The following is a 72,089-nucleotide window of genomic DNA, read 5'->3' on the forward strand; positions in this document are numbered from 1 at the left end:
ACCACTATGAACCTGTGCAGCTATTACATGTCCTTTGTGCATGGTTACTGGTATAGCCCTTCCAGTTAGATTGGCTGTCATGCTATTACAATGTCCCATGACTATGGGCCATATGTCTACTGTTATTGTACACGCCAATCATGTTCATGTTTGTCTGTCACATCTCTTCCACTATTCTAGTATGAGAGTAATGTTTGCATCCTTTGCAAATGCACAGAGTGGAGTACATAGTTATTTCATCATAACTGTTTATACATATCTTAATTACATAGTACTCACATCACTATATGATACCTTTGTTATGCATCATATGCCTGTTCTCCTGTGTAACATATCTGATGTATCAATCTACTGTACTATACATTACACATTTTACATGGTATCCCATAATTCAACCATTACTTGCACAGAGGGTCCACCTTAGACATGTCATTGATGCTATATGCCCATACACATGCGTACTGTTACAGTATATCTACATATACTATCCCCTGCTATGGCACGCACTTATTGGACATACCCTGCCACTGACAGCGGTCGGTATGACATTGTTCTATTTAACGCCATCATGTTGCATCCCTTGTGGTGTCTGTGCTGTTTACTGTGTGGCCCACTGCTGGATGCACATCTTCTACAAGCATTGGTACGATCAGCGAGACATCACTACATAAATACCATTCCCACTTTATGCATGGCAGACACTGTTAATTACTACAAACCAGGCTATGCATACACTGACATTACGTAATTCAGAACATACTATACATACAGTTAGTGTTATACATACCTTGATATCGCTCTGGTGTTTCATCTCTATCTTGCTCCTCTGTATCACTCTTTCAACTGTTATACGGTATGAGCATACAGTTTGCATATCTGGCAAGTCATCCTTATATACATCTATACCTGCAACATGTGGTTTACTGCTGCCAATTGGTGGTGTGACTAATTATGTGCACTTCAGCTGTGCAGCTACTCCATTCGCCAATTACGGCAGCAGTGGGTATAATTGAATTCTCCACCTGGGCGTTGGCCATTTGCCCTGCCTTTGGGGAGATGGCCTGTATTGTGTTTTTTGTGTGTAATTGCAACTGCTTTGTGTAGAGCCAAGTCTATTTTGGGCTCATGTCCCCGTGGATTGTGTGTGATTCTACCTGTGACTGTACCTGTCATCCCACCCGCCTGATAAAGGACTATTGCAAACACCTGTAACATCGCCGCTTGTTCCGTTATACGACGGATACAATTTTGCATGGCACCTTTAAATGTCTCTCACAAGGTATGTCAATGGTTCAGCAGATGTAATTGACTAACTAGATGTTTGGGCTGTGGTTACGGTCTGTATTGCTATTGTTTACAGTGTGGGGGATGTAGGCGGGTGTACGTAGCATATACGGTTTTGTGGGGCTTGCATTTCTACGTAGTCCATATATATGTGTGTGGGCCCCTTCCCTAATTACTGTGCTATCACTTAATAGACTTCTATTACAGGAATTTACTGTGGGCCATTGTTAATTGGTTTCAATATGGTATGCAGGTGCGGTTGATACTTCCATACCTCCAGATGTACAGCGATATGTGCAGAGATATTTGTAAATGAACGCTATCCCGTGTATGTCTGCCCCAGATATTTGCTGTCATTGCAGTGGTGTTGGTGTCAGACCCTCTGTCACATGGCTTGCCACCTTTCATATGGCCATAGTTGGACACTTGCGTGGTCACACAGTGGTGTTTACAGGCTGACATATGGCCACCATCAGTACACGGATAGCACATACTTTTATCCTCATTACAAACCTATTGTTCTTGGTCCTTCACTACATATCAGTTTGCATGTAACATTTCTGTTTCTTACATACAGGCGTGAGTATTTCCTGCAACTATTGCATATTATGTGGGATATACTAATGTCCTACACTCACGGACAGTTGCCCTTTCTAATGTTTCATGTCAGGAGACACCTGCCCAGGGCGGGCTGCCCCTCCCGATGTGGGACAGGTGTTTATCACATGCCTACGGATAGCTATACCCTCACCTACTGCAGTCATCTACCTCTGAGTTGACACCCACAGACACATGCGGACACACATGACATAAGTTAGTCACATGGGAACACACATGGCACCCTCATCATACATACACAGGCTACATCACACACAACCACAGTTGTACACGGTACCTACAGCGGTCTGCACCGCTGACAGCGGTGACTACATGTCCTTACTATCATCCTATTGCTCACGGTTCTACTGTTCCAGTACTGTGTTCTTTCTGTCTTTCATCCTCCTGATTACACGTGTTGGTGTGTGACACGTTCCATAGTTGGCAGTATCCTGTTTATTTGTACCTCAAAGGTGTTTAGAATGTCATCGACCTATCTATATATTTGTAGATGCCCGTGACCCCTTGTATATCGACATATATCACACTATCGCCCTTTCTATCTGTATTATATATGTGTAGATATATATATATATATACATATCTCGGACAGGGGTGGTGACAGGCACACTACGCCTTTCATTGTGTGTTTGTAAGTGTATTCTGTGTTTCCTAGACTCTGCATGTTTGTGTCTGTACCTGTCACATTACACACCTGCCATAGGTTAAGATTACCTCCCATCCCACTTTGCAAGGGACAATCCCTCTTTGTGCAGTTGTGTCCTGCGAAATATATGTGAACATAGCAAATGTCCCAGACTTTGGGACAAACATATTCCCTATAGTTTATGTCATTGTTGCATGTCACCCTTATTCTGTATCTGACCGCCTACATGTTACAGGACACGGAATACGTACCTGTGACTACTACTAAACTATAAGCTTTTATCTATGCAAACACTGTTGTTCTAGTTTTCGCCCTGGCCGGGTGGTGTGTCGATCCTGCTGACATCTGGCGTATGTCCCACATTGGTCATTTGAACTGTAGCAGCCCTACCGCACGTACATCTTGCCTAGCAATAGTGTTGGGTGATTGTGTATGACTGCCTGTTCCACTCCTGGCAGTGGTCGCTTTACCCTTCAGAGCAGGCACTATTTGTTCAGGGTGACTAATGCTGGTGTCACCTGTTCTGTACATCATTGACCATGATCTGCGAGGTGGTCAGTGACACTTAAGCCCTGTTTCACATCACTATATGATACCTTTGTTATGCATCATATGCCTGTTCTCCTGTGTAACATATCTGATGTATCAATCTACTGTACTATACATTACACATTTTACATGGTATCCCATAATTCAACCATTACTTGCACAGAGGGTCCACCTTAGACATGTCATTGATGCTATATGCCCATACACATGCGTACTGTTACAGTATATCTACATATACTATCCCCTGCTATGGCACGTACTTATTGGACATACCCTGCCACTGACAGCGGGTCGTATGACATTGTTCTATTTAACGCCATCATGTTGCATCCCTTGTGGTGTCTGTGCTGTTTACTGTGTGGCCCACTGCTGGATGCACATCTTCTACAAGCATTGGTACGATCAGCGAGACATCACTACATAAATACCATTCCCCACTTTATGCATGGCAGACACTGTTAATTACTACAAACCAGGCTATGCATACACTGACATTACGTAATTCAGAACATACTATACATACAGTTAGTGTTATACATACCTTGATATCGTTCTGGTGTTTCATCTCTATCTCGCTCCTCTGTATCACTCTTTCAACTGTTATACGGTATGAGCATACAGTTTGCATATCTGGCAAGTCATCCTTATATACATCTATACCTGCAACATGTGGTTTACTGCTGCCAATTGGTGGTGTGACTAATTATGTGCACTTCAGCTGTGCAGCTACTCCATTCGCCAATTACGTGGCAGCAGTGGGGTATAATTGAATTCTCCACCTGGGCGTTGGCCATTTGCCCTGCCTTTGGGGAGATGGCCTGTATTGTGTTTTTTGTGTGTAATTGCAACTGCTTTGTGTAGAGCCAAGTCTATTTTGGGGTCATGTCCCCCGTGGATTGTGTGTGATTCTACCTGTGACTGTACCTGTCATCCCACCCGTCTGATAAAGGACTATAGCAAACACCTGTAACATCGCCGTTTGTTCCGTTATACGACGGATACAATTTTGCATGGCACCTTTAAATGTCTCTCACAAGGTATGTCAATGGTTCAGCAGATGTAATTGACTAACTAGATGTTTGGGCTGTGGTTACGGTCTGTATTGCTATTGTTTACAGTGTGGGGGATGTAGGCGGGTGTACGTAGCATATACGGTTTTGTGGGGCTTGCATTTCTACGTAGTCCATATATATGTGTGTGGGCCCCTTCCCTAATTACTGTGCTATCACTTAATAGACTTCTATTACAGGAATTTACTGTGGGCCATTGTTAATTGGTTTCAATATGGTATGCAGGTGCGGTTGATACTTCCATACCTCCAGATGTACAGTGATATGTGCAGAGATATTTGTAAATGAACGCTATCCCGTGTATGTCTGCCCCAGATATTTGCTGTCATTGCAGTGGTGTTGGTGTCAGACCCTCTGTCACATGGCTTGCCACCTTTTCATATGGCCATAGTTGGACACTTGCGGGTCACACAGTGGTGTTTACAGGCTGACATATGGCCACCATCAGTACACGGGATAGCACATACTTTTATCCTCATTACAAACCTATTGTTCTTGGTCCTTCACTACATATCAGTTTGCATGTAACATTTCTGTTTCTTACATACAGGCGTGAGTATTTCCTGCAACTATTGCATATTATGTGGGATATACTAATGTCCTACACTCACGGACAGTTGCCCTTTCTAATGTTTCATGTCAGGACACACCTGCCCAGGGGTGGCTGTCCCTCCAGATGTGGGACAGGTGTTTATCACATGCCTACGGATAGCTATACCCTCACCTACTGCAGTCATCTACCTCTGAGTTGACACCCACAGACACACTATGCGGACACACATGACATAAGTTAGTCACATGGGAACACACATGGCACCCTCATCATACACATACACAGGCTACATCACACACAACCACAGTTGTACACGGTACCTACGTGGTCTGCACCGCTGACAGCGGTGACTACATGTCCTTACTATCATCCTATTGCTCACGGTTCTACTGTTCCAGTACTGTGTTCTTTCTGTCTTTCATCCTCCTGATTACACGTGTTGGTGTGTGACACGTTCCATAGTTGGCAGTATCCTGTTTATTTGTACCTCAAAGGTGTTTAGAATGTCATCGACCTATCTATATATTTGTAGATGCCCGTGACCCCTTGTATATCGACATATATCACACTATCGCCCTTTCTATCTGTATTATATATGTGTAGATATATATATATATATACATATCTCGGACAGGGGTGGTGACAGGCACACTACGCCTTTCATTGTGTGTTTGTAAGTGTATTCTGTGTTTCCTAGACTCTGCATGTTTGTGTCTGTACCTGTCACATTACACACCTGCCATAGGTTAAGATTACCTCCCATCCCACTTTGCAAGGGACAATCCCTCTTTGTGCAGTTGTGTCCTGCGAAATATATGTGAACATAGCAAATGTCCTGTGACTTTGGGACAAACATATTCCCTATAGTTTATGTCATTGTTGCATGTCACCCTTATTCTGTATCTGACCCGCCTACATGTTACAGGACACGGAACATGTACCTGTGACCATTACTAAACTATAAGCTTTTTATCTATGCAAAACACTGTTGTTCTAGTTTTCGTCCTGGCCGGGTGTGTGTCGTCCTGCTGACATCTGGCGTATGTCCCACATTGGTCATTTGAACTGTGGCAACCCTACCGTACGTACATCTTGCCTAGCAATAGTGTTGGGTGATTGTGTACATGACTGCCTGTTCCACTCCTGGCAGTGGTCGTTTTACCCTTCAGAGCAGGCACTATTTGTTCAGGGGTGACTAATGCTGGTGTCACCTGTTCTGTACATCATTGACCATGATCTGCGCAGTGGTCAGTGACACTTAAGCCCTGTTTCGCGCATATCTGTATAGTTGTATTTAAACATCGATTACCAGCTGTGGGCGGCGCTTATTCCTGCTAACGTGTGCTACACATATTCTGATGACCTGCATCCGGACGGCATTACCTGTGCCGTCGGGATTATGTTACATCCCTTGCAGGACGTGGGACCGGGAACATGCATGACAGTCACTGCATGTACCACTTGGACATCTGGTGGTTGCACACGAATTATGTAAATTTGTATATGCAGTACACTACAGCAGTTACTCCACACTACACTCACATGGATGACTCCGTTAGTTTACAACTTGATGGGTCCAGTTAATGGTATGTCCATGTGATGTTTACTGGCTGTACTCCAGCACTGGGTATATATATCACAATTAGGTACACCCGATAATTTGCTACACCTTCATATGACTGTGGATGCAGCATGCCGGGGTGACTAATGCCTGTCATGGGTACATCCCTTGCCTTGACACTACATCCATGATTACATTTTGTGGAACCCCTCAGTAATGCAGCGGGTAATCCATGATGACTGTGTGTAGGACAGTGCTTACACACATGTGCTCCCGTGATTGCCTCTGCTCCGGTACGCGACAGTTGCTTACTTGATGTTGTGGCGACGGGTGTCACTGTTTGCCCTGTTTGGTGTTTTGCCTCTGACAATCGGGCGTGTACCTACCGATGTACCTGGGAACCTATACACACAGCACCGACAGATGCTGATGGACGCATCTACTGTTCAGGTGTTGACAGTTCCGTGTCCTCATGGCTGTTGCGTGTACAATGTTTGAGGGCTGCCTATGTAGGATTCCACAGTGGGACACCTATACATCACAATTTACAGGTAATCATGTTTGCGTGCCATCCATGTTACTGTGTGCAGGTGGGGAGGGGTGTCAGTCCGTGGGAGCCTACACTGTCAAGGTATGTGCTATATGTTCCCTCTTTGCCAAGGCGTAGGCAAATTGGGCACGCCTCCGTCTGCCTACTGGGGCTGGTACAGTGTGTTCGTGGTCTGGATCCCTCTGTGCCTGTGTTGGCCTTGGCACTTGTGGTGGGCTGTAAGGCCCTCCCCCATTATTACCCTGCTGCAGCTGTTTCCGCAGGATCATATTATGTAGCATGGCACATACTATGAAGATGTGGGCACATGTGCCTGGAGAGTACTGCAAGGCTCCACCAGATGTGTTCAAGCACCGGAACCGTGATTTCAGCATCCCGAACACACGCTCTATGATGATTCTGGTTTGTGCGTGTGCCTCATTATGGCATTCTTGCATTGGTGTGTGTGCATTTCTGATGGGGGTCATCATCCACGGCTCCAGTGCATAGCCAGCATCCCCCACAAGGTGACCTTGTGGGATTCCCCCCCTGACAAATACCTGATACAGCTGTGAGGTATGCCAGATATGGGAGTCATGGTAGCTTCCAGGGCTGCCAGCACACACATCCATGATAATGCCCTGGGCATTGCACATGACCTGGCAGTTGATGGAGTGGAATCCCTTGCGGTTTATGTAGCGTCTACCATACTCACCGGGTGGTGACTTAATTTGTATGTGCGTGCAGTGTATCGCACCCAGTACCTCTGGGTAGTTTGCCAGATGGTGGAAGTGACGCATATTGCTGGCCAACTCCTCCTGAGTTTGGGGGAAGTGTATATGCTCATTGGCATGTGGTATCATTGCATCCAGGAACTGGTGCAGTACCCTGGATGCCGATGCCTGTGAGATCCCCATTATATCTCCAGTTGTACCTGTGGCTAGTATTCGCAAGCTTACACATACGTTCGTGTCCACTGGGATGGGTTCCCCTCTGTTGTTTCTGGTTCTCAGGCATGGCCAGCACAGCTCTACTATTTGCTGTAAGATGTCCCTGACCACCCTGTAATGCTCTACTATCTCCAGATTATGTAGCCCCTGGTAGGTTACCCTTGGTCTGAACACTCTTCTCCTCCTCCGAGGCCTATGGTGGTTGTCGGCATCATCCTCCGCAACACCGTCGGTCTGTAACACATGCTGATGAATCAGAGCTATGGCAGCTCCCAACATGTACATTTTAAATATTCCCCGTCTGTTTACACCTATGGTGCAGTGTTTGGGAATACACATGTGTGTGTTGGGTGCTTTCACACTTTATACTGTTCTGCTGCGAACACTGATAATGTCATAGGGTGTGTATGTACGATCGTGGCTACAGGCTATCTTCTGTGTTTTATTTACGAAACCGCTATTGTGCTGCCTTTGGTGTTGCATTACATTTGGATGCCGTGCTTATCTCCTGCCCTTCCATTTACATTTGTGCATGTTACACCTACCATTTGCTGGCATGCATCCAGCTGCCTGCTTTCATTTGTACTTTCCTAGACCTGGCTTATCTTGCGTAATGTGTGCTTTTGCCGATCTACTGTGGGTTTGCTTTGCTCTGCTATGACAGTTCTCCTATCTTTGCATTCCAGGTCCTCCACACCTTTCTTTGCAATCCTATGCCTCCCCTATCCTGTTTTGCAGGTTTCTGCATGCATGCTTGTCTACTGCCGTCGATTGGCCGCCGTGTGTTGATTGGTGTTAATTGCTCATTACTACTCCAATTACCCTGCTTCAGCATTTCCTTCTTTTCTTCCCATGATCTTCCTGTTTGTACTATTGTTCGCGGCGCGTGCATCCGCTTACCGAGTTTCGGGCACGAGTTCATCCCCATACACATGCGCTTTCAGGCACCATGTGTGCTCTCAGCTAAACGGTGCTATACCCTCCTCCCCACCCCTGTCCTTCAGCTTTGCTTAGCAACGGCCAGGCCAGATTTGCATTGCTCCAATGTGCTTACTGATATGGTGGCACACACCTCTGATGATGTCATGTATCACCTTTGATACACTCCTCGGTGTTATAGCACTGCGTCGTCAGGTACATCCTTAATCCGGCGGGACGTTTGCGATTCAGTATTACCTGCCTCATTTGCATGGCATTGACTACTAATTCATAGTTACAGCGCTGAACACTGTCACGGGACCTGGCAACTCTTGCGCCTTGCTTGTGGTGTGCCATGCCTACCATTGCATATTATGGTGCAATCCTGATTTGTCTTTCATTGCGATTTTCTGCCATTTTTATATATTTCCTTTGTATTCCTGTTTGCACACACATGCCCTGCGGTTGTACTGTGCGTTACTGTGGACATGACATTAAATGTTTTTTAGGTGTTGTGCAACTTTTCTTGTGCCATTGGCTGTGTATTTCTCCATTGGCATATGTTAACTTTGTAATACATGTGTGTGGTCCGCTTCCATAACTCCGATGTTCTGTTTGGGAAAATGTAAACCATTTTTTTTTGGTTTACATTTCCATGGGCTTGCGCTACGCCTGCACCACTTTGTGAATTGCTGTATGACTTCATTAGCATGGTGCGACACTGCGCATGGGGTGATTTGCATACCTATGCCGAGGGCTGCGTAGCTCTGGCATACGCCGGTAGTGCACGTGGGACTGGTTCGTACCTGAATCGCTCGGCGGACATATTTGGTGTTATGTCGCCTACGCTACGCCTGCGCCTGGCGCAAGCTTCATGAATCTGGGGGACTGTATGGGCCCAGTTAACTTCTGTTCCATTGGTTGTAAGACATATAAACAAGCAGTGCAATAGTATCCCATGCAATCACTCTTACCCAAAAGGTCATATTCATCTATTAGAAAATGCAACCTTGGCATCCTCTCCAGTTTGCTGCTTTGATCTGCAAACAGCTGTTAACAACCACATTAAACTGCAATGAAACCTAAGATGCTTGAACTGTAAAATACCTTCATGCCCATACTGTTCAAGTATACCTCACCTTGAGGAACATTCCTCACTTGGGTCATAAAAAGACATGTCCTCAAAGTTCCACATCGAAAAGTTTGGTGCGCAGTCCATTCTAACCATCTAACTGATATCTGAGGTAAACAAAAGTGAGACATCATGTCATTAAAGGCCTATACCATTTATGCCACATTAAAAGTGGGTGGGTTCCTCATCTTGGAGATGGAAGACAAGACAATAAACAGGGTAAGGAAAATTTAATCAGTCAATATTTCTGCCAATACAGCAGATTTCAGAATTTGCAATGACTTCCGTGTTAATGCAGAAGCTTTGCCTAACATAGCCCCCACAACGCAAACACCTGCAGACCCCAACACACATTATCACTACACCTTCCCCAACTACTGGGGACTCAAAATTCTGGAAACCTCCTATGTTTAACAGATGACCTAAATTATGAGATAAAATCTCTGCCCCATCTGGGCAGAAGCAAAGTCTGCTTAATGCAAATCGCTGAAACAGTGGGTGCCAGCCATACCTCTCAACCTTCTTGAGTAAAACATCTGGTTAACACTATAAGTAAAGTGGGGGAGGGGAATCCTCAAAGTCTTCACTCAAATGCCTGTCCTTGCCTACACACTCCACCATAAGCTCCCGAGTATCCTACTGACTTGCTAGGAATCATAATATTTCCTCTTTTTTTTCATATATATTTATATTTAAAATAGACTTAAGTAGGGTCCATTTCTCTCAGCCTCTTAGTGTAAAAAATATTTGAGAACCTAAAATAATGGGGGGGACAAAGGCCTACAATAGTGGCAGATCACAAAAATTTTTCCCACCACTCCATAATTGCTAGCTTAACCGAACCGGTGTTAGCATACTTTACCTGAGAAGTATGGAATCCAAAACTAATATGTATGTATATAATAATATGTATATATAGTAAAAAATAGGAATACATCCAGTGGAGAAACAAACCAGCAAATCAAACAAATAAAAACTCCAGTGTTAGAGAGGTAATTAATAGCCCTGAAAACTACATTGCATGTAGCTGTGAATTGTTCCCTTGTGTGTTACTGCCTTTGTGTATGGATTATAGACGAATAGTAGACTAACATTTCTAAAGGTCTTTCAAAAGGCAGCCTGGCAGATACAGATGTAAAAGATACAGTAAAGAATCTAAGTACTCTCTGACATGCACTTTTAATGGAAGTCTGACTGAAAGAAGAAGACGAGTTTCCTCTCCTCCCTGCAGTACATAATGCTAAGCAGTTACAAAGGACTTTTCATTCAGGCCTGGGCGTCTGCTGTTCTTGCGATGGTTCACATGTTGGTGGAGTTGCCATTTCCTCTCTGTGGGCCTTTGCTTGGTTTGGATCTTTGATTGTGGTGGATTGCCTCTGTTTGTCTCTGCATGGCTTTGTGCCTGGTCCAGGTGTGCTTCTGGTGACTCGGCTGTTTGTCTAGGGGGGAGACGGCTGCTTGGTCGTTCATGTTTCGTGCTGATTGTGCTTGGAGAGGTGGCAACGGTGGCTTTTGGTTACGTGTTCCATCTCATTGAGTAGGATCATTGCTTTGGTGGAATACTATTCAATGGGACAGTTACTGTGAACTTTTGTGGTGAGACAATTTGAGAAGTTGAGCATTTACATCATTAAAAGTCAAAAAGTGTTTCTCCTTCATGGAAAATAGCTAATTGACTTAATATTTCATGAACTATCAAAGCATTCATTATGAGAGCTATTTTATGGTCATTAATTTTATGGGCAGGATTATTATCTTGGCTAAATATTATTGAATGGGATACATATTTTGGATTGGGGGGTGTTGAAACTTGAACTTAATAACAGCTTATGTCGGAAAGTGGGTTTTGTACTTTACTGTGTTAAGTAATCCAAACAATATTGGCAATATTTAATAGACCGCTGTTTAGCAGCAGGTCTTGGTATCACAGTGTTGGTTTGATTAAGGTTGCACATCAAGCGTTTTGCTTTACTGAATGCTGTTCGGTTGCCCTTTTTTTTCACACAAGTATTTATAAGTGTGGGTGGGGTAGATATCATATTGAGACCTAATCTAACAGTATTTATGTTGATTTTATTCTGTGTAAAAGACATACATTTATATTTTGTATGTTGTTCCTAGGTTTTGGTATTTACATTGCTTGGGGATTCTGCAGCACTGACAGTTCACATTAGGCCTCCCCCAACTAATCCTGTAGCTAAATTCAAGGAATATTGTTAAAGAAAACCATTATAGATAATCCTTGGCCATTACCTTCCCTGAAAAGTGAAACCTGATTGTTTCTGCAATCTTGTGGCCTGGTCTGACACCACATCACCTGACCTTCACTTACACCTATCACCTACTCAACATCATATACTAATCGACAATCTATACACCATTCCCAACCTCAGCTTACACACAATATCTACTAGCCACACCCTCATACCACTTCAAATACCTTATAGCCTCATCACATCAATCACCTAACAGCCATCATCCTAGCATCTCTACCCTACAGCATGCAAACTACACTAGCATCACTCTCATTAGTCCTCACAACACTAGCCTATATCACATCCATGCAAACTAACTTACCTCTAGACAAAACCGCATTCCATACAACACATATTTCCACACCCACAAAAACTCCCACAAACTTCTCTATCAGCCCCATGATTCTTTATCTTAATTATACACTTTATATACACAACTTTATCATACCAAGACGCAACACTAGAAAAACCTCACATAGATTCATCATTGAAATAACACACATAACCAAACACATACTATCAACCATAAAGAGACTACTAACCTCTGGTGACATACACCCAAACCCAGGTCCATTCAAAACCAAACAGATATCTGACCTACTAATTCTTAATATTAACCTAAGAAGTATTGCTAATAAGACACCTGAATTGCATGCATTTATAACCAATTACGCACCTGACATACTGACCATCACAGAGATATGGCTAAAGCCTAGCATCTAAAATGAAGAATTCCTCCCCCTAGGATATAATATCCTAAGACTGGATACAGAAGGCAGAAAAGGAGGTGGGGTAGTCATTGTCTTTAAAAACATGCTAAACCTCCAACTCCTTCAAACCCCTCTACCTAAATTTCATAATGCCTAAACCCTTTTTTCAGTCCTATGCTTAAACAAGACAAAAAAGTCAACATTTTCTGCTGCTACATTCCTCCAGGAAATAACTCTCCCATAATAGAGGAAATCTTACAGTGGACAAAAGATAAGCTACCACAAGAAACTATCCTACTAGGTGTCCTAAATACTGACTGGACAACCTGTAACTCCAATAACTCCACTAATCACATTAATCTGAATGGGTTCTCTCAACTCATTCAAGAACCCACTAGAACAGATAAAATATCACAAAAACAATTCATACAGGATTGGGTACTAGTCAATTACCCTAAACAAAACTACCAGACAGGTTGTTTACCAGATGGTGTCAGTGACCACCTCCCCACATTTCTACTATGGGAACGCACTGACTTACCCAAGCCCATAGTTTATAGACTAATACGAGATGTTTGCAACCTAAATCCTCATGATCTCAACACTGTTCTAAGCTATTGTAACTGGGAACAACTTCAAATCCTTGGATTAGACCAGGCAGTTGACTACTTTAATACTACTTTTCTTAAAATCCTTAACAGACTCTCCCCTACTAGGAAAGTTAGAGTGAAAGCCAACTATGCTGCATGGCTAAGTAGAGATACTAGAGCCCTACTAAAATGTGGAGATAAAGCATGGAAAGTCTGGAAAAAGGAAAATACCACCTGTTCCAAACAAAACTAGCAACAGCTTAGAAATCAGGCCAAGGAACAAATCAAACAGGATAAACAGAACTACTTCCTAGGGGCCCAAAGCAAATACTCAAAAAATCCACAAAAATTCTGGCAGTCTATCAACTCCTTACTAAAACCAGGCAAAAAACACTACTCCAGTCCCAAACTCCACCAAAAATACCATGGAAATAGCCCTTCAATTTAATCACCACTTTACAGAATCCATCATGGCATTCTCCAGCCAATTATCCAAAAATAGACCTTCATGCACCCCAACCAATCATCCAGAAAGCATTCCCTCCTTTACTCTATCATCAGTCCCCACCTCTACAATTAAAAAGCTCCTTCTAAAACTGAAACCCACCACACTTGCAGCCGATAACATACCTGTTAACTTCCTAAAAATGGCTGCTGAATCTCATATCTTACCCTGTCTCCATCCTTATCAACCACTCCATACAGTAATTCCATATCCCAAACCTCTGGAAAGTCTCATTTATCATTCCTCTTCATAAAGGCGGGAACTCTTATGATTTTTAAAACTACCGACCCATCGCCATTCTATCCCCTCTATCTAAACTTCTCGAGAACTGTATCCACTTCCAAGTCTTTAAATTCCTGAACTCACATCAACTCCTATCCACCGCACAACATGGCTTCCACCCACATCATAGCACAACCACCCACTGCCCTTCTCTCTTTCACTAATCTAGTTAACCAACGCAGGAACAACAATAACTTTACATCTGTCATATTTTTGGATCTCTCCAAAGCATTCAACATGGTCTCACACACCATTCTGCTAGATTCTCTAGCCTTGCTATCTTTTGCCCCATCTACTATAGCCTGGTTTAGAAACTACCTATCTGACAGGCAACAATCTGTCCAATGGCAAGGTGTACTGTCCCCTCAACGTCCTACCACTATAGGAGTCACACAAGGCTCAATACTGGGCCGACTTCTCTTTTCTATCTTTACCAATAATCTCCATAGCTCAACCAAGCATGCTACACTTATTCAATATGCAGATGATTCGACTTTAATCTGCACAGCCCCATCTCCAGCCATTCTGCAACAACTTACCCACGAATCCTTTAGCTCTGTAGAAAAATGGATTTCTGATATCCAACTCATCCTAAACCCCAATAAGACTAAATTACTACTATTTACCCCTAACAAATCAAAACTGCTCCCCTCTCCTTCACCATCACCTCTAAAAATGGCACTACCATTTCCCCTTCTGACCATACCAAACTGCTCAGAACTGAAATTGATAATAATCTTCACTTCAATGTCCACATCTCACAAACCTTCAAAAAGGTTCACAAAAAAATGGGAACATTATATAGGCTCTGTGATGGCCGTGCCCTGGCCCAGCAATCCTCACCAGTAACACTAGGGAGGTAATCTCCAAGAAGAGGAAAGGATAACTAATGCACACTGTAAAGTACAATTTCCCTTAAGTGTACACAGAGATCACAGTCAGTCTGGGGATGGTTGCTCCCTTGCTCACCAGGTCCCCAATAAGACCCCCCACTGGCACAGCTATAGGGTCCAGGTCTCAGCCTAACTGGGCAAGCTAAAACCTCCAGTGCCCTCTCTGTCCACCCAGTGCTTCGTGTCCCTGCCCAAGCAGCTGACACAACACACACACACACTTTGAGATAAGTATTTATACAACTTCACAGACACTCCTGGGAAAGGCTGACACAGATTCTCCAGCTGTGCCCCTTTTCCCAGACCATACAGTAGTAATTCCTGCCACCACCCAGCTAATAATATCAGCTACTAAAAGACCCTCAAAAGGGTGTCCAATTATTACTGTACAATATTATTATCCAATGGTAATGTGACTATTCAGTCAAGGCTTATTGGAAGGGCTTAGACAGTAAACTCTATAAATATATAATGTACTCTAAAGCATAATTTATCTCTACATAAACCAGCCACAGGTAGAAGGTTTTAAAAATATTTAATAATAAATAATTAAAACACAAGACAAAACTACTACACCACAGAGATATCTAAGAGCTCAGAGATCACACATAAACTTAAAATAATACAGTAGGACAGGTCTGATTTCAAAGAAAAGTACCTAATTAATCTTTACTAGCTTTAACTATTCCTACAACAAATCACAGTGCTAAAACTTACATGTGAGCATAAGGCAAAGTGCTGAGTTAGAGGTCCAAAGTCAAAATGCTTTTTTTCTCTTGTGAGAAATAGTATTTAAACATTACTAAGAAGCATGTCTCTAAGGCCCTCCCAAATTACATCATTTTTGACACTTAGTCTGGAGTTCTCAGGCTGCAAACTGCATTACTTAGCAATCTAACACCTGCTCAGAAACTTACAACAATATAAGTCATTTCACATGTATACTCTAACAGAAACCAGAGCAATAAAGCACATTCCATATCTAAATTCTGGTCATACACTTTAGCCTTAAAACAATGGGCATGAAACCTTCATCCAGACTCACTGGAGCCAAATTCTAACATTAAAGGGTCACAACATGCTTCACTGGGCCAGTAGAGTGCAATGTTGTCACATATTTTGCAGTTCCACATTTCACAGTATTCTTTTACACTCAAGAAAACATGCCTGTATTTTACATTTATTTACAAATGTCAGAATTATATATCAAATTATATTTGACTAGGCTGTCAGCCTTCGCCCATCTCTCCCCAATCATCACATCTCTTCCCCCCGGGGAACTCAAGCAAGTTTTTCAAGTGCCCCTTGAGAAACATTGCTTGAGAGTGTCAGGTCTATCTGTGTGTACCTCATCCCATTCCCTGTCTTGAGAGCCCATCTGCATTGGCATTGCTACTCCCACTGCAGTGCTGCACTGACATATCATATGCTTGCAACCCCAAGCTCCATCTTAGAAACTTGGCATTTTCTAGACTGGCTCTGTTTAACCATGTTAGAGGGTTGCGATCTATCATCACAGTGAATTTTCTTCCATACAGATAAGGCTGAAGTTTTTGTAGTGCCCACACTATGGCTAGATATTTTTTTTTCTACCTCTGCATAGCATTCCTCCCTGGGTTGGAGCCCATGACTGAGATAAACCATTGGGTGCTCTTCTCCCTCTGAAGAAATCTGGCTAAGTACAGCCCCCACCCCATAGTTTGAAGCATCCACCTGCACAACAAATTATTTGCTGTAGTTTGGACTGGCTAACACAGGGGGTTCTCCCAAAGCTTCCTTAAGCTTCTGAAATGCCTTCTCACATGCTGGGGTCCACACTACCTTATCTGGCCTGTTCTTCCTTGTCAGGTCTGAAAGGGGAGCAGCTATGGTACTATAATTGGGAAGGAAATTTCTGTAGTACCCTGCTGTCCCTAAGAATGCTCTCACCTGCTTTTTGGTAACAGGTGCAGGTCATGCCTGAATGGCTTCTACTTTGGCAGGGTCTAGCCTTATCTTACCACTTTCCACTCTATGTCCTAGGTAGGAGACCTCTGCCATACCCACCTGACATTTGCTCGGCTTAATGGTCAACCATGCCCTCTGTAGTCTGCCCAGCACCTCCCTAACATGCGGAAGGTGCTACTGCCAGGAATGGCTGTAGATAGCAATATCATCCATGTAATCAAGGGCATACCCTCCTGCTAAGATATGATGTACCAGCCTCTGGAAAGTCGCTGGGGCATTCCTCATCCCAAAAGGCATCTTTGTGAACTCATACAAGCAAAAAGGAGTCACAAAGACTGACTTCCCTCTAACACTGGGAGTCAAGGGCACCTGCCAGTAACCCTTGGTAAGATCAGTGGTTGTAAGATACTTAGCCCCACCCAGCTGCTCTAGGGCCTCATCTATCCTAAGCATGGGGTAAGCATCCGATTCTGTGTGACTATTTAATTTCCTGTAATCCACACAGAACCTGGTGCTGCCATCCTTCTTTGGAACCAGTACCACTGGAGAGGCCCAGGGACTGTTGGACTCCTGAATCACCCCTAGTTCCATCATCTCCTGTACCTCTTCCCTCAGAGTCTGTTTGACTCTCTCAGGCACCTTATAAGGGGCCTGCCTGATAGGCCTTTGGGGTTCTGTATTCACCTGGTGCTGCATCAGGTGGGTGCTCCCTGGTTTCCCGGTGAACATGCCCCCAAACTTCTGCAACACTGCTTGGATTTCTCAAACCTGGGTAGGAGATAGCTGCTGGAACATTGCTACCCCTTCCACTGAGGTGTCAGCCCGAGCATCACTGAGGAGATCAGTCACAAGATCTATCTCAGACTCCTCCTGCAATCCACTGCAAATGCTCAGCACAAGGGCCTCCCTATCATGGTAAGGTTTCATCATGTTAACATGGTACAATTTGTGCCCCTGCTGTCTGCCTAGCACTTCCACCATGTAGTTAACATCACTTACCTTACTTACCACCTTGTAGGGTCCCTCCCAAGCTGCCTGCAACTTGTTTTGTCTGACAGGAATGAGAACCATCACCTGCTGCCTTACAGCATATTCTCTAGCTTGAGCATTCCTGTCATACCACACCTTTTTCTGTTGTTGGGCTTCTGCCAAGTTCTCCTGGGCCAGACCCATGAGTTCCTTGAGCCTTGGCCTGAGGTTCAGGACATATGCCACAACAGACTCCTTGTGAGACTCACACTCACCTTCCCACTCATCTCAAATTAAATCTAGAGGTCCCCTCACCCTATGCCCATACAGCAACTCCAAGGGTGAAAAACCTGGGGATTCCTGGGGAACCTCTCTGTAAGCAGACAACAGTTGGGGCAAATATTTGTCCCACTACCTCTTAAACTGATCTGCAAATGCCCGTAGCATGAAATTGATTGCAGAGTTTAACCTCTCAACAAGACCATTAGTCTGGGGATGGTAGGGGGTGGTCTTCATGTGCTTCACCCCACAGGGCTTTCACAGACAAGCCAGCAGGTCTGACATAAAACTGGCACCTCTGTCATACAGTATTTCCTTTGGGAAACCTACCCTGCTGAAAAGCTCTAACAAAGCATTTGCCACCTTCTCGGCCTCAATGGAGGACAAAGCCACTGCCTCAGGGTATCATGTAGCATAATCTACAATCACTAGGATATACTTTTTCCCTGTGGAACTTGGGGTACTCAGAGGACCCACAATATCCATAGCTACCCTCTGAAATGGCTCCTCAATCACAGGCAAAAGCATCAAAGGAGCTCTCACCTTGTCTCCTGCCTTGCCTACCTTTTGGCACTACTCACAGGTCCTGCAGTACCCTGTTACATCTCTGGAAATTCCAGGCCAATAGAAGTTTTGCATAATATGCCTTTTTGTATGTTTTATGCCCATATGACCTGCAAAGGGAATATCATGGGCTATGGCTAGAAGTGCCAGACGGTAAGCTCTAGGCACTACCAACTGCTGTAGTCTCTCACCTTCTGGCCCTCCCTCAGGGGTCCACTCTCTGTACAGTAACCCTTTGTTCCAGTATACAGATTCCCCCTTCCCTTGAGAATCAGGTGCCTCCCTAGCTACCTGCCTCAGGCCTTGCAATGTAGGGTCTGTGAGCTGAGCCTATCTCAAGTCTCTCCTTGTAACCCTTCCCAGATCCCCTTCCACAGGAAGTCTGGCATCCTCTGATAGTGGTGCCTCACTGTCAGCCTGGGTACTACTACTCACCTCTACCTTTGCAATTAACCTGTCCAAGGGAACATCAGTACCCACAAGCAGCTGTGGCTCACATTCAGTCTCACTGCTACAGCGTAGCTCACTCCCTGAAGTAACCACCTCAGCAGTCCTGGCTGTAAGTATGCAGTCTGTCTGGGTCTCCCCCAGGCTACCAGACCCACATGCTTGTCTCCTAGCCCCACTGCATGTAACTGCATAAGTACACAGTACTGCCTCATCCAAATCCTTCCCTCTCAGAACATCTGCAGGATAGTAGTTCCATACCCCTGTTGTCTCAAAACAACCCACTGTTGGCATTTTGTCTTTCCCACTTACTGGCTCCCTCAACTTTGGTTCCCCACCTTGCATCCATGGACATCTGCATGACACATGGCCCCACTGGTTGCATTCAAAACATTTAACCCTAGCTCCTGGACGTGTACCTGGACTAGTGGCTTCCCCTGCTACTGGTGGATTCTGTTGGGGCAGTCTGTGCTGCCCACTATGGGTTCCTTTAGTCCCATGAGCAGTACTGGGGATCCCCTTCCTGTGCAGGGCTGCCCTGCTGGCCAGGTATAGGTCTCCCTTCTTCCCCAACTCCTCTGAAGTAGCACACTGTCTATCAGCTAACCAGATCCTCATATCCTCAGGCAAAGTGTTAAGGGCTTGTTCCCTTACCAAAAGGTCTGCCAGACCTTCAAAAGTGGTGACTTGACATTCACTAACCCAGCTATGAAAATAAGTGCTCAGTTCAGCAACATATTCACATACATTTTCATCTGCCTTGCGTCTATGCTCATGAAACTTTTTCCCATACATTTCAGGTGTTAGCTTAAAACATTCCAACAAGTGTCTTTTTACAGCAGTATAATCAAAACAGTCAGTGTCATGCATTTTTGCTAAAGAAGTTACAGCTTTACCATGGAGTAAGGGGGTCAGGAACTGTACCCAGAGCTCTTGGTCAACTTCATGCTGTTTACATACCCACTCAAACATATGAATGAAGCTATCAAAATTATCCCCCTCTTTAAACTGTGGAAGAAATATACTTACCTTTTGTGCTTCTGGGGTCTGATTACACTCTTCCCCATTACCTCCATGACTCTGGCGAAGAGTCAGCATTTCCTTCTCCTGCCTCCTCTGCCGTTCATTTTCCTCAGCTTGTAGACTCCTCATTTTCTCAGCTGCTTCTAGTTCCATATGCCTGGCCTCCATCTCAAGTGTCTTTAGCTCCAGCTGGATTTTTAAGTCCACTGCAGAAAGGTTGAACTGTCCATTCTCCAAGGATATTGTATCTCCACTGTCAGTCTGATTGTCCTCCAGGCTGCTGTTTTCTGATGCAGCTGTAACCAAGGCTGCAATCAGGTCTGCTTTAGTCAGGTTTCCATGGACCAGTCCCCTAGCCTGGCACATCTCCGCCAGCTGGCTCCTTGTCAGCTTTCCATACTCTTCTGCTGACATGCTGCCTGCTCATCCTGACTAACACTAAGCTAACAAAATAAATAAAACTATTGTGATTTGAACTCTGAGTATACTCTGCGTGGCTGCTTTAGAGAACAAAACACTTTTAGGGATCACTGTACATAAGCTACAGTAATTCTCTCTACCCACACCACTACAAGCCAATTAGTGTGTGAAGTAGATCCCACCACTGCAAACCGCATGTGACAGCCATGCCCTGGCCCAGCAATCCAGGAGCCTCAATCCTCACCACTAACCCCAGGGAGGTTGTCTCCAAGAAGAGGAAAGGATAACTAATGCACACTGTAAAGTACAATTTCCCTTAAGTGCACACAGAGATCACAGTCAGTCTGGGGCTGGTTGCTCCCTTGCTCACCAGGTCCCCAATAAGACTCCCCACTGGCACAGCTATAGGGTCCAGGCCTCAGTCTAGCTGGGCAAGCTAAAACCTCCAGTACCCTCTCTGTCCACCCAGTGCTTCCTGTCCCTGCCCAAGTAGCTGACACAACACACACACATTGAGATAAGTATTTATACAACTTCACAGACACTTCTGGGAAAGGCTGACACAGATTCTCCAGCTGTGCCCCTTTACGCAGACCATATGGTAGTAATCCCTGCCAACACCCAGCTAATAATATCAGCTACTAAAAGGCCCTTAAAAGGGTGTCCAATTATTACTGTGTAATATTATTAGCCAATGGTAATGTGACTATTCAGTCTAGGCTTATTGGAAGGGCTTAGACAGTAAACTCTATAAATATATAATGTACTCTAAAGCATAATTTCTCTCTACATAAACCAGCCACAGGTAGAAAGTTTTACAAATATCTAATAATAAATAATTAAAACACAAGACAAAACTACTACACCACAGAGATATCTAAGAGTTCAGAGATCACACATAAACTTAAAATAATATAGTGGGACAGGTCTGATTTCAAAGAAAAATACCTAATTAATCTTTACTAGCTTTAACTATTCCTACAAGAAATCACAGTGCTAGAACTTGCATGTGAGCATAAGGCAAAGTGCTGAGTTAGATGTCCAAAGTCAAAAAGCTTTTTGTCTCTTGTGAGAAATAGTATTTAAACATTACTAACAAACATGTCTCTAAGGCCCTCCCAAATTACATCATTTTTAACACTTAGTCTGGAGTTCTCAAGCCACAAACTGCATTATATAGCAATCTAACACCTGTTCAGAAACTTACAACAATATAAGTAATTTCACATGTATACTCTAACAGAAACCAGAGCAATAAAGCACATTCCACATCTAAATTCTGGTCATAAACTTTAGCCTTAAAACAATGGGCATGAAACCTTCATCCAGACTCACTGGAGCCGAATTCTAAAAAGAAAGGGTCACAGCATGCTTCACTAGGCTAGTAGAGTGCAATGTTGTCACATGTTTTGCAGTTTTTCACAGTATTCTTTTACACTCAAGAAAACATGCCTGTATTTTACATTTATTTACAAATGTCAGAATTATATATCAAATTCTATTTGACTAGGCTGGCAGCCTTCGTTCATCTCTACCCAATTGTCACAGGCTCAAAAACTTTCTTTCAAACCAAGTAAGAGTCACCCTAGCCCAAACTCACATATTGTCCACACTAATGTATGCAGCACCAATTTTCACCCACATCAGAAAAATAGATCTAGACAAACTAGAATCATGTTACAATAAGATCGCCAAGTCTGCTAAAAACACCATCTTCAGAACACATCCCTGTGTTTCTCTAAGGGAACTAAATTGGCTAGAACTACCTCAACTACTTAATTACCACCAGCTAGTTGCTGCCTACAATATTCTTAAATAACCTGATAAAACCCCATCACTAACCCAACTACTTACCCACTACACAGCAAATTGCCCTCTCCAATCTAGTGACAAATCTCTCCTCTGTATCACTAGAGCAAACAATACTGTAGGAAAAGCACTATATTCCCACACCATTGCTAGAAACTGGAATTGCCTTCCCCATCACTGACCACTGCCTCCACCACCTCACACTCCAAAAACACCCTCAAATCACATCTGCTGAATACCTGGCTATGTCCTTGTATTATTAAACCTTTCCTACTCTTTCCTCCTCATATCCATTCACCAATACCAAGCTTGCCACTGTAATTCTCTATGGGACTAAAACCCTAACAGCCATTAGCCGGGCCTGTAAGTAGCTCCTAATCCCTACTGTTTGTAACTTCTCTGACTGCTGAAAAGTGTCTTGTCTGCTTGCATTTTTAATGTGAATATCTGATTGTTTTGTTGTATAATGTACATGTTTGTTGTACTACTCTGTATAAAAATATTGTTCTCTTGCTTAACAGTGTGGAACTTTTCTCCCCAGGCCTCTGCTGTAAATGGACTTAGTCCAGTCGGAATTTCCCGGTTAACAGATGTAAAATAAATAAAAATAAATAAATGTATGCCACCAGGCAACCCCAAGCTTTATGAAGAACAGACCAAAACTAAGGCAACCTCTGGATGTCATCTTGAAATCTAAAGTTTTGAGCTATCGTCTGATAATAAAGCTCTCACCAACCATTAATTGCACTATGTGCATGTGCAACAGCTTACAAGGCTGATATGCTTATACCCACAAAACACTCCCATCATACTTCTCAACCTCTTCGAACAAAAATCCAGACAAAGACATAAATAATGGGCGACAAAGGCACAGAAATAGGGACACTATTTAAATATTGCCCGTAAGACTTGGAAGTAGATGGAATAACAGGATTTTCATCAGCATGAATTTACTAAAGGGTATGAAATCTGCAACTCAAACTTCTGACTTTTTCTATCATAATTCTTCAATGATTTGCCAAGAAAACAAACTTAATGAAAAACGGACCAAAACTTGAGGAAAATCTGGACATTCAGTGAAAATCTGTACAGTTGAGAGGTCAGTGAAAATCTGTACAGTTGAGAGGCATGAGTCTACCCACCTGTGAACCCCTTCAGAAAGGAATCGGCAGCTGACCATGTTCTGTTTTCAAACCAGCCTGACTACTAAACAGAAACTCCATTAACCAAATGCCTGCTTCCCTCAATGAAGGTCCACGACTCCATGACCAATCCCAGATAATAACTTTATTAAAGACACACAAATCAACATAATAACCCAGATGGTTGATACCACTGAACCACGCATGTGCAGGAACACCCCTCACTCCGAGCCCCCAATGCGCATGAAAACACCCGGTCTCATCAGAAGGATACAAAAATAGTAGAAGAAAAGCTCTTCTTAGCCATAGCCATCCTCTGACACTATGCTCCTCTCACAGATGTGCTTCAACTGTATGCTGCTACTGTGCCCCTTCCCCACCAGAAAATCACTGTTGTTAGGAGTCATACCGAATTATGAGCCCACATATGGGCATTATGTGAAAACCATTAAGAGGGATCAAAGGAGCAGCACTGATTAATTCAGATGTCTAGTGGATCCAGCCACAATACTCCATTGCTGGCCATCACTTCCCAGCCTGCGAATAGCCCAGGACTGCTACAGCCAAGCACCGTGCACCCACAATGATGCAAATCAAAGTAACTGGAACTGCTCTGTCCAATGGCCTAGGACTGCTACCCCGCCATAAGATTCAATACTATCTACAGTGGATACTCGGCTCTTAACACACATGGCCAAACCCTTGAGAAATATTATGGCACATTAACATGAAAGCATCTAAGCACCTACTTCCCTTTTCATAACCAAGCATGCCCATTCCATGACACTAATAAGGAGTATAGCACACATTCAATATTGCCATGAATGAGCACAGGGTGTTCCGTGAAGTTTATTTTCCCCCAAAATTATATCGACATCAAACCTGATGCAGTACTTGCCTTAGCAAGTTCACTCCAAAATGTGATTCCTAACCCAGCTACACTTGCATAAACCATTTAAGCCCCTCCCTATCTCATTTCCTCCCAGTAAACCCTCATGTCTGTATAACCATTTCATCCCCCCACCCTCTTAATTCTCACTACCATTTCTACCTAACCTCCACCTGAAAATGTCCCTGGACAAACTGGTTTGTTACCAAACCTCATTTCTTTTTATTGTTTACACGTTCAGTTCTCAGCTAGAGCATCTTCTGTGTGGAGGCATACGTGAATGGGGCGTGCCTTCGTTGAAGGTTGTGCATCAGGGCTGGTAATCCAGTACGTAAAAATCCACTACCAATCATTAGCAGACCGGAGTTCTGCTGTGGCGACCCCTAACCGGGAAAAGCCGAAAGACACAACAACAACACAAATGTATAGCACAGCAGTCATATTTTAGACAAGGGTGACAATTATTCTAAGTGCTGCATTTTTCTATTAGTAGTTTGCCTTTATTAAGGTGAGTCCCCCTGTTCCCACTCCATAGTGACACTTTTCTTTTCAAAATGGCAGGCTTTATACCAACCTTTGCTTAGTGAAATTCATATAGATACTATGAACTAATAAACAGAAAGAGAGAACAGCCACCCTGTCAGACGTTAATTACTGGCCACCTGACTGCTGGTGCCAAATATGCTGATTACTTTACTAGAATCACATTGCAATGTAAAGATGTATATTCAGCAGGTGCTGTCAAAGGAAGGACCTATGACAAAAAGGTTGAATGACATTTGTTAACATTTATAAGATATTGCCTTATCTGTTGGTAACGTCATAATATTTGTATTCATTTTCTGGAAAGTGACATTTTTTATACCTTTTTAATATCATACCTAAATGGAACATACAACACTTGATCTATGTGGTGAATCATTTATGTGTCTTGTAGATCCAAAAAGCACAGACACAGAATCTTAGCACTTTCATTCACTTTAATACATGTGAACTTCCTCAGAAACAATGAAACCACCCCTAAAGACAATTTAAATAATTAGAAAATCACGAATATAGTTACTTACATTGTAAAAAACATTTAATATTGATGTAATCATTTAAATGTATAAGTCCTCGGTCAAAATTGGTCAAAAGAAAAAAACTTTTGGTCAAAGGGCTATTTCACTTGCAATAGTGAGATGGTAGTGTATATTGCACAATGTGAATCATGCCCCAGTTATTATGTTGGGAAGACCCTTAGGTGTCTTAAAAGGAGGATTTATGAACACGTGTTGGCCATAAAGAAAAAAGAACAAACCAATGCTTTGGCAAGACATTCTATTATATGTAGTGATTTTAAAAAGTTCACTTTTTTTGTTATAGATAGTGTTGGTCAGGACTTATACACGGGGGATTACAATACACTGTTAGAGTGTGAAGAATCTTTGTGGCAAATACATTTGGGTGCAGATCATGCACCAGGTTTAAATGATTACATCAATATTAAATGTTTTTTACAATGTAAGTAACTATATTAGTTACGATTATAAAAATTGATATCTTTTTATAACATAATAATAATGTTTTATGATTAATGAACAACATTTTTTTGTTTTTTATATTTTGTATTTAAAAATAGTTGAAATGGTTTGAATGAATGACATCATTAATCATGTGATTTTCTAATTATTTAAATTGTCTTTAGAGGTGGTTTCATTGTTTCTGAGGAAGTTCACATGTATTAAAGTGAATGAAAGCTCTAAGATTCTGTGTCTGTGTTTTTTGGATCTACAATTTGGGGCAGTTGTGATTGTTTTGTTTTACATCAGCAGTTACTAGTTTCGAGTTTTGAGTTTGTATTTATGTGCCTTGCAGTTTTTTTCTGTAGTCATCTTGACTGACACTTAATGAAGGTGTACAGTAAGAAGGCAATAATGTCTGACAGGGCGTGTGTTATATAACTATAACACACCATGGAGGGCATTATCATGCTTACAGAATGAGCTATCTGTTAAATTGTTTTTACATCTAAATATATGCTTAATAAGTATTTAATGTCTACAATGGCATTCACACACACACACACACACACACACACACACACACACACACACACACACACACACACACACACACACACACACACACGTCAATTAAAACCAATTTTAACCTCAGACGTTTTAAAACAAAAACACAATACAATGCATTGTGACTCTCTACTCCCACCTCTCCTTTCTTTCCTTCCATTTACTATGCCTGATTTTGCTAATACTGCTGCTGTTCACCTATAAAAACACAGGATTAAACTCAGTCAAATGCCAGACATTAAGAGTTTCACACCTCTTAATGTTTAATGAAAATAAGCTGATGGACTGCCTGTTGCATAAAGAGCTGGCTCTCTCCCTCTTGCTCTCTCTCTATCCCTATCTCAGTTCCGCTTTCATGCATATAAGCATGCACACACACACACACACACACACACACACACACACACACACACACACACACACACACACAGATAGAAACGTAAACACACAAGCATTCACAGACACGCAAACATATTTTTTTTTCTATTTTGTTTTTATTTACTTTTTGTTTTAATTTTACACTTGCTAAACAATAAAATGCTACTTAGCAGCATAAAAATGGCATTCATTTGCTTTTCAAATGTCTGAGCTTTGCAGCTGCTTAATATGCTGCCGTGAAACAGTGCACTTGCTTTTCGGTGGGTATACTAAATGGCATCTATAAATTAACAGATTTCTACAATGAGATACAGCTTGGTGACAGATATGAATGGAGTGAGGTCATACACATCAGTGTACAAAATAGGACTTGCAAACAAGGAAGTCCTAAAGGTAGTTTACACATTTCATACCTTGATAAATAATATTATTATTTCAGTGTTCGGTTAGTTAAATTCAATACTACATCTGTATGCACATATTCCCAAACAACTTTTTAATTGTTATTGTTTCACAATCACTTGTATCATTGTATCATTAAAGGCATCAAAGACACCAGAAAACAGTGGTGTTTACTGTACAAAAAAAAAAAAAATCAAAAATCTAAATTCAAAAGTCTTAGACCTAACAAGTTCACAGCTAGTATCTTCAAAACAGTTCCATAATGCTGGGCTATGAGGATGAATTCATGAGCGGCTACACTAAGTGCAGCTATTGTGTGCCTAGCGCGACACACCGCTCACATGTTAGCACACTATTTGGTATTCAATAAATGGCGCTACACTAAATGTAGAGCTTCAAAATAAGGCTAAATGATGGAATATGCTAGTTGGAATCCAAAATTCTATGGTTTACAGCCACAATTACACTTGGGAAAAAAACAAAAGATGTTAGCAGTTTCTGCTGCCATAATTAACCTGTATATGCAGCAGGATTTAATTCAAGGTGCTACTGCTGCCAGACCTTGGCCAAGAGGAAGAAGTGTGTTTAGACCCCATTTGACTTACCATGGACTGAATGACACAGAAATTGTATAGCATTACAGGGAAGCCCTAGAGGAAATATGCAACATCTGCCGCCCTCACCTGAGGCCCCAGGGAAATCTTCATATCTTCTATCATAGAATGTGTACTTGGCTTGTTCAAATCAAGGTTCTGGTGTTGAAACAAATCAGGAGGCATCCTGCAGTATGACCCAGCAACATCTGCCAAACTACTTACAGTCTGTTCCATTTTGCACAGTGTTATTCTTAAGAAATGGCTTCAACAAAGACAGCTAGAGTCAGGACTACAGTTCCCAGTGCCACATGCTAGGCCAGCAGTTCTAGCATATACAGATGGAGTCTAAGGAAAATCCACCAGCGGTAGATGGTGCTGGTAGGCATAGGCGTGCAGAATATGCACTGGCACTAGCGAAAAGGCAAAGGATAGCATACACACTGACTACCTAAGTGAAAAACCTAAGATTCTAAGCACTTACAAATATTAAAACTGAGGTCTGAAAAAGTCTACTGCCTTTACTTAACCATGCAATGGTTGTGTTCTGTTAGCATCAGACAGAGACAGCCCCAAAGGATGCCTCTTGTAGCTTTAGTATTAACAAGGTAAGTGTGGAGACTGTATGGAAAAAAGAGGTATATAACTGACCAGTGTCATATGCAACTACTTATATATCCTTAAGCTGGAGCATGTCTCAGATGCACAGTAATGTCAGTAATAGCTCATGACTGATGTTTACAGTTTACAGCTATGGATTTTGCCCAATACTGTGCATCGTGCTTTTCAGGTGACCACTGTATATAAAACAGCGAGCTGATCCAGGTCAATGGTAGCATTGTTTGCAAAGTATAGCAAAAAGCTATACTTAATAATGCAAAGTAAATATTTAAGAATATAAGAATACTAATAGTAATACAATAAGGGTCAACAATTACAGAATCAGTCATTCACAACTGATTATGACAATTAAAACTTATTCTGTAATACATTTACATTAAAGGAAGGTTCTGAGCAAACAAGCATTAACTATCCACTAAGTGCATCAGACCTATATGCAACCTGAAGTCACAAAGAAATGTGCAAAGGGCAGGGCACAGTCATCATCACTTGTACAGTGGGTGGGTGTAATAGAGGAGGGAAAACTTGACACCAAAGAAGTGAGTGTGGGGGCTGGAGTGGACAGGAGTGAAAACCTGACACCAAAGAAGTGAGTGTGTACAAGTAAAATAAAAATGTGTTCATTAAGTATCTAATTTGCAGGGCTAGTAGCAAGATATGTATATCAGTCAACACTACTACTGAAATAAGCAGTGTGTGTGTGTTTGTGTATGAGGTGGTATGGCCAAGAACTACAATGTGTGTGTGTGTGTGTGTGTGTGTGTGTGTGTGTGTGTGTGTGTGTGTGTGTGTGTACATGAACAAAATCAAGCACTGTGTTAGCACTACATCCTTGCATCTTGGACAGTTATGAGCCATGCATGGTAGACTAGATAGATCAGGGTCATTGCTCTCAACCAGGAGAACTACCTCTGCCAGGAGTTGCATTGTTACTTCCATGGCCCAGGCTAGAATTTCGGGTGTTACCTGAATATGACTGATACCTGCTTGATGTGCTTTCATCATGGCTAAGCCATGGACCATAATCACATGTCCTACCTCATCTGGATGTGGATGCTAAAATCACTTGGAAGTAGTGCCACTATGGGAGTGGGACCCTGCACAGCCACATTGGCTAACACTGGAAGATGTACTTGCTCCCTGGCCATGTGGAGGCCAACCATCCTTAGCAGAAGCTACATTACAGACACTGCTTGATCCAGTATACCATAAATCTTGTCAAAGGTGGCAACCACAGAGTTCAAGCAGTCCAGGACATCAGAATACACAATGTTTAGTACTTGCACTAGCTCTTCTGATGTCTTTGTGAAATATACCTGTGCCTCCATGATGGCCCTATAAATACATTGTATGGCACTTACTGACATACTGACATCAGGAAGAGAATGGACAGCAGGCCTCCTTTGAGAACTTCTACCAATTTTCTTGTGTGGCATCTCAGTCTCATGATTGCTACAGCAACAATCCGTAACTGGAGTAACCACACTTCCCTGATCAACTGTGTTACCCTCAAAGTGTCATGTGTTTGAGGTATCTGTGTCACGGGTATGCTTAGGCATTCTGACTATGTCTGAAATAGGGGCAGGAGATGTTGGAGGCACAACCTCAGTGTCAGACTAACTCTCTGCACCCCTGGGCTGTATCTCTTCATTGCTGCCATCATCATCAGGGGATACCGATACTCTGACATCAGGCAGTAGGAGTTCCTCAGTGCCACTGGCAGGATCACCTATGATAACAACTAATCAACACAACAAAGAGAGAAATATAATAAGCAATGATCAAATCTATGTCATGTGAAATATATATTAAAAATGTACAAGATGCCAATGCAATGAAAACAAATAACTTTCACATACATTTACCTTTTGTACATTACTAAGAATACAGAAGATGTGCTTAGCATGCAGAAGTCACTATGCAAAAAGAGAACCAGATGTGCTTAGATATAGGAAAGAAGAGATGAAAAATTAAACGTCACAAAGCAAATGACATGATAAACTGATGGCAATTCCTTTTACAGCTGCAAAATAAGGCACATCTCATACAAAACTTTACTGTCCAGTTGAATACCTCCTTCCTCCTCCTTTTCTATATATTTGTGTGTATGTGTATGTATTTATATATGTGTGTGTATATATACATATATGTGTGTAGTTGACCTTTAAAATGGAGAATGAAGGTTCAGCAAAAATGGGAATGTTGGATGTTTATTGCCGACCTCCAAAATTCTGAGTGTCCTGTACAACGAATGCCACTGTGCATTCTCAGATACATAGTCAATGTAACGAATACAGATTGCAATACAGTGCAGATCAGGAAATTAATCTTTTTCCTCACTGTAGTGTGATCTCAGAGTTGGAATATAAAGTTTGCAGGGGATGTGGGGGGCACCACACTACAGGAGGGTGCAGGGGGACTTGCCCCCTGAAAATATGTGAGTTGTACTGTTGTGCAGCACTGAACTGCATAAAAGCAGGCAGGTGAAGAAGGATGTCGAATAATACCAACTTTGTATTCATCTGTATGACATTCGACATCTTAAGCTGATTAATATGTAAGACATCGCTCATGTGGGTTGAACACCTGAACCCATTACATTCTTAATCTCATCCTTTTCATGGTAAACACACACACACACACACACACACACACACACACACACACACACACACACACACACACACACATATATATATATATGTGTGTGTGTGTGTGTGTGTGTGTGTATATATATATATATATGTGTGTGTGTGTATATATGTATCTGTGTATATATATATATATATATATATATATATATATATATATATATATATATATATATATATATATATATATATATATATATATATATATATATATATATACATATATATACATGTATATATATATATATATATCAGCAACAGAATAATGACCATAGTCACCAAGGGTAGGCTAACAAAATATACGATACCAGTAAAATGGAAAATTTTCTTTATTGGGATAAGTGCTTTTGGATCTCCTGATCCTTCATCAGATCCATATAAACAAGTCAGTTAAAAAAATTTTAAATACTGAAACATACTCAGTGAATTCAGTGACACACCCTCTCTATCAAAATTTCACACACGCCTCCTAAGCCTTCTCCCTTTCAGAGCAGGTTTAATTGTTTACTAGGCATTGAGACCTGGAGATTTGTATGCCTGCAGCCTGCCTATCCAACACATTTCTGCTTTCTCTACTAAATTGTTAACATCTCCCCCTCTCTTGTTACCTATACTCTATATTACCCTAAAATAAAAAGAATGTCATTTATTCTCTATGGTATGCTTAAAAAGTTTTTTTTTTACATTCTGCTGCCTAATGTCACTCAAATGTTTCCTCTGTTTATGTACATTTTTTCTTTTCTCTACATTGTTTGCTCACCATTTGGCATTACACAGTCTTGAATGGTAGCAATCCCCAGCAGTGAACAACAGTTTACTTCCTATGGAAAAAAGTGAAAAATTTATTTCAGACTCCTTCGGTAGTACAAACAAGCCTGGCACCACTGTATGGCTGTCAGCACTCTGGTAGTACTCAGTGAATAAATTCCACCTGCCAGCTGACTGTCTCTGTGGTACAAAGTGTAAGTAAAGTAAGCTTAGAGAAAGAGGGCACATAATAAAAGGTTCAAATCCCTTTTATAGATATTTTTATGACTGGATTCAGAATAAATAATGATACTCAATGTTGCACATGAAATGAACAGGCTAATGGCTGTGGTACATGATACAAATCTTACCTGTATTCCATGGGAATTGATGCTACAAAACTGGGTGTTGTTAATTCAACTTTTCTCATTAGTAATAACAATGCATGCTACAGTGGTGGCTGGTGGCTTCAAATCAAAGGGGGGCTGCAGGAGACAGCTGAATGGGTGGGGCCAATGAGAATGAATGGGGTCAATGAGAAAGGGGTGTGGCTATGCAAAAAATGCAAAAACTGGGACTTTAATTAAATACCCTGCCCTGGGTGCCAAACCATCCTTATGCGAGTCCAATCAAGACAAAATGAAGTGTAGAAGAAAAAAAAATATTTCAGTGCATTGGCTACATGACACCTTACTTAATATCTAGATGGAAACAAAATGGCTGTGAGGGATGAAAAAATAAATTCATTTTTAAATACATTACTGGAATACCAGTCAAAATCAAGTATAAAAAAACAAGCAGCACTCAACTCAAACCACTTCTCCTTGCACTGCAGTTCTAATTATAATTTATATTCAACTTTATAAAAGTACCAAGTAACATGGTGAAAGTACCAATCTCTGTGATACCCTCACTTGTAAAAATGTTTCTTATCCAAAAAAGACCTGTTGCCTGACAACAACTACTTGTTTCATGGGGAAAACATGATCAAAGTAAAAAATGAACAGCAAACAAAAAACAATCTCAAGATAAATTGCTTAAAGGATTACTGCACAGGTTATGGACCGCACATGATAGATTGTCATTCTATTTAGTTCATGGGTAAAGCTTGCAAAGATAACTGCAAGTCTCCAACAAATGTAATGAGTTTCTGAAAATACTGTAACTCTGTCCTTTATTACAAATACTGTCATATGCATTTCAATACCCAAGGCTTATATGCTATCTAGTTACGTAAATATTCTCTGCATGGCAACAATAAAAAGGCTTTCAATGTTGGTAATTCTTTACCAGTATGCTTATTAAAGCTTACTTGCACCTTACAGTCTCAGGCAGGCTTACCTGATGGTCATTAAAGCATTGCTACTTAAACACAGAGCAACAGGCACTGCAACAACATGCATTTTCTAAATAAGAAGCATAAATCAACAGTATAAAAATATGACAGAAAACCAGAACATTCTGCAAAATCAAGGATAGATGAAAATCCACTGTAGTACTTGTTTCTACCTTGGATGGGGGGATACTCTACACACTTAACACTGCATAACCGCTCCTTGCCTTGCTTGGACACATCCAGAGTCACTATGTGGGTGAGTGGGGAGCAAGAAATATGTCACAATTTGAAATGTCTCTGGCTGACAGTGATGGCCCTGACACATTTGTCATACATCTCAAACCTCAGATGAAGAAATCTGGACAAAGCCATAAATAGAAGTGGGACAAAGGCTCCAAAATTAGGACAATTTTAAAATATTCCTCTTATAAACTTATTAAGATAATTAGGTCTTGCATTAGTATAAATTTTCTGAAGGGTATGAAATCTGAAACTGAAATGACTGTCATTATTTTCTAACTTCAGTCTTTAATGATTTGCCACTCATTTGCCATAAAACCACAATTTTATGAAAAACGAACCAAAAATGTGATGCAAAAAATATAAAATAGCCACACAATACAGCTGGGAACCTGTCAAAGAAGGGTCACTTTTTAATATTAATACTGTTCACTTGAACATCTCACAAAATAAGAGAAACTACATGCATTTCTGAAATTAAAAGTAATGTATAACTCTGATCATTGCCATTTTGCAGAGGGATTATTAGTGGAAGAACAACATTTTGAGCCAAAATCAGGCACAGTTGAGAGGTTTTGATATACAAATTCTATAAAGTGATTTATTTGTGTGTACCTCTTAATGCAGGAAATTTGGACAAGGCCAAATATATTGGGGGAGCATACAAACAGTACTAAAAATTGCTCTTGTATAGACTTAGACAGTTGACAGAATAAAAGGTCTTGCATGCATTTTTCTGAAGGGTATGAAATCTGAAACTCAATGTCTGTCATTATTTAGTGACTTCATTCTTAAATGATTTGTCAGAAAACCACAAATGTTATAAAGAACAAACCAAAAATAAGAAGCAAAAATCTATTCAATCTGCAAAAATCTGGACAGTTGAGAGATATAGTTCAGCCAGGGCTGTCTGAGTTTGCTGCCCTTACCCCCTCACAAAATCATGGTTGAATGGGGCCTTCCCCCTGCAGCTATTCCAATGTCCCATTACTTTGCCATTTCACCCCATTTACCATATATGCTGTAATGTGCATACTGCTTTACTTTTACAATGATTTGGATTTCATTTAAAAGTTTTGTTTTACATTTTACAGCATAAACACTAATAGACATCTGTTAAACAAAGCAATTCAGTCTCACAATGAAAATAGACTTAGCATTAAAACTTCTCTGCCCTTGAAACTCACATTAATTGAAACAGCATTGAAACCCACATTCAAAGAAAATACATCTGGCCAGTGGCAGACAAAGGTTAACTTTGGGCTGTTTTCAAATCATAGGCCCCTTGAACAGGAAACATACATGTGTTCTGTAATATACCTTCCTGACTGTATTAAATTATATTCCTTGTATAGTACAGTACAATAGTTAGAAGATGTTTTAAATTTATTGTTTAGAACATTTTTCCAGTAAACAATGAAACAAAATGCACACACCAATAATAACAAAACTGCCCACTTCAAAACATTTCCGTCATAAAAGTCTACTCAAACTTCCACAATCCAGCAATATCAGTACATATGCACAATCTCTGCAGAAGTAAAAGTCATCTAAATAATTCCACATTAAAGAGATATTTAACTAATGCAGATGTTTCTGCTAGCAAACAACTTTATATTTCATTGTTTCTTCTACAAATAAAGTGCTTGTTGCCCTAGAGGAATAAATGTTCTATGTTACATAAAAATGATAAGCTAGTAATATTGCAATAGGGGATAGATGGACAACTGATAACATGTTCATCGTTATCTCTGTCAATGAGGACATTCTCTTGACTGCAGCATCCACCCCCTTTAAAAGTACAACACAGTACAGTATCAGCAATGCATCTATGTACTGGGGGAGTAGAACCCACAGCCTTCTGCATCAAAAGCAAGTACACTACCTTTTTTGCTATTAACAATGCAAGCAGACTCAGCATAAGCAGCACTAAACTTCTTTTCAAACTCTCAGCTCCTTGTAAAATCCACTGTATCTCTCAACGTTAAGCACAAGAAATCTGGAAAAGGCTATAATTTATTGGCGGGCTGGGACAACAGCCCCAAAATTAGGGACACATTTTAAACATTGCTTGCATAACCTTGGAAAGTTGCTAGAACAAAATGCTGTGTCACTGCCATGCATTTTACTGCCAAGACTTGAACCCAGGATCCTGTGCACTACAATCAGAGCAACATACCACTATGCCAAATCATCTGTTTCTTGAAAGACAGCTAGACTGAAACTTAAATGGCTATCATTTAGTGAATTCAGTTTTCACCATAGCTCTCAACTTCTTAGCACAAAACACCTAGACAAAGCCAATAATGGGGGAATATAGCCCCGCAAACATATTCAGTGAATTCAGTTCTCACCGTAGGTCTCAACCTGTTAGCACAAAAAATGGACAACGTCAACAATGATCATATAAACAGAAAATTGCTAGAATAAAAGGTTTCGTGTTACCACATACTTTCTGAAGAATATGAAGTCTGAAATTCAAATGCCTGTCATTATTTTCCAGAAAAAACACAGATTTTATGAGGAACAGAACAGCAATATGAAGCAAAACTTTCACAAGTGGTGGTGGATAGGGAATTCAAGCTCCTGCTACCTACTCCCAAGGTACAGGGTTTGAGTCTAGCCACTATCAGGTATATTTCCTGAGTTGTTGTAGTCACTGTGGCATTACACACATATGGCATAAGCATATGCCTTTGTTTGTTTCTCAGCATATTATGCATGCGTGCAAACACAGACTGCTAGCCTTGCAGTATGGTCTCCTTCCAGTCTATGTGGCTGCAACTGCATAGACTGCTGGGGCATCTGTGAGACTGCTGCCTTATTCTGAATCCAGACTGGTTAAGCAGCAGTCCAGATTTGAGTTTTCCACTCACACATGCACACATGCATGAGTTTTGGGATTTCGGTATTTTTTCTTTTTGTTTTTAGCTGGGAGACAGGGGGCTGCACTTCTGGAGTCCAATAGGACGAGCTGCCACTGGTATGCTATGGAATTTGTGACATATGACATTTTGCAAGGTGTGCAAGTAATATGAGTAATGTGGTCATATGTTTCATATATGCTGGAGGACTTATCCATATATCACAATTATTAATCATGACAGTTATATGTTATATTATAACTTTTGATTTCATGAGTACTTCTATGTAGTGTGGCAAGAATGATCTCCTGTCATTCTCTGTATGTCCCCTTTCAGAGCAATTGCCATTACATGACATTCTGATGACGTGTCCTAAATGCAACTTGAGATGTTGCAAGCAGATGTGGTGGGATGCCTGTGTTATTCTAATGCTATAACAGCTTTGTTCCTAGCTACATATATCCAGTAAATGTGTTAGTTTGCAATACAAGGTATTTTTTTCATAATATCTCTTGCATTTGTGCTCCACTTGGCAGCACACAAACATGGTTCACTTTGAAAGGAAAAAAAATGAAAATTTTAATTTGTGATGGCTTCTGCAGAGCAAATGAGCCTGACATCAGTACATAGCCATCAGCACTTTGGACAGTATGCAATGAATACATTCCACCGATCAGTTGACTTTCTCTGTGGAACAAGGTATAACACAGTGAGCTTAAAGATAGAATATGACTGATTCAGTGTTTAAATTCAGTTTATAGATGCTTTTGCAGAAGGGGTCAGAATGTCATTTGACACAACATTTTGATTAGGAATTTTACAATAAATGCAAAATGAGTATCATTACTATGTTTATTGCAACAAATGCATCATTACTTCTTGCTGTATTTGGTCAGTATAATGTATTTAAACTGTTAAACATGACAATGCTATTTAGTTTAGAATGTATAGGCATAGGTATGATGTGCACAATATTTTTGTTAGAATTATTATGAGTTATCACAGATCTGAAGTATGAATTTATGACAGCATGCCTTGTGAAGTATGAAAGTGACATAACCCACCATGTATTACTTGGGTAATTCTACTGCAGAAATCTGAAATGCATTTACAAACACAAATGCTGCCTTTTAGATAGAAATACAATCCTGTGACTAATTAAAGTCACAGACATACAGGCATCTATCAAGTATATCGCCATTCAATCTAAAATTAGTATGCCTCTAATTACCATGTTTAAAAAAATAAATTCTCCCAGGGCACTGACAGTTAATAAGCAAACTTTAAAATGTTATCTTTTTTTTCTCATGGGTTCAATTCCCAGGTGGTACTATTCAGTCTTACCAGTGTTCATAGGTTAATAGGTTCATAGGCTGGTACTAGGCTATTGGCCCTAGGGCCTATACAAGCCTAGCCATAACCATTCCATGGATATTTCTTCCCACAATATTTACTTCTCTGGACCCCTGTCTAGCAAGGTGACTGACGTGATCCCCGGGGTGAATTTCCTATCTCTCATCCAATCATCAAGGTTCCTTTTGAAGAGGGTCAAGGAGGTGCTTTGCTTGACATGTATGGGCAGTCTATTCCAGAGTATGGGTAGTCTCTGGGTCAGGAATCTACTCCTCCAGCATGTTTTGTTCATTGTGCTGACAAGGTTTAGATCCCTGGAGCTTGTGGCTCTGAGGGATTGGGATTTCTTTAAGTGGAGCAAGTCCAACAGCTCAGGGTTTGACATGGCCTTGTATGTTAAGCAGAGATTGCCTCTGAGTAGACGATATGCCACAGAGTATAGCTGGAGTTTTTTTAGACGGTCAGCATATGGCATCTGCTTTAGGCCTGTGATTCTTTTAGTGAGGTATTTCTGTGGCCTTTCCAGTTGTTGCAGATGTCTTGTGAGGTACATACCAAATGGGGCATTATACTCTATAATGGGTCTAATGAGGGATGAGTACAGTGGGACAATGACCTCCATTTTTCTGTATGAAAAGCTCTTAGTGATGAGGTGTGCCACATAGAAGGATTTCCTGACTGTTGTGGCGATGTGGTTATTGAAAGTGAGACCACTGTCCACCTGTGTCCCTAAGTCTCTCATCACACTTTCGATGTTTAGTTTACTGCCACCTATGTGGTAATTCATGGGTACATGTTTTTTTCCAAAGGGGATAACTATACATTTCTTGGCATTAAGCTTGAGCCCATGGCTCTGGCACCAGACATCTGTTTCTGTAAGGCCCTTTTGTAGAATATCCACATCATTTGGGGATTCAATAATGGCTCCCAGTTTGCAGTCATCTTCAAACTTTGTTAGCCATAGTCCCTTAGTATTGGCCCGTACTTCAGAGAAGTAGATGCCAAACAAGAGTGGTCCAAGGACTGAACCCTGAGGTACTCCAATTGTCACTTTTCTGGAGCTGGATTTGGAGTCGGCTACTTTTACAGTCTGGGTTCTGTCAGTAAGTCAGTTGGCAACCCATCGAGTGATGTAGGGATTTATGCCCAGCTTAGTAAGTTTATCTATGATTCCAGAGTGGGAGATGGTGGCAAAGGCCTTGGCGAGGTCCAAGATAGGCTGTGTGGACTGCCTTACCCTCATCCACAGCTCTGGACACTGATTCGAAAAAGTCAATCAGATTCAGGAGACAAGATCGGCCCTTCACAAACCCAAACTGGGTGGGGTCCAGTGTTTGAAGGTTGCCAATGTCTTTGTTTATAAGTTCCAGGATAATGCGTTCCATGATCTTGCAGATCAGGCTTGTCAGACTGATGGGACGGTAGTTTCCAGGATCCAAGGCGGTTCCCCCTTGTGGAGTGGGATAACTGTAGCTGTGCGCCACTCAGTGGGCACAAAGCCTGAGGTGAGGCTATGATTAAACATGACACTTAAGTGAGGTGCCAGTTCATTTTGTAGTTCATGTAGTACACAGCCTGTGATGTCATCTGGTCCCATGGATGCTGTATTCTTAACTTTGGAGAGTGCGGTTTCTATCTGTGGGGTCATGATTACTGGAATTTGGCAATCTTTTGGTATTGAGATGGGCCCTTCAGGGGGTGAAAGGGGGGTGAAGTTGGCACTAAATCGATTTGAGAGGATATTGGCAATATCCTTGGGATCAGTATATTTAATGCCATTCTGTTGTAGCTCAGAGCATATCTGAGCATTGCCATTTAGATTCTTGACATAACTATAGAATGCCTTGTGGTTGTCTTTGGAATATTTGGCAATTTTATTTTCGTAACTAGCTTTTGAGGATTTTATGAGGGATCTCAGCTTCTTACTGAGGCTGATGAGGGAGTTTTTTGCATCCTGGGATTTTTCTCTTTTCTGCAACAGTTTCTTCCTTCTGTTGTATAGTTTGTTTATAGCATGGGACCACCAGATTGGCTTCCTTTTTTGGAGAAAAGCATCTTGGTTCTATTTGGGATGGCACGATTCATGCACGAGTGGATGTGCTCGTGCAGTGCCTTAGCACAGGATTCTGCAGTCGAACTTTAAGATCCGGTCTGCATGGGTGTCATGAAGTTTGTCACTTATGACTTGAGTAGCATGAAGTTGGCTTTGGAGAAGTTTTTTAAGGAGGTTTCCTTACTTGACTGTCTAGCACAATCTTGGCCGGAGAAAGCTTTGCTTCCAGTTTGGCTATGTAAGTGCATCTCTTGCACGTTGTAGTGTTGGGTGGTAGGAGGAGAAGATTGTCTGTGTACATGAGGCAGTTGCCACATTGGACAGTCAAGAGGAGAAGGTTAACACCTGCATTACACCTCAAACAACTCATAGCCCTTCAAAACCCACACCATCAGCACCCACACATAGCAACACTAAACCCACATATGCGGAGGCCCTTAACATTAACCTGCCCATCAACAAGGACCTCCGAATCTGAAATACAAACAAGCACCAGTCACATCCAAAGTGACACATAGCTCACAACACCAGTGTGCCAACCAACAACAGCCCCTAAGGCAAGACAATGTATCCAACACTTACTCATAGGTGACTCTATAGTCAGGCACACTGATGTCACACTCACCAGGCTGAACAAGGAGAAAATTACAGTCAGCTGCCTGTCGGGTGCCAGGATCCACCACATAACGCATGTACTCAAGTCAGTCCACAACAACTACAAATACGACTCTGTCATTGTCCATGCTGGAGTGAATGACTTGAGACATACCTCCCTTGCCTACATGAAAAGAGACATGGAAGAGCTCTTGGATCATGTGGCCCAGGCAGGTATGACCCTAGCCCTGAGTAGCATCCTGCCTTCACCCAGAATGATACCACAGTAAAAGGACAAAATGATTGACTCCAACAATTGGCTAAGCTTCTGGTGTCATTCAAAGGGGATCCAGTATCTGTCTGCCTGGGAAGACATGATCGACCAACTACAATGCTTTGCCAGAGATGATCTGCACCCGTCACCCCTGGGATTCAGGTTACTGGCTAAAGCTCTTACCACCCCTATAGTGCCTTTTTTAGGCAAGGTTCAAAGGTAAAACCACCACCATAACAGGTACAAGCATGCAAAATCTGAAGGTAATGCTACTCAATGCTAGAAGTCTAAACCTCAAAATGCACTCTCTCGAGGTACTCCTAAAAATGGAGAACATCGATATCTGTGCAGTAACTGAGACCTGGTTAAAGGCTCCAGAGAGCACCCCTGCAATACCAGGCTACAGCTCTTACCACACTTTTCGGCTACAAAACCAAGACCGAAACACTAAAGGTGGAAGAGTGTCCATATTCACCAAGGATATTCACACCTCCAGGCTACTTGCCCAACACAATGCATTTGAAATTCTCCAGGTGCAACTAACACTAGGTAAGACTGCAGTCCAAATTCTAGCGTGCTACAGATCCCCCACCATGCCCCAAGATTCTCGCTACACCTTTATAAACATACTGGAAAATATTAAGATACAACCAAACACCCTAATACTGAGTGATTTCAACTACCCTGCCATTAACTGGGAAAACTACTCAGGTACCAACTCCTTTTCCCAATGGTTCTTGGAATTCATAAATTCCAATGCCCTGGATCAACTAATCCATTGTCCCACCAGGGGCTCCAATATCCTAGACCTCGTCATTACCAACATAGGAGATAGATGCTCCACACCAGTGGTCACCCCCTCATTGGTCAGATCTGACCATAAGCAAATCACCCTTGACATCCACATCCCACCCCCAACCCCCAGTAAGGAAACCTCCTTAAAAGAGTTCTCCAAAGCCAACTTCATGCTACTGAAGTCAGAAGGCACTGTACGAGCATATCCACTCGTGCATGAATCGTGCCATCCCAAATAGAACCACTTGCCATTATGTCACAAGCCATACTGTTTATCCTCCAAATAAGCACAATTGTTAACAAACACCATAAAAGCATTTCATTGTTTAACATTAGAACATGCTTCAATAGCTTGAGCACTACATATGGAGGAATCTCACTGCCATATTTCACACCTTCTGTTTTTTGTGATGTTATCATTGCCAATGTGTCTGCTGAGCCATTTCTGTGCTTTCAGTTGTCCAAATGCAGTTGGCAAGGCTGTGTGTCTTTATACAAAAGCCGTTACATGCAAGATTTGAATCAGGGGCCAGTTCAGACAAATTTCCAGCTTTTCTGCTGCAAACATGGCTGGAGACTGCAGGGATGGTATTCTATTTAGAGTACAATGGTGGGATGTTAAGGAGTTAAGGGCTTTTCATGCATGCCTTGTGAAGCACTACAACTAAAGGTTGCTACAGGGGGGTTATACCAGGTGTTAGTATAAAGTGGAGGCTTGGATAGCTTGGCCAAGGATATCTGCAGTGCAACTGGCATTCCATGCACTGGGGAGCAATGCCATCACCGACAGTGACATGAAGAGGCACAAGACATACCTCCTGACCTGATCGAAGTACAAAATGAAGACTGCGAACGCCCTTCAGTTCTTTAAGTATACTGACCCATCACCCTTCTATGATATGGCATTAATTAACCACATAGTTATTCATTAATCTTTCATGTATGTGTTTTTTTTCTTTTCTGTACAGTACAGCTGCAGCAGATATAGCAGAAAACCATGAGGTGCATCAGCAGATACTGTCTCACCTCAGAGAGGCACAGGCTAAGTATGCATCAGGTCTGAATGTAAGGCAGAAAAGTATTTTCAGTCCATCAGTCTTGACCAGAAATACATTAAATTATGTATAAATCATACATGCCTGCTCCAATAGCTCTTGGCAATTGCATTGGGCAGTGAGTACATAAGCATAATTGTGTGTGGGGTCAATACTCAGAAACTCACATTAGATTTTTTACAGGATATTATTTCTAAGATATCAACTGCGATACTGTATTACATTAACAAATTTTGGCAAATGCAATTTTTAACTTTGAAAGTAGATATCTGATATGAGATAATGAAATGAATGATTCTATTTGTCATATCACACCATTATGACTGATTTTAACACGTTACTGCCTTCTCATCATATATGGATGTGGCCAAGGTATACTTATTTATTTCTTATACTGTTTTGGTAATTGAAATAATAAACTAATGGGCCATGCCAATGATCTAATTCTCTCTTTTTTTCTCTCCACCACCCTCTCTCTCACTCTCTCATTTTTAATTTATTCATATATATATTTTTAATATGCTGTTCATAACAGAATGATCAATCAGCACAGAGAGCTAGACCATCCAATGTGGTTTGTCACTCCATACCTCCACAGGTGGCTATGGAGGCACCATTACAGGCAAAACAAACACCCAGCACATCTGGGTCCCAACCTGTCAGTGTTGCCTTCACAGCTCCTGCCCTATCTGCTTCACCTGTATCAGGTAGCTCTGCCCTGACTTCTGTTGCAGTGATTCCCTCCAGGAGCAGTAGTAGTGAAGGTGGTGAGTTTGTCACCCATCAAGACCCCTCAGCCTGGTGGAGGGCATAATGGATAGTAGCCTCTGTGCTTGAATTCACAGGGTTAAAAAGGTTCTGCATCATATTGCCAAAATAATGCTATGCCCAGCACAGACCCTGACAATGGACACAGGAGACAGTGATGACAGTTCTGAGGGTGAGGGCTAGATTCTCACAGTTCTCATGCTGGAAATGGATGCACCTCTGAGGCCCCCTACCTATCCCCAATCATGGTGGTCCCCAACCTTTTGTGTTTTTCACCATCCCTGTCTGTCTTATGTACTGCATATCTGCACCTGCACCTAAACTACCCTACCTCCCTACATGGGGTCTATGTTTAACCATCAGATAACATTTCCATCAAATGGCTAAACATCAAACCCTAACCATCCAACATTCATTCAGTGAACGTTCATTTTTTTTTTCATCAGGGAAAGTAACTAGTTAGCCAGCACTTCCCTGTCTCACATAACACAGCATTTAAAACCTACCCATGTGGGGGGCTGCACCCCCCCACACCCCCCTAACTATATATACCAACTCCAAGACTGCACTACAGTGGAGAAAAGGGTAGACAGGGAAGTGTTGGCCAACTAGTTACTTTCCCATTCCATAAAATGAGTGTTCACCGAATGAACATTCACTGGCTGAATGTTCAATGGTTAGGGTTCAATGTTTAGCCTTTCAATGGAAATTTTATTCAATGTTTAAACATAGACCCACCCATCCCATTCCTAAGCACCTGCCCAAACATTCCTCTGTCTAAAAAAAAAAATAAAATAAAAAACACCCCATACATAGTTCTCCATGTTGCCTGCATGTAATGCTGACACACTTGATTTGGTCGAAATGACTATGCAAAACTATTCTGCTGTTGCCAACCATCCCTGGTGTGGTGACCCTGCAAACTCATGAAAGTCTATGTACAATTTTATTTTATGTTTAGAAGACACGGATAGCTATGGTGCTCTCCCAACACTATCCTGCAAATTCCTGTAGTGTTTCCACTGTGCCCTGCTCTCTGCTTGCCCTCCCTCCATTTTCATAACTGTCCTATCAACCCTTTTGTCACATGTTTAATCAAAAGATAGAATCACACACAGCATACATGGCCATTAATGGCTCATCGAAAACCCTTAAGTTATTGTCCTCAGCATTTGTACAGAGTTTGGCATTGTACACTAATGCTAAGTGATGGGGAATGACATTTAACTTCCTATGGCAAAAGCTGAAGATTTTAATTTCAGTTGTAAAAGCAACATTCACTTTGAGTAAATGTACTTAAATCTGCTGTGCTATGAGAATACAGAATCAAGGCAGAGTAAAGGCGTTGCTTTGAAACAATTACTCAAACAGTCGTTAGGCTTCTGGATGTAATGAACTACAAGTTCCTATGTGATGTGTTGAAATCTTTCCTCTGTGTGTAGACTGATTTTGCATAGTACAATGGGTTCGATTACAATTTTATGTCAAATTATTATTATATGTTTAATTGCAAATGTCTGTATTTATCTCCATTTACAACACTTAATTAACATAGAATTTGAATAGTGCAGCAAGAAAACATTTGCAAAACCATTCCATCTGCAAAAGAGACACTTAGCCTGCTTATGTCTCAATCTTGTTTCTACTCTCCTACCCCTTATCCTTCTCTGTAGCAAACACTTTATTATACAGAGTATGACAGAGTAATAATGAGTAACAGCTAAGTGTAACACAACAGAGCATAACAGAGTAATAATGAGTAAATATAAAAGTGTAGCACAACAGAGCATGACAGTAATAATGAGTAAACTCCTAAGTGTAACACAACAGAGCATGACATTAATAATGAGTAAACACCTAAGTGTAACACAACAGAGCATAACAGAATAGTAATGAATAAACACCTAAGTGTAACACAGCAGAGCATGACAGTAATAATGAGTAAACACCTAAGTGTAACACAACAGAGCATAACAGAATAGTAATGAATAAACACCTAAGGGTAACACACCATAAAGCTGCTCCTAAAATGTTCCCTAAACAAAACACTTGGTATTTCTCTCTCCATCTCTATCTTTCGTCAGCCCTCCTGTTTCAGTAAACTGTCACTGTCCTTTCAATTGTGTTATTTAAACTGGGTGAAGTAAGGGTTTCTTTGTCACATTCTCAGATGATGCTCAGATCTATACACTGATTTTTTTACATATGTTCAACAGTTCTAATCCAGAAATACGTCAAACAATGATTGACTGTTTATTACTAGACTATTTTATGAGTAGCTGTTACCTACATATTGTTTTGCAACATCATTATCTTGCTTCTGTCATAATCTACTTGCTCCCTGCCTCCCTCTTCTCCTGCCTATGTCTCTCCCACCCTACTTTGTTGTCACTCTGTCTCCTCAGCAGAATGCCTGGCACCAAGATGCAGCTATACCATATGGGAAATGGAACTACACTGCTCTTGGTAAAATCTTGTTTTTGCCTTCAGCTGCATTACTCTGGTGCCCTTTGCACTACTGTGCTTACCCATGTACAGTCAGGTTCATCTTCATTTGAGCAGGGTGAAGAGTTGAATGTACACCATGTAGGATGTTCCAGTTTCAAATGTTGTTAGAAGCATTCAGCACTGGATCACTTAGTATGTTCCTGGCTGTAATGTACTCCTTTTGTAATGTTACCATTGTCATTACTGTGATGAAGACTGCTGCCTACATTCCTCTTTACCTAATTGTTTTGTGACTGTCCCTTCAAACCAGTAAAATTGAGGTTGTACAGTATAATTTCCTGTAGGGTGGAGTGACATGAGTTACATGTCTATAAAATGTTTTTGGCATAGTGTCAAGGGTTCTAATCTACAGGTATGTGAAAGACATGTTTAATGTTTTATTCTACTCCCTGTCAGCATCTCCATGTCTCTATCTGTTCCCAATTCTGTATCATCACTTTTTACTGATTTAGGTTTATTATGCTACTTTATGTAAGGTACACATTATAGGGTTTTGCAATTATCATGAGTACAATGAAGAGTGATTCAGACATTCTCCTTTGCTTCAATCTATTGTCATATTTGAACTGTGTGAAATAGGATTTCCTATGTAGTGTGGTTGGATAATAGTCAGCTCTGTAGAGATCTTTTCCAATACTGTCAATGTTCAAATCCAGTTGCATGCTAAAGTCCTTGTGAATGTTTTATTTAACTCCTGTGGGAGTAAGGGTTGGCTACACATTTTATTAACACATCATTATCCTGCTGTTGTGTTAATCTACTTTCTCACTGTTGGGAACACTGCCTTGTACAGATCTTGAATGGAAAATTATGATAATAAACTGAAGAGTAACACAACACAAATATGTGCAGAAATGAGCCATAAACTAATCTCTTAATATACTTGGATGCATATTTCTGTCAGAAAGTGTCCACCTCTTCCCATCCCTTCTATTTCATCAGATCAACCTCCTTGATACAGAACTATTTCATAAGCCATTGTTTCATCAGCAATAACATGCTTTGTCCATTGGTTTCATAATATACCTCTCTCATACATTTATGGATTGACTAACTGCAACTGTCATGACGAATGTGTAAATCATGACACCTAAAATGTGCATAACATATCTGTTCTGTATTCCATCCGATTCCCACATTGTTGTTATGTGTAAACTGCTTATTTGTGTAAAGGTCGGTGCAGATCAGAGAGCGCATGCTATGTGCTGTATCTTTAAGAAGCACACGAGAGACTGAGAGTGCATGTATAAATATCAAGCATGTGCCATTCCTAGTGCCATTTTGAGAATGCAGCCAAGGAGTAAGCCTGCATGAATACAGCAGATCAACAACTTCTTTCCAGGTAGACAAGAGCTACTCTACCAATTCCTACAAGTCTACTAAAGCCTAAAACCAGGAATACTAAGACAATATAGGCTCAATTATTTAAGCAACGTTCAATCCAGAAGTCATCATATGACAAATCGAGCAAACTTCTTTCTCCATTAAGGGAAGGAGAAACGGTCAGACTTCAAACAGAAATAGGTTTTGATCCCATAAGGTAAGTTATTAGAAAATGCACTGAACCAAGATCCTACTTTATAGACTCAGAAGGTAAGCAGTACAGGCAAAACTTTAACCATCTCTTACCTGTACCAGAATCATCATCACAACATTGTTAAAGTGACTTAGACTCTAAATCTCAGAGAGAGACAACTATCAAGATGCTAATGTGGAATATGTCATTGATCACTTACAGGCACAACTTTACTTCACCCTATTGTATGCATATCTTCATTCAAACATTTATATATTACTGTCATTCCTTTCTTCACACTGTAGAACTTTATAGGACATGACTACTTACATAATATTTCTTACTGTATGTATATATGGCGTGATATAAGATTATCATAAAGTACAATTGGGTCTGTGTTTGGACACTTTCTTGTGTGTGTGTGTGTGTGTGTGTTGTTTACATGCTGTATGGCAGTGTTGCCTGTAATTTCTTGTGAGCATGCCCAGTATAATCATGAAGTAGATGCATTCCATTTATGAAGGGGCTCCTTGAACTACTGAAGTGTCATGAGATTTGTGTGGTCATTTGCCCCTCATGTATTTTCAATGTTATTTATATTACTGTTTAGGATATACATGAATACACAACACATGCTTGTCTAATACATGTTTCAAAGTAATATACCCCCTGTCTCTGGCTGCCAAATGATAGCAAATGGCAAAATATGTCCCTTTCTGATGTGCATGACACTGCATCTGTAGGGCTCATTTATTCTACTTCTCCTTTATGTGTGTTAAAGTGAAGAATACAGCAGTACCATCAGTTATCACGCATACATTCCTTGTATATACATGTTATATTCAATAAATGCAGTGTATATAGATAGCCCCTAATGTATCAACTATCCTAGCTAATTAGGTTATCTCCTCTCAACATGTTATAAACATTATTATACAACGACCCCCCCCATTAATATTCAAAAACATGCACGCTGATTGGTCAGTGTGCACGTTGTAAATCTGAGTTATAGTAATGGAAAAAGGTCCAGTCGCCCGGACTTTATCCATTACTATAACTCTTTTTTTACAGCAATGGAGAACGCATGATCTGCATTGCTTCACACTGTCTTGCTATGTTAAACGAGTTTAACATAGTGAGACAGTTTGTAAAAAGCAACGGAGATCTTGCTTTCTCCGTTGCTTTTTTTTAAAACTGTCTCGCTATGGTAAATGGGTTTAACATGGCGATAACTTTAAAAGCAACAGAGATTTCCGTTGCTTTTTTTAAAGCTGTCTCACTATGTTAAACCCATTTAACATAGCGAAACAGTTTGTAAAAAGCAACGGAGATCTTGCTTTCTCCATTGCTTTTGCCCACTGCTCTGATGTACTGCGTGGGCATACGCATGTGCAGTACATCAGAACTGCTGCAGAATACCAGACAGCTGTGGAAGGGCAACAAGGAGGCATTATACAATGCCATTATTTAAGAAAAGTCTTTTTTTTTCTTAAATAATGTCATTGTATAATAGCAATTACCCACAATAACCCGCTTCACCCTCATGACCAAACCACACCAACTGTGGGTAAATCCAGCATTACCCACACCCAGGCGTGGGTTATTGCTATAATACCACATTTACTCCCTTAGTTACAATGTTGCATTGTATCCCTCTTACATCCTTTGTTAGCATGTATATTTTTAGTTATGTGCAAGGGTCAAGAACTATGAATAGGATTGATTATTATTACATCAGTTTGGAAGTATTTATTTAAAAAATTTCTTTATGACATAATCACATTTGACTGCATTAACTGGGTACATTTTCTCCATTTACTCTCCCCTATTACATCCCATTTAATATCCCCTGCATCTTAATTCTTGTAATCAACTTGAACTTCGTATAAGCTGTCCGCTCATGTTGCCATAATAGGCTTACTTACAAGCAAGCTGTTTTGTTTACATTGCATGCTTATGTCTTCTTGCACCTTTTCATGACTGTCAACACTGCTGCCTGCCATGAAAAGGTGTTTGCAAATGTGTAAGTAGAATGAGCAGCAGGCATATTCAATAAGCTCTGCTGCTCATTGCTCTAACATGCTTAAATTGTGTAGATGTTGCACAATTGTTAATGAACCCCAGGGCTTGTCTTTTTCAATGTCTGTCTGCCTGCCTACATCTTCTTTCTCATTCAGTAGTTTATGACTCTATTAAAAAGAATAAAATGATATCTTCCTCCTAATGTCTTCTTCCAGTTCACCAGAATTACTACTCTGGACATCAAATCTTCTCTAACAAAGGGCAAACAAACTATTTTTATATCACTTTAATTACTTCATTAAAGTGACCTGCTCTGGGCAATACAACACATCCTCCATCTCTCTCTTTCTCTGCTCTTAAAGAAACTTACCCAGCTAAAGTAAAAAAAAATGCAATTTAAAGAAACAGTTTGTTTAGACCAAATTCACTATAAATGTACTATCTATAATGTTTCCAATAGTATTTACACACTTTTGTGTTACTTATACCTCACTATTTGATGAGATTCACCATGCTGGGTTACAACATAGCCCCATATCCCAGATTGAACTCATCACTGTCATACTCACTGGATGGCTTGTCTACTTGGGAAAGGCCATCTGCACTGTGATGTGCCAAGCCTCATTCACTTTGAAGTTTAAATGATATTGACAGCAAAGATAGTTCACCAGCACAATTATGTATTCCTGTCTTGCTGACATAGCCATAAAAGATGACATGGTCACTTTGAAAAAGTGAATTCCCTCCCTTGTATATATTATTTTAGGGAGACAAGAATGCACTTAGTAGATAGGCAGACTTTCAGCTGTAAAATACTTAGCTCTGTCTTGCTTAGTTTGTGACTTGAGACACAGTGAATTTTCCTCCTCAAAATGTGATAACACTGCATCTGATAATAAAGTGCAGACTATAAATGGATTGCTAAAATCAGGAAATGCTACCACAGACTCTGTGCATAATGTTTCCTTTTGTTGCTAGAAAGCAGAATTGGTTTCCATAGACCACTTTGTCAAGTGCATTTCCCCTTGGATAAGCATGTGAGAGGACATGCCATTGTTGCAAAATGGGGTGCATGCCTCAAATAATACCTAGCTAATCATAAAGACATCCTCACTTGTTTTTATTATCTAGTATACTCCCATTCCCACTGCATATCCTAAATATTTTACTTCTGTCACTCATAAGTTATGCCTGGAGACATTAACAATCGCCCTGTCTTGTTTTAAGGCATCTAATAAGCTTGTAACTTGGCCAAATGGGAGTTCCAGTGCTCAGAGTGAATTATAACATCATCCATGTAGGGCGAAGCAGCATACTATGCATGGTGCTTTACCCCATCCTCATAGGGAGCAGTGGCATGTTATGCATGGTGCTTTACCTCATCCTCATAGGGAGCAGCGGCATGTTATGAATGGTGTTTTAGGATGTGCTCCAGTAGTCACTAAAAGTTTGTAGGGGCACCATGCAGCCATAAAGGGAGGATGGTTTTACTACGATAATCTTTCAGTTGTTGAAAAGCTATTTTGTCTTTAGCTTCAGTAGTTAGCAGAAGTTGTCGGTGGTGAGATCTAGTATAGTTAAGCACCTTGCCCTCACTGACCTTTCTGTGAGTTCCTCTACTCCAAGCATTGAGTACCTATTCATAAAATTGTTACACAACCTGAAGGCTTCACCAGATTTAGGGACTAATCACCAAAAACCAAAAGGAAATAGGGAAGGAGCCTTCAACACATAAACCAGAACAAAATCTAAGCAGTTCAGAAGACCCTGAAGAACCACACTCCAAAGACGCCTGAAAAGATACAATCACAACTTTTATTTTCACATAAATGCTCAGATAAATAAGTTTTTGTCCACAGACTTCATCAGATGAATTAAACAGGACAAACAGAAAAACAGCCCTCTTATACCAGTGATGAGTTTTTGAATTCACCAATCAACAATCAACATCAATTGAAGTTATGAATATTCATAGGACTCTGTCACCATTTACTTCAAACACCATAGCTAAGAGCCACTTCTAAACACAGTTTGTAACATCAACACAGAATTGTATCTAACATCTAGAATCCTTTAGTCAAAAGACTAGTCTTGAATTTAAATAGAATAACAAAAACTGCTGGAAAGAAACTAGTAAAAAAATGTCTAATAAAAATGTATATAAGAAAATACAGTTTTAAAAAAAAAAAGTTTAAAAGAGGCTCACATAGTACAGGATTGTCTCCATTTGGTGAACAAAAGGCAAACTAAACTTACAAAGAAATTTAAAAACCTACTGTCTCTTGTACATAGGATAATTTACACCTCTAACAACAAAGTTATAATTTGATATGTGGTATATATAAGCATGCAAAAAATCTTTTGGTATGAGAAAAAGAGAAGAAAAAACTTCTATATTATAATTTTGCCGCCTGTAATTTCAAAAGGGGCCAATGGAATTATTCTCATTAATTCTGGTGGGGTCTACTAGCATCCAGGGAAACCTGATAGAACAACTCTCTGTATTCCAAGCGGATTTCCAAGGACCACCCCGGACATCATCAGAGACTTTCTTCCTAATAATTTCACCCACCAACTTAGACTCTTGGTTGAACTCTACAACAAGTGCTTTCCTTGGGGCATCTTGATCATTACTGATTTAATTTGTTGTGTTATTCACACTTAATGTGAACCCTGTGCGAAGAAGGGGACCATATTTTGTCCTGCTTTCTCTGTCTATTGAGAAAAGACAAATGTCATCCAAAAATCTTCTATAGTGTGACCAACATTCCCTGAACTCAGAATCCAGAATGACATTTTTTTTCCCACCATGCCAAAAACAATGTTGGTATAGGTGGGGGCACAATTTGCACCCATGGCCATACCCTTAATTTGATGGAAAAACTCACCACAAAAGTAAATGAAATTATTGTTTAGTACAAACTCTAATAGGTGTAATAACACATGCAGGTTGTCAGCTGGACTGGAAGCCTTATCTGTCAATGATACTTCCAACCACTCAATACCAACAGAGTAGGGTATAACAGAAAATAAATCTTTGATGTCTATACTTACAAAAATAACTGACTCAAAACACCTACTGATGTCAATATCTTTAAGAAATTCCCAAGAATCTTTAAGTATAACAGTTTTGGTACCCCATAAAATTTTAAGTTTGCTATCCAAATACTTTGCCAATGGTGCTATTTTTGAAAACTCCACAGCTACAATAGGCATAAGTGGGGGAATCTAGTTGGTCTTTATGAATCTTTGGGATACCAAAAATGGTTGGGATCCTGGGTTTTGGTACAGCCAGATATTTAAAGGTATTTAAATCTATAAGCCCCTCTATAAGCATGTCATTAAGGACAAGGTCTATTTTCCCAAAGGCAACATTAATTTCATTCTTAGACACTCTGGTGTAGGTGTTGGTGTCCCCAAGGATTTCCAACATTTTGCCTTCATAACTCATAATGTCCATTAGAACAGTCCCTCCACCCTTATCAGGTTTCATACCCCTAATATTTTTATCACCCCTAAGCTGGTTCAAAATCCTAGAACACACTAGTAGGGTTACCTTCACCTTGAAATATTAAATCCAAGTTTAATTCCTTACAAATAGTTTAAAATCAAGTAACAACTTGGTAATGTCACAAGGTTGGTTAGGAATAAACTTAAAGCCTTTTGAAAAAAGTGTGAAATGATCTACCGTAAGTTCTATACTGGTAAAGTTAAAAATATTGTAGTTGTCATAGGTATAAGTACACCCAGTCTTAACTATTTTCATCTTGTTCTCTACACAAGATCCTAGAACCATTCCCACCCTCCCCATCCCCCTCATCCCATCCCCTGATAATAAGACTGAAAATATTGGGGGGGTTGATTAATCTCTCTGAGAGACAGATTGGGGGTAATCTAAAGGGTGCGGCATATCATGCATTCTCTCATCCCTCTCAAAAGCCCCATTTTGGTCACCTTCAAATTCTTTCACAGGTGTCTCATGTACCCCAGTGTTAGCCTCAATTAATTTTCTGGGAATAGGATAACACCTTTCTGCTTGTACTCCTTCACATCTCTGTCAAGTTTTTTAATTTTTCTGTTAATAATAATGGAACATTTTTCATCAATTTGGTCCATAATAGAGTAGTACTTCAGTTTTTCAGATTCCACAAAGATCATTAGTAATTTGGGTATTAAGAACCCCTATCTTGGAATACAAGTCTGCCATAGTGAGTTCATTCTGCTTTATAACAACTCTATGTCCAAGCCACATTTATTAAAAAATTCCAACAGTTCACCATGTAAATCAGAGCCTTCTACAATGTTGTTTGGATATTTAATTGCTCTCAAACCCTTGGGGACAATCCCCCTATTTAAACATTCCTGCAGATATTGATTGTCAATACCCAGGGCTTTATATTTATTCAGTAAATCGTAAAGTCTATCCAGACTTGTTTGGTAGGTGTTTCCATCATTCCCCTCTACTCGGCACTCATTAGACCCATTATAGAGTGCAACGCCCCTTTTGGAATGTACCTCACAAGACATCTCCAGCAGCTGGAAAGGCCACAGAAGTACCTCACAAAGAGGATTACTGGCCTCAAACAGATGCCATACACTGACTGTCTCGAAAAACTCCAGCTTTACTCTGTAGCATATCGCCTACTCTGAGGAGATTTCTGCCGAACATATAAAGCTATGTTAAACCCAGAGCTGTTGGACATGCTACACCTAAGGAAATCCCAATCCCTCCGAGCTACATGCTCTAAGGACATAAACCTTGTCACCACAATAAACAGGACATGCTGGAGCGATAGATTCCTGTCACAGAGACTTCCTATACTCTGGAAAAAGCTACCCATCTATGTCAAGCAAAGTTCCTCATTAGCACCCTTCAAGAAAAATCTTGATGAGTGGATGGGAAATAGGAAATACACCACAGGGATCACTTTTGTGGCTCTGCTCGACAGGAGCACAGGAAATTAACTTTCTTGGGTGGCATAAGCAGGGAACCTTGTTGTCTAGGCTTACTTAGGCACTTGTGCCTATAGCATAGTACCGACCTATGAACCTTTGAACCTATGTTGGCATGTAAAGGAGACTCCTGACTATCAAACTGAAATGCATATTTTTCATTTAACCAGTCAGAAAATTTGTTTCTGTTACTCTGTGCAATAGTATTAGAGTATTTAACAATAAAGTCACCTTGTAAGTGGGCTGGTCTTGACATTTCTCTAGAAATATTGCCATTGACTCCACAACATCTAGAGGTTGAAAAAATGTTAGGGACTCCAGTGTCTTGGCTCACTTCACTGTTAGTATGGTTGCCACCATCAAAAACGAGTATTGCTAACTCCACAAGGTTGCTCTCCTTTGTTTCCCATAAGATTATGTCACGTTTGTGAGCTGCCATGTTGGAAGGCTTTCTGGTTCTCCTGAATAGCCCCCTTTTGAAATTACAGGTGGCAAAATTATAATATAGAAGTTTTTTTCTTCTCTTTTTCTCATACCAAAAGATTTTTTGTGTGTTTATGTATACCACATATCAAATTATAACTTTGTTGTTAGAGGTCTCAAGTATCCTATGCACAAGGGACATTAGGTTTTTAAATTACTTTGTAAGTGTAGTTTGCCTTTTGGTCACCAGATGGAGACAATCCTGTACTTTGTGAGCCTCTTTAAACTATTTTAAACTTTTTTAAAACTGTATTTTCTGATATACATTTTTTTATTAGACATTTTTTACTAGTTTATTTCCAGCAGTTTTTGTTATTCTATTTAAATTCAAGAGTAGTCTTTTGACTAAAGGATTCTAGATGTTAGATACAATTCTGTGCTGATGTTACAAACTGTGTTTAGAAGTGGTTCTTAGCTATGGTGTTTTGAGTAAATCGTGACAAAGTTCTATGAATATTCATGACTTTAATTGATGTTGATTGTTGACTGGTGAATTCAAAAACTCATCACTGGTATAAGAGGGCTGTTTTTCTGTTTGTTCTGTTTAATTCATCTGATGAAGTTTGTGGACAAAAACATATTTATCTGAGCATTTATGTGAAAATAAAAGTTGTAATTGTATCTTTTCGGACATCCTTGGAGTGTGGTTCTTCGAGGGCTTTTGAACTGCTTAGATTTAGGGAATAATACTATAAGGTTAATCTGTTACTTTTTGACTCGTTTATTACTTCAGTCTTCAGCATCTTGTATTAATTCTCATGTACTGCCTTTCTTTGTAACACTGTTATTTTGTATATTTTTAAGTTAATCTTTTCTCTTGACTTGTCTGAATATGATATTGAATTATATTTGCTCTGCTAGGCAGTAATAAAAAATGTATATTATTTATTTGCTTTTGTTTACTGAGAAAATCCAACTGGCTGGAAACAGATTTTCAGAAACAAAGCTCCTAGAGTACTTACAATTATAGTTTTATACGTGCTTTTACTAGGGATAATACAGCATTAAATAAAATGGTACAAGTGAATGTCAAGATACCTTATTTATGAGAATAAGTTGCAAATTCTTTTTCGTCTTCTTTTGGCTGCTCCCATTAGGGGTCGCCACAACAGATCAGCTGTTTCCATTTCTTCCTGTCCTCTGCATCTTGCTCTGTCACACTAACCACCTGCATGTCCTCTCTCACCACATCCATAAACCTTATCTTAGGCCTCCCTCATTTCCTGTTACCTGGCAGCTTCATCCTTAGCATCTTTTTCCCAATATACTCTGCATCCCTCCTCAGCACATGCCCAAACCAACGTAATCTTGCCTCTCTGGCTTTGTCTCCAAACCTTCCAACCTGGGTTGACCCTCTAATATACTTATTCCTAATCCTGTCCATCCTCGTCACACCCAGTGCAAATCTTAACATCTTCAGGTCTGCCACGTCAAGCTCTGACTCCTGCCTTTTTGTCATTTCCACTGTCTCCAACCCACATAACATAGCTGGTCTCACTACCCTCTTGTAGACCTGCCCTTTCACTCTTACTGGTACTCGTCTGTCACAAATCACTTCTGACACTCTTCTCCACCCACTCCATCCTGCCGGTACTCTCTTCCTCACCTCTCTTCCACACTCACCATTACTCTAAACTGTTGATCCCAAGTACTTAAACTCATCCACCTTCACCACCTCTACTCCCTGCATCCTCACCATTCCTCTATCCTCCCTCTCATTCACACATATATAGTCTGTCTTAGTCCTGCTGACCTTCATTTCTCTTCTCTCTAGAGCATATCTCCACCTCTCCAGGGTCTCATCCACCTGTTACCTACTCTCACTACAGATCACAATGTCATCTGCAAACATCATAGTCCACTGGGACTTCTGTCTGATCTCGTCTGTCAACCTGTTCATTACCATTGCAAATAAGAAAGGGCTCAGAGCTTATCCTTGATGTAATCCCACCTCCACCTTAAATGCATCCATCACTCCCACTGCAGACCTCACCGCTGTCACACTACCCTCGTACATATCCTGTACCACTCTTACATACTTCTCTGACACTCCCGGCTTCTACATACAATACTACAACTCCTCTCTAGGCACTCTGTCATATGCTTTCTCTAAATCCACAAAGACACAATGCAACTCCTTCTGACATTCTCTGTACTTCTCCATCAACACTCTCAGAGCAAACATCGCATCTGTAGTGCTCTTTCCTGGCATGAAACCATACTTTTCACAAAATCCACTACCATCTGACCTTCTGCATTCCTTTGCTTAACACCATACCTACCCATCACTTCCCCTGTGTTCCCTTCACCAACATGCCCATTGAAATCTGCTCCAATCATCAGTCTCTCACCCTTGGGAGCAGTCATCACCACTTCATCCAACTCACTCCAAAATTTTTCTTTCTCATCCATCGCACATCCAACTTGTGGAGCATATGCACTAACAACATTCATCATTACACCATAAATTTCCAGCTATATAAACATCACTCTATCTGACACTCTTTTCACCTCCAAAACACTCTTAGCATACTGTTCCTTCAGGATAATGCCTACGCCATTTCTCCTCCCATCCACACCATGATAGAACCGCCTCTGATACACCTAGCCTTGCTCCCCTTCCATCTGGTCTCTTGCACACACAATATACCAACCTTCCTTCGGTCCATCATATCAGCTAGCTCTCTCCCTATACCAGTCATACTGCCAACATTCAAAGTTCCGGCCCTCACTATCACAGTCCTAGCCTTTACCTGCCTTCGGGCATGCCTTCCCCCTCTTCTCCTCCTTCGGCCAACAGTAGCCCAATTTTTGCCAGCACCCTGTTGACCAACAGTACTGGTGGCGGTCATTGTTAAGCCGGGCCTCGACCGATCCGGTATGTATTTCTGTACTGTTGTCTGCATGTATAATTTGGCATAATTTTATGCCGGATGCCCTTCCTGATGCAACCCTCCCCATTTATCCCGGCTTGGGACCAGCACAAAGAAATGCACTGACTTGTGCATCCCCAGTGGCTGGGTTAATAAGTTGCAAATTGTATGCATATAAACATCAATCACTGACATTCAGAAATGATGGAGCGGGAGTAGTGTATAATCCACATGGGGTAGATATTGAGTAATGTGTATAGCTCTCAACCTCTTAGAGCAAGAAATCTGAACAAAGCCACAAATAATATGGGGACAAATGCCGAAAAAAAAGCCAAATTTTAAATATTTTTCTTACAAACTAAAAAAATCGATAGAATATAGGTTTTGCATTAGCATGACTTTCTGAAGGGTATGATGTCTGAATCTCGAATGTCTGTCATTATTTTCTGACTTCAATCCTCAAGGATTTGGCCGACTTGGCCAACTGGCTGAACTTGGTCGACTTCTTCGAAACAGTCACCAAGGCCATTGATGAGGGAAAGGCAGTCCATACAGCCTACCTTGACCTTGCAAAAGCTTTTGACACAATACCCCACTCGGGTATTATAGAGAAACTTACCAGCTTAAATGTAAACCCATATGTCACAAGATGGGTTGCAAACTGGCTAAAGGACAGAACCCACAGGGTTAGAGTTGCTGGCGCCATGTCAGACTCCAAGCCGGTCACAAGTGGGGTCCCACAGGGCTCAGTCCTTGGCCCCCTGTTGTTTGGCATCTACTTCTCAGAAGTACAGGCAAACATAGGAGGACTATGGCTGACAAAGTTTGCAGATGACTGCAAACTGGGCACCATAGTGGAAAGTATAATATGTTTACTATTAAGAAATTTTTATTTGCAGCATTTTGTTTTTATTTACATTATGCAGCTGTTCTTTAACCATTATAGTTTAGTTGTCACTGAGATCCATGTTTAAGTGCTTTATATGCACTCAGTTAGTCATAGTATGTGTTGACTGAGTGTCTTATTGTTGTTTCATTGTGGTTTTAGACTTTATTCATATTCTTAGTAGTATTTTTCTACATTATATGCACTGACTGCCATACATATATATTTCTTATCTGTAACGATATTACAGTTTCCTAGTAGCTTAAGCGCTGTATCATTTTAGTGGTGTGTCTGTTTTTAAATTTTGCTTTAGCAATTTGTATCACGCACTGATGTGACTTTAAAAAGCACAGGCTTTGACGCTTTTTTTCAAAATTAATCTCTGAAGAAGCTGCAGCTGTGGCTTCAGCGAAAACGCCTGTATTTTCTTGTTTATTAAATCTTGCGTTAAGATTTTACGTTTCCGCACTCTTGCTTGTGGTTAGTACGCTAACTACAGAGTTTTGGTGACCCGTTTTATATGAAAGTGCAATTCATTTAAGAGAACATTGAACTTGTGTTCCGGACTTACTACTTCAAGGTGCCTGCTTTGCGTGTTTCTTTTCTGTTTTTTTTCGTTTGTGCGTTTTGGAAGTATGGCGAGTGGCAGCCCTTCGAGTCCTGTTAGTCCAGTGATTTTTACTACAAGGGGTAACACCAACAAAGAAGAACAAAGTGAGCTAACAACTTTAATTCGAGTGCTGACATCAAGAATGGACAGTTTTACCAGCAAACTTGACGCGCTTGATAAACGCGTTAGTGCTGGATTTAAAGCGCATTCTTCTGAAGCAGCTTCTCAGGCTTTACTGCCTCAAGGGTCACGGACTGGTTCACTTGTAAACATGACAGAAACGAGCTCAGAAATTAGTACGTTTTTTATTCCACCAGGGCAACGGTCTAACAGCCAAGACACACCAATATTTACACATGATGCTGCATTTAATAGGTCGACTACATTGCTGAATGGATTACAACCTACGACATCTAAATTACCAATGCCCCCAGGGCTTATTGGGGTTCCTAATTGTGGCGTTTGGGTCCACAATACTAACAACCTTTTATTTGGTGACGATCAGGAGCAACCGGCTAGGGGGCTACAGGAAGCAACAAATAATGACAATTCTATAACTGCTATCCTTAAAACTTTCGATGCTAAACTGCTGAAGTTGAAAAAGCTTCAGCTTGAAGTAGCCTACTTTCAGCAGTGCTTAAAAGAAAAGATCATTCCTAAGGGTTTACGCTCTACATTTTGCCCTACAGGCCTGTTCAATAGCACAGATTTTTGCACAGACTTGGTATTGCTCTTTGAAAAGCAAGGGAGCCAACTACTGGACTTGATTATCAAGCATTATAACATCCAGATTGCTCTTCTTATTGACGAAGTCAATAACTTGGACAGTAGTTTGAAGCAAAACCTGCATTTTGATAGATATAAATATGATTATTCACGAATTTTTTCGAGTATTGATGGGCTGTTGGAAAAATTCAAAGTAAATAAAAATAAGAAATTAACAAGGGACAGACTGAGCTACTCCAATAACTCAGCATACCCAAGGTTAACCGTTTCCACTAACACAACACAAGTCAATACACGGGGAGATGGTCTTAATGAAACTAATTGCCCTGGAGAACCAGATGAAGGAGCTCAGGGCAACGAAGAAGTACATCAAGTGACCAGTGCACCTCAGCGGAGCACAAGGCCAAAAATTCACAATACAAGAAGTAACCAATCTCATATTAACAACAACCAGAGGGATAGTTACTCTTCAGATCATTTTTTAGGGAAAACGAACTCTCGGTCCTTCCCCAAGAAGAATTGGAACAACCGGAAGTAAATCTAAGAGTTCCCCCTATCTCAAATTTCTTTGATGACTTAAAGATTTTAACTAATGCTAAAGGTGATTTTACCATATATAATTTTTCTACTTTTCAAGTAGATTCAAGTCTGATTGAACTTTTGGCATTTGGTTATTCCTTTGTTCCTGCTTCAAGATGTAATTTGGTCAAGACCTTAATTGACCTGAAATGCTTTGTAAGAAAACTGAATTTGAAATTGTTATTTAATAATAGTGCCCCTGTTAGTCATGATAGTTTAAAACTAGCAAGCACCTTTAATCCACCATTACACACTGGTCTGTTTCTTTTTGAAAAAATTTGTGAACTTGATTTTAGATTTATGTCTAGTTCTACTGTTTCACAGAACACCCATTTAAAATATAATGCCACTGAAGAGCAATTATTGGCTCTTGAACAACTGTGTAGAGCTCCAGTTAGAGTTCTCAAACCGGATAAGGGTGGCGGCCTTGTCATTTTTGACAACTATAAATACGTTGACAAGATGGAGTCTATCTTGGATGGTCCTGCTTATAGTCTCTCATCTTTGAGTGAAATGAACACCTCACACTCTAGGAATAGAGGATACTTTAGGGACTTATATTTAAGTGGGAATATTGATTTGGACACGTACAACTACATAGATATTATTATGTCAAAAACTCCAGTGATTTTTGGTATACCCAAGATTCATGAAGACTTGTATAACCCACCCTTTCGAGCCCTCATTGACAGCCGCATCTCTCTCACATACCCTTGTGCTCAACTGGTTGACAACATTTTGAGTAAATACTTGAAGGAAGTCACCCAAATTTGTAAAGACTCTTGGTCTTTTTTGGAGAAAATATATAAAGTAGAATTTAGTGTTTCATTTAACCTCCTTACTATTGACGTCATTGATCTTTATACATCAATACCCCACACTGAAGCGATAGAATGGATTACCCTTATGCTAATTGAATTGAATGCCCTGAGAAAAGAAATTGATGTCATCTCTCAATTGCTTGACATCATTTTAACATCAAACTTTTTTACCTTTAATGGTAAATACTATATACAGAAACAGGGAGTGGCAATGGGGTCTCCCTGTGGGGCCAGTGTTGCAAACCTTTTCATGGCATATTGGGAGAAAACCTTTATATTTAATGACGCCGAACGTATGAGTCCAATCAAGTTTTACACTAGGTACCTGGACGACATCTTCATATTGTTTGATGGAGACAGTATGTCTGCTAAGAATTTTGTAACTTCAATTAATGGCACTACTACGTTTTTGAAATTTACATCTAATTTTTCAGAACTAGAAATTGATTACTTAGACATTAAGTTGACTAAGGATGCTATTAGGGGGGAGTTTTTCTCTAATATATACAGGAAGCCAACTTATTGCAACTCCTTACTACACTTCAAAAGTTGTCACCCCTTTAAGCAAAAGAAAGCCATTATTAAGGGGCAAATTATACGGGCATCAAGAATGTGTAGCAGAGAGGAATTGTTTTTGGGAGAATGTGAGACTTTGAAAAACATGTTTACTAACAGAGGCTACCCGATTGTTTTATTTAACGAGATCTTGGAAGAGGTTACTAGTAAAAGACTTAATGGCCAATACCCACCCCTTTTACCACAAAGACATGACTTAATATTCGACAATGTAGTCGAAATAAACACAAGTACCAGTAACGTGGGTTTAGACACTGTTTTGTCTAAAACTATTAACACACTTAGTCAAGCCATGGATAGTAGTTTTATCACCACTTTCAGTATAGACTCTAATAGCATACAGTTTATCCTTTATATAAAAACTGGTATTTTATTACCAACAATGAACAATTATTGGACAAACTGGGATTAAAACCTAAGATCACATATAGAAGGGGCAACAACTTGAAATCAGTTTTGGAAAGATCAAAAGTATCTAGTTGGGTAACAAAAAATAAAGGATCTTTCCAGTGTGGTGCATGCAATTACTGTCACCTTGTGCGTATAGCTAATTCTTTCACAATTCGTGAAAGGAAATTTAAAATAAACCACAAACTGAACTGTGAATCTAGATCTATAGTTTATTTAGCTACATGTAACTGCTGCCAGGCCTTCTATATAGGTAAATCTGATAGAAGAATTCGAGACAGGGTATACGAACATTCATATGCCATGAGAAAAAAGAACAAAGAGAACGCATTAGCTAAACACATACTTAAAAACGAGGGGCACAGTTTTCAGTTTATGGCCATAGATCAAGTTCTTAAACCAGAAAGAGGAGGACCAGTTCCATTAATCTTAGAAAATAGAGAACTAGAATGGCAACTATTATTAGATTCCTTTTCCTTTCCAGGTTTAAATGAACACTGCAATATTGCATGTGTATTAAAAAATGAAGAGTTACAGATGTTGATTTGTCAACAATGTCAATATTGATTATTAGATTTAGTACTGGTGGATTTAATAACTTATTTTTATAGTGATATTTTTTTCCACTGCTGTGCATTATTTTAATTTCACAGCTTTCCAACTGATGTTTAAGGTTCCATCTGTTTTCGTTAGGAACAGTTTTATATATAAAAAAGATAGGTTAACATAAAGACAGTTGCTGCTAGACGGCTACTGTTTAAGGTGGTGTAACCATCTCACTACTATTATTACTATTATTATTTTTTAATAAGAACACATATTTATCGTTAGTAGTATAAAGTAATGTGTTTTTTTATATTTAGTCTTTTAATATGTTCACTATTAAGAAATTTTTATTTGCAGCATTTTGTTTTTATTTACATTATGCAGCTGTTCTTTAACCATTATAGTTTAGTTGTCACTGAGATCCATGTTTAAGTGCTTTATATGCACTCAGTTAGTCAAAGTATGTGTTGACCGAGTGTCTTATTGTTGTTTCATTGTGGTTTTAGACTTTATTCATATTCTTAGTAATATTTTTCTACATTATATGCACTGACTGCCATACATATATATTTCTTATCTGTAACGATATTACAGTTTCCTAGTAGCTTAAGCGCTGTATCATTTTAATGGTGTGTCTGTTTTTAAATTTTGCTTTAGCAATTTGTATCACGCACTGACGTGACTTTAAAAAGCACAGGCTTTGACGCTTTTTTTCAAAATTAATCTCTGAAGAAGCTGCAGCTGTGGCTTCAGCGAAAACGCCTGTATTTTCTTGTTTATTAAATCTTGCGTTAAGATTTTACGTTTCCGTACTCTTGCTTGTGGTTAGTACGCTAACTACAGAGTTTTGGTGACCCGTTTTATATGAAAGTGCAATTCATTTAAGAGAACATTGAACTTGTGTTCCGGACTTACTACTTCAAGGTGCCTGCTTTGCGTGTTTCTTTTATAGTGGAAAGTACATCGGACACAGATATCCTTCAGAGGGGTCTCATGGAAACTGATAACTGGTGCCAGAGCCATGGCCTGAAGTTAAATGCCAAAAAATGTATAGTCATACCCTTCGGGAAAAACAAGGTAACCCCAAGCTACCATATAGGTGGCAATCCATTAAGCACAGAAGAGGTTATCAGGGACCTGGGGACCCAGGTTGACAGTGGCCTTTCTTTTGACACTCACATTGCTAAAGTGGTTAGAAAGACCTTCTACATTGCCCACCTGATCATGAAGGGATTCACATCCAGATCAAGTGAGGTCATTGTTCCCCTGTACTCTTCACTTATCAGACCAATGTGAGTACAATGCCCCATTCGGGATGTATCTCACCCGACACCTGCAGCAATTGGAGAGACCCCAAAAGTTCCTCACCAAAAGGATAAAGGGACTCCAAAATCTGTCATATGCTGCCAGACTGAAGAAACTCCAGCTCTATTCAGTCGCATACCGCCTGCTCAGAGGTGACCTGTGCCTAACATACAAGGCCATGTCCAACCCGGAATTAATGGACATGCTCCACCTCAAAAAATCCAAATCTACCAGATCCACTAGAGCAAGCAACTTAAACCTTAGCACGGATATAAATAGGATATGCTGGAGGGATAGATTTGTCACCCAGTGACTCCCTATGCTGTGGAATAAAATCCCAGTCCATGTGAGGCAGAGCACCTTGCTGGCTCTGTTCAAGAGAAATCTTGACCGGTGGATGGGAGATCGTAGGTTTACCCCAGGAATCATCTCTGTGTCACTGCTGGACAGAGGCACAACAAACTAATGGGCACAGTATTTTTTAACATAAGGGGTGGGGTAAGCCACAAAACTTTGGGCTAGGCTTATAAATGCCTTAGGGCAGATAGCCTAGTATAAACCTATGAACCTATGAACCTATGAATGATTTGCCAAAAAACTACAACTTTGAGTAACAGGCCAAACATATGAGGCACAAATCTGGACATTTTGTGAAAATCAGTAGAGTTGAGAGGTATGGTAATATGAAATACTCAAAGGGTAAAAATTGCTGTTTCAATACATATAATTTGATAAAAGATATACCAGTAATTCAGAAGAAATGAGTTCTGGGAGTATTACTAGGTACATGCTGGTGTGCTTTAAGATTAGACTGTAGGCAGAGAGCAAAGACATCTCCAGGAATCTACAAGGTGCACCATAGCTCTTTTCTGTATCTGTGGCAATTGTTTGCTTTCCTTAATTCTACTGGCATAGAGCTCCATAATTTAACTGTACTGACTGCAAATAGGGAATGCATTTATTCATTCATTCATTCATTCATTCATTCATTCATTCATTCATTCATTATGATAATTGCTAGATTTCTGGAAGTCAGCTAGTGATAATGATTTAGTTTATTCCTAGTGGGTGTGTGTCAGTGCAGAAGGTTGGCTATGGCTGGGATTATAGATGCTTTATGTAGTATTTAACAATTGTTTTGTTCCTTAGAAATTCTTTTATTTTTGTTTTGTTTCTGTGGCTTAAATATTATAGTATCGACCTGAACTCCTGATATCAATGTGAGTTTTCTTTCTTGTCTCTGCTGCTAAACTAACTACAGAGGTGTATATTGCATTCCATGGCTTCATAAGGTATATTTGTCTAGTCCTTCCTTTTCAGTCTATCTATCTCTGCAATTTGCTTCATTTAGTTTTTTTTGTTCCTCAAATGGACCCAGCCATATATTCAAAATGTAACAAAAGAATGATAAATGCTTACGCCACTGCTATGTGAATCTTGGGAAACCAGTAACTTGTAACTCCTTCTAAACAAATATATCCAAGGTACCATCCAATAAATGCAGCAGTCGTCTAATATTTCCACACTTTAATCGGACACAAACACGAACACGAACAACATAAAAGAAAGTTAAGCGCTTTCACCTGTACACATCACAGGCTTCATCAGAACTACCATACATTTTAGTTAACTTCAGTTTAAATTACTCTTTTCGTGCCAAACAGAACGCTCTAATTTAAAGACACAATGTCACCAAAAATTAAATTACGTTGCTGTGTGTTTTAAAAACTGATCAATTCATTCAATAAAATAAACGAAATATAAATATAAATATATATTAAGTTCCATGCATATCTTATACTAACTAAATATATGTATCAAATATAATGTATAAAATATATAAAATAAATAAATATATGAATGCCACTACAGATGTTATATATATAACTATATAATAACCTTTATGTATGTCAATAATGAAAAACGTACAATGAAATTTATATACACATATAATACATATAACTATCAGTACATAACCTATCACATTAAAATGCGTTAAAATATAAAAATATAAGTATATAATAAATTAAGTGAGTGTAAGTAAAGGTTTAATTGAAATATTGTCATTCAGACCGGGAGTAGTAGAGGCATCCGTGAATATTTGCCACCACATTTCATGGTAGGATAAATACCCTTTCCTATCACCTCCCCTAGGGTCTGATTTAATAATGTCTATAATGCCAAATGAAAAATGATGATCAGTACCATATTGGTTAATATGTCTATACAACGCATTCTTTTCATCTGCCTTTCTAATACAAAACATATGATCATACATGCGTTTGTTAAACTGCCTCTCAGTTTTCCCAATATAGTAAGCTGAACATTTTGTACATAATGCAATGTAAACAACAAACTTCATTTTACAATTTCCATGCCACTAAGTATGAGGAAATATGTTGAGTACGAATGGGACAAAATTTGTCTCATAATGGAGATGATGAGTATAGTACTCGACTATAATTTCATTTACTTCGAAGGGGAAATATTTAAACAGAAGAGAGGTGTAGCAATGGGAGCAACCTGTGCCCCAGTGTTTGCCAACTTAGTTATGTTGGACTGGGAAGAATCGATCATCTTTCATAGTGAATACTATAATAATATCAAATATTATTGTCGTTTTTTGGATGATATTTACATCATATGGCAAGGTAATGAAAAGAGTTTAGATCAATTTTTAGATTATATTAATTTGAGTAGCACATTTCTTAAATTTACTAGTTCTCAAAGTCTGACAGGATTGGCTTATTTAGATACTTTTGTATATAAAGATAATATACAATTTTCATCACGAATATTTAGAAAATCTACCTTCTCCAACAGTTATTTAGAATATTCCAGCAATCATCCTAAAAGTTTGATGAGAAATATATACAAGGGTCAATTAGTACGTGCACTAAGAATGATTTTGTCATATAGTGATATGTTGGAGGAGGTTACATATATAACTATGTTATTTAAAGATAGAGGATATGATATGAAAATGATGGCTAGAGTGAAAAAACAAGTGGTTAAGGGATGGGGAACCAAATATATCCCATTATTAGGTATATCAAATAGGAATCCCACTAATAATAATGGAGTATTTAATAGTACTCACAAGTCAATTGATTTAAGCAGAGCATGTATATTGGAATATGGGCCACATACACACAAGGTTAAAGATATTTTAATCAAAAATTGGAATATTATCCAGACTGATATTTATGTGTGATATTGTTGGTAATAGACCGTATTTTGTTAATAAAATGGGTTCCAATATAAAAAGTATTTTAGAAAAAGGACCAAATTTATTAAGCAATAAAGCTACTCACACATTTAAATGTTGTAGTTGTAATTGGTGTTATTTGATTAACACTAAAGAAATGGTGAGGTTAGATAATGTATCTAGGTCTTGTATTAAATTTAGGCATGGAAATTGTAAAACGAAGTTTGCTGTTTACATTGCATTATGTACAAAATGTTCAGCTTACTATATTGGGAAAACTGAGAGGCAGTTTAACAAACGCATGTATGATCATATGTATTGTATTAGAAAGGCAAATGAAAAGAATGCGTTGTATAGACATATTAACCAATATGGTACTGATCATCATTTTTCATTTGGCATTATAGACATTATTAAATCAGACCCTAGGGGAGGTGATAGGAAAGGGTATTTATCCTACAGTGAAATGTGGTGGCAAATATTCACGGATGCCTCTACTACTCCCGGTCTGAATGACAATATTTCAGTTAAACCTTTACTTACACTCACTTAATTTATTATATATTTATATTTTTATATTTTAACATTTTAATGCATTTTAATGTGATAGGTTATGTACTGATAGTTATATGTATTATATGTGTATATAAATTCATTGTACGTTTTTCATTATTGACATACATAAAGGTTACTATATAGTTATATATATAACATCTGTAGTGGCATTCATATATTTATTTATTTTATATATTTTATACATTATATTTGATACATATATTTAGTTAGTATAAGATATGCATGGAACTTAATATATATTTATATTTATATTTCATTTATTTTATTGAATGAATTGATCAGTTTTTAAAACACACAGCAACGTAATTTAATTTTTGGTGACTGTGTCTTTAAATTAGAGCGTTCTGTTTGGCGCCAAAAAAGTAATTTAAACTGAAGTTAACTAAAATGTATGGTAGTTCTGATGAAGCCTGTGATGTGTACAGATGAAAGCGCTTAACTTTCTTTTATGTTGTTCGTGTTTGTGTTTGTGTCCGATTAAAGTGTGGAAATATTAGACGACTGCTGCATTTATTGGAAGGTACCTTGGATATATTTGTTTAGAAGGAGTTACAAGTTACTGGTTTCCCAAGATTCACATAGCAGTGGCATAAGCTTTTATCATTCTTTTGTTACTTGTTGTGGTGAACGCCGTTTTGGTTACATATATATTCAAAATGTGTTTTCTCCAAAGGTGACCAAAACTAGTGCCTGGTTTCCAGCTTTGAATTCCATAGTCCTTGGATATCTGTTATGCATTCTTTGTCATATGGCTCAGGCTTTTTCCATGCATTCTCAGACTATAGGCATTACCATTTTCAGTCCATTTTGTCAGTTGGTAAAATGTTGTATTGCAATGAAAGTTTTCTCTTCTTCCCAAGTTTCTCTGGCAAGGTTTAACAGTGAATTAAGGGTGCCTGCCATACATTAACTGAAAAAGACTGAACCCTTTTGAGGCTTGTGTTGCTGATCTAATGGCAAACACAAGGTATGGTATGTACTGTTCCCAGTTTTTGACATCTTTTTCAACAACATTTTAAAGCATAGACTTTAATATTCTCTTAAAATAATTGATTAGTCCATCCATCTAGAAATGGTACACTGAGCATTTTAACTGCTTAACAGCAAAGCAGTGACATAGTTGGTGCATTTATTCTGGACATAAATGGTGCTCCCTGGATGGAGTATTTCCTTAGGCATCCTTACTCTTTAAACTAATATGACCACTTCCCTAGATATAGATTTGACATTGACCTTACATAGTGGTATAACTTCAAGACACTTACCTGCTTAGTCCAAAATAAATAAAATATTTTTAAACCCATTGCTTGATCTTACCAGTGACTCAGTAATGTCTATAGCAGTATGTTAAAATGCTACCATTATCCAAAGGAGAATTTATTCATTGTAAGAGAACTCTGACACAGTGGGAGTGGTGTGATACTGCTGAATTAAAAAAAGAAAATGAGCTGACCTCCAAGTAAGTGAGTAAGTGTGTGTGTGTGTGTGTGTGTGTGTGTGTGTGTGTGTGTGTGTGTGTGTGTGTGTGTGTGTGTGTGTGTGTATTCAATTGACCTGGGAATACTTACACGATTCATGATTTTGAGTTTCGTCCTTCCCGTCTCCTTCTAGTCTTCTGTACTGTGTCTTTTCAGGAGCTCAGACTAGACCCATATGTGTGTGTGTGTATGTGTGTGCCCATGCATCTGTGCATACTTCCAGTGTGGTGTCTCAAGATGTCAGCTTATAACTTTTACTTTCTGTCTGCAGCAGAAAAGATAAGGGGCCGGATTCATGAAGGCTTGCACGTAATTTAAGAGTAGAGTAAGACTCCATGCAGCCAACATGTCCGCCGAGCGATCCAGAAACAGCTGGTAGGGGCGTGCAACAGAGCTCCTAAAACGACTCTTACACGGACAGGGCTAGGATATGCAAATTACCTCATTTGCAGGTGAAAGCTATGCAAATGAGGCAAATTTGCAATCCAGGAAACCCGAACCAGTCCGAGTAAGAGTAGTGTTATTTGCAGAAATGTACTCCATTGACAACTGAGTACGGTTCTGCAAATAGCAAAACGGAGCCGTGACAGCTCCAAAAAAAGGATGCATCCAGTCAAAGAAGCATGCCAATGGCCAAAGATACGGCCATTGGCAATGTTCACCGATGCAAAATTAAAATAAAATATTTTTTTATGCCGACCGTCGATGTTTAAGCATAGCGCAGCATGCTCTAAAAACCAGAAAACCAATAATTAAAATCCACAAATGTGGAATTTATAGTAATCCTTAATATACAATGCAAGGGAATGGCAGTCCGAAGACAACATGGCTACCGAGTAGAGGTTGCTAAGGGGGAAGCTCAGTCTAAGAGATGTAACCAAGCATTAGTAGGAAATCCTATGCAAATGAGGGTAAGGGTAGTGAATCCCAAGTTTACATAGCAAAAGAGCACAGTCAGTGGAGTGTAGGAGTAGGGTAAAGGGAGTATCAGAGTAGAAGATAGGTGACATCTTGAGGGGGGTATGTCTGAAAGAAGTGAAGCTCATTGGAGTAGAGTGGCATGTGTCTGCTGTCAGTTACTCATCACTGGAAGAGGTGTGTCAACAGGTACCCTAGCTAAAGGCAAGAAATTGAAGGTGTATGCTGTGAACAACACTAAAGTTTCTTGTAGAAGTGCCTGCAATGTGTATGCGCATGTGTGCGCAACTGTAAAACCGAGTAAGCCAGTGTGCATGCGTGTGCGCCTGTGTGTGCGCGTTTAAGCCGGAGTAAGCAAGTGTAAGGTTGTTGAAACCTGTGTAAGCACATTTGCGCCTGTGTGCACACGTTTTAAAAAGAATAAGCAAGTTTTAGTCTGTGTAAGCATGTGTGCGCACGTGTGAGCTGGTGTGCATGTGTTTAAGCTTGTGTGCGCGGCACTGCCCCCCCTGAGGAAACAGAAAGGGAAAAGGAACAACAACAAATAGTAGGAAGTTAACCAGGGAGTACTAGCAGAGCTAGCAGGTGAAAACAATGAGAATCAGGCAATTACACAGGCAATACACTAGCCCAGCCCAGCCCAGCACTTAAAACTCAGCAAACAACTTTCCACTATGTTTTTCTCAGAGACACTACAACACTGCAGTAAGCTAATAGAAGTGAAAACTGAAAAAGCTTTACTGAGACAAAGAAATGTTAGGGGCTGCCATTGCTGTTATAAGGAGACATATGCAACATGCTGAGGGTGGTGACAATGCGAATGCTGCTGAGCAACCCACAGTGAGGAGACGGAGAAGAGTGTACAGGCCCAGGGTAACCTACCAGGGGTTACATGAGCTGGAGATAGTGGAGCACTATAGAGTGGACAGAGACCTCATGCAGCAAATTGTTGAGCTGTGTAGGCCACGCCTCACACACAAAACCAACAGAGGGGAACCCATCCCAGTGGAAACCAAGGTATGTGCTGGCCTAAGAATACTAGCAACAGGTACCTTCCAGACACCAACTGGTGATATGATGGGGATTTCACAGGCATCAGCATCCAGGGTACTGCACCAGTTCCTGAATGCCATGTCAGCACATGTCGGTGATCATGTATATTTCTCCAATTCCCATGAGGTATTCGCCAGCAATATGCATCTCTTCCAGCAAATAGCAGAATACCCTGAGGTAGTGGGTGCAATAGACTGCACGCACATATGCATTAAAGCACCAGCAGGTGAGCGGGGTAGGGTCTACTATAACCACAAGGTTTCCCCTCCATCAACTGCCAGGTCATGTGTGATGCCCAGGGCATAATAATGAATGTGTGCGCTGGCTGCCCTGGAAGCTACCATGACTCCCATATCTGGCATCTGACACAGCTGTACCAGACATTTGCCAATGGGGACATCCCTCATGGTCACCTAGTGGGGGATGCTGGATATGCACTCAAGCCGTGGCTGATGACACCCATCAGAAATGCACACACACCTGAACAGGAACGCCATAATGAGGCACATGCACAAACACGAAATGTAATCGAGCGTGTGTTTGGGCTGCTCAAGTCATGGTTCCGGTGCCTGGACACATCTGGTGGAGCCTTGCAGTACTCACCAACTACATGTACCCAAATAGTCATGGTATGTGCTATACTACATAATATGATCCTGCGAAATCAGCTGCAGCAGGAGCAGCATAGGGCCGGGCCAAACAGTCCCCCACCATTAC

The sequence above is a fragment of the Protopterus annectens genome, chromosome 3.part1 (genome assembly GCF_019279795.1).
Source record: "Protopterus annectens isolate FY-2018-M chromosome 3.part1, PAN1.0, whole genome shotgun sequence".
Lineage (NCBI taxonomy): Eukaryota > Metazoa > Chordata > Ceratodontiformes > Protopteridae > Protopterus > Protopterus annectens.